The following is a 72,089-nucleotide window of genomic DNA, read 5'->3' on the forward strand; positions in this document are numbered from 1 at the left end:
CTTATTTATTCACTGCATGAATTTTGCCGATAAAATGCACACGATATATGCAGCGAACGAGAAAATTGCATTCGCATATCAGATGCATTCAAAACAGTCAACATGTTATTATTCGCAGCATAGAGGAAACCGGGGTATAGATACAGTAGATGAATAATGAATTAATTATTGCTCTTTCAAAAGCATATCCATTGTGGAATACTATACAGAACTTTGGAGAATCAGTGGTAAAATGTACAAATTTGAAAAAAAAATAACTTCCATATTTTTCACCATTTGTTGCGGAAAGGTCAAAGTGCAGCAGTTAAAAACTCTGTTTCACAACCTGATATCAAGTAGTATTGATACGCGTTGTCTTTTGAAAATCTTAGCTCCAAATATGTTACGAGGTGAAAATAGATTTTTAGGCAGTACTACAAAATATCACATCACACTTGAAGATTATGGAAATTAAAAATTTATCCCGAAGAGTTGGGACAACTATTGGGTTGCATTCTAAAAAGGCTAGGTTGTTGAAAATATATCACAATAACTTATAGAACACTTAAAATAGTTTTGATGGTTGTTCCAAAATAAGAATAATGACCACAAAATTATTATTTACACTTATTAAAATCTCTAATAATATGAAAAATAACTTCTAACTAATCTGTGTTAGGTAAATTTTAAGATAAAGTTCTAAAAATATTACCTAGAAAATTATTATTATTTATAATATTATTCATTATAAATAATATAGACAAGATCAGTACAAATAGAATGACGTAATCAGTTTTTCGATATCTCTCATATTTCCGACAAAAAGTGAGTTTGAAAAAAGGGGCCACTTTCACATGTTTTCACTGATATCTCGGCCAAATGATGAGCTACGGATTTGAAATTTAGTATATCGAATTTTCTCGAAAATGCCTATAAAATGGCATCAAAATAATTTAAATACCAGGGTGGGGCCAATTCTGTATGGAAACACACCCATACCCTTTGAGTAAAAATAAGTCGAACCATTTCTATTTATTTTTCAAATACGTACTTCAAGAATTTACTCAAGAATTCAATATATTCAAGAAATTTCCAACGTCTTATTTTATTTAAAAATAATGAGTCATATTCAAAAGAATTTATTTGTTTATTGTGAAATTAAGTTTGTTTGGTTTTTCAAAATTAATGTATTTGTATTTAAAGAGAACGTTAAAACTAAATTTATTATTTGCAATTAGATGCAGTATGATAAATATTTTTCTTTAAAAAATCGATTTGATTCAATTTTTCAAAATAGTCATTTATCAGCAATCGAAAATATTATATTATATTATATTGTCGATTAATTATCAAAATCGATTTATATTTCAATTTCAAATAATAAACTTTTTCTTTAATTTATTTAATATTGTTTAATTCGACTCTAGGGAATATTTACGAATATAAAAATTCGTAAAAATTCGTAAAACCTATTTAATCGAATGTAAAAGTAGAATGAGGCATTGTATTGCAATTGGCTGTTAACTTTAATTATCATACAAAAAATGTAGTAAAAACCAAAAATGAAGAAAATAGTTGCTGTTCTAATTTTTATATATTTAGTTTATTTATTAGAGCTGATACATATTTAAATATGTCGTGTTCATTATTAGTATTGATTGAAGTATTTAAGCCAATCTTTAATGCACAAATTAAATTAATTGGATATTATATATATATATATATATATATATATATATATATTCAATAGATAAGTCCTGGATTTTTTCAATATATTGATTGTTTCTTTTCCGAACAGTAAATCCAATAATAAAAAACAATTTGTTTTTTGAAGATGTTTAATACGACGTTTCGGAACTAGGTACGTTCCATCATCAGGTTTATTCTGTCAAAAGAAACAATCAATATATATATATATATATATATATATATATATATATATATATAACGGATATTTTTGACTTCTAATTATTTGTTTAGGTTCCTTATTTTTATATCCGTAAGAATGATAAAATATCCTGATATAAAATCAATATTAGTCAACAGTATTAGTAATCAGTATCATTATTATAAAAAAAATAACGATATGCCATTATTATATTACAAAGAATATAATGATTTAAATCACAAATTCTATCTCGTAGTTCTCATCGAAGTAAAACTCGTAGTCCTTATAAATTTCATAAATAATATGCAAATCATAATTATGAGAAAAATCTTCCCAGTTCCATGAAATAGAATTATTATAGTAACTATTGCATTTCAAAAGAATATCTATCCAGACAGATTATTAAACAAAATCCAAAATACTTTATACATTTGAAACAGAATGAATGTAAGGGTAACAATTATGATATTAGTGAAATATTTGAAGTTTCTTCTTTTTTTAAATTTTTATTCGCCTCAGCTTTACAGCATTTTTAGCCACCTACATTATTTACATTATTTTTCAGCATATTCTATACAATTCTTACATATAAATTTCTTATACATATATCATATATACTATCTCTTCTTATATCCTAATTTTCCATTCAATTTTTCTTTCAACTGATTTTCATTCTTCTTGTTTCTCAATATGTTCTTCTCATCTTTTAAACCAAACTTCTTTTTTTCCGTCTTTTTTCTAATACAACTTTTTTCTTGTATTCTACAAATTAACAATTCTCAATCTAATTCAATATTTTACTTTTTAATTTTGGTATTTCTGGTGATTCGAACCAAATTCCTCCAGCGTATGAGTCGAGAACGCTACTGAATAAGCTATTCCTGTCACCATATTTAAAGTTGAAATGCAGAATTTAGTTGAAAATCCTAAATTATATAGGAGGATATTTAAAAATTTCCAAAAAATAACCAACTCATTTCCATATCATTTATTCAAGCATAATTCAACCATCAAACTTCTAAAAAAATACGTCACCCGCCCTAAATCACCTTATTATTATTCTTCTCAAAAATTGACATTTATTTACACATCAAGTCCTTTTATACCATAATAGCGTACAATTATTTCAACAATTCTCCTCAGTGAGTTATAATTATTGCCGTGATGTGTCTGTTTCAAAAGAGTTAAGGCTATTTCAGATGTATTTGGCGGCTAATGGACTCTTCGCAAAATTGATGGCGGGCAATTTAGACGCGATGGCATCCTTAATTGGGGGTACGCGTTCCGCAGTTTATCAACCGTTGTATGGCACGTGAATTCGCAAAAAACGTTTTCGAAATCAACGATAACAATGGAAAAGGTCGCAGTGGAAATTAATTTGTTGTTAATAATAAGTACATGTCGACTGACTTTGATAAATTGATTAATAGTTTCTAATTTCTTCGATAATTCTATATAATAGTTCATCTCACTTTAGATCGAATTACTTGATTTGATTAGATCTATACAGTGCATTATGTTATCACTATCATCTCATACCATAAAATTCTATCATGAAAATAAATGTTATATTTATAATAATACATAATAATAATATCAGTTAATACGAGAGATAATAATTTCATTTAAATAAATAAATATAAAATAAATAAAAATATAGTTAAAAATGTATCAATGAAACTTAATGTATCAAAGCGTAAAAATGTTCAAAAAAATTCCTGGAAAAACTCTTTTTTAACTTCCCGTAGTTATTGTAATCGTCCAAAAATCGAAATTGAAAATTTTTACATTTCTTCACGTTTTGAAGGTTTCTGAACATTTTGGCATACCTCAGAAAAAATTGATGTATGTGTGTGTGTGCGTGTGTAAAACACACATGTTTTCGGGCGCACGGATCAACCGATTTGAATGATTAAAAAAATATTCGATTTCTATTAATAGGGAGATGTGCTGATTAGTATTTGGCAAAGGCAGGTTCAGCAGTTACGGAGATAAGAAGCAAAGAGTGCAGAAAATAGAAATCGAGTTTTTAAGAGATCGGAGCGTCCGATTTGAATGATCCAAAAAGCATTCAAGTCGTAATGACGGGGAGAAGGGATGATTAGCTTTTGGCAAAATATTTTTTTTGTATATCGAAAATAATTCAGATTTTAATTGTAATTCTGACTTAAGTTCTAATATACTAAACAAATATTTTCAACTTTGCAATTCAGTTTATATAATTGTTATAAATATTAGACAATCTTACAGTATTTATATATAATAATCTATTTAAAAACATTTAATATTCATCAAACATTTCGTTACGGTACGGGAAGTTCCAGCAATTTGCCTTAAGGCACGCCACTAGTTTATGTCAATTTTAGACTAATTCTGAATCTGTTATAATGAGAATGAGAAAATAATATAAATATATTTTTACAAAAATATATATGAAAGACTATTTATTAAATATTTTTATATTAATTTTGTAAAACACTATTTGCATAAATTAAATAGAATTTTATCATAATTGAGATTTCATTATGTTAATAATAATTACGGGTATTAGAATTAAAATTATTTTTTTATTTATTCTTAGTTAATTGTTTGATCTCAGCACGAATTTTGAACTAGTAGAACTCTCAACCACAGTTACTAATCAAATAGTTATAAACTAGGTGTTAGTGACATTTAGCTTTAAGACATATTGCATGAAACTTTCGATTTTTTCCTCCTACACCAAACTTCAATAAAATAGTCATGTAATATGATAATTTTATCACGGTATAAAATATTGGTGAATCACAGAAAGAAATTCACTAATGGCGAAGAAACAGTTTAGTTCATCCCATCTTTACTAAATACTACTTAATCAACATAATTTACAACTGATATATATATATATATATATATATATATATATATATGGATTCGTCGTGGCGAACATGGTCGCACGTTCGAATCCCAGCTATGGCAATCTGACATCGGGCAGCGCGATGTCCATTTTCAATTGAAAATATAGATAAAAAATATGTTTCCAATTGAAAATAAGCCCATCTCGGGCACTGCGGTGTGAAATGGCAATGGGAAACCTCTCACACTATTCTTCCCTGAATCGAGTTGGTGTTTAACTCATCTCACGGACCTGCCCTTGGGCAGCACTACCCATTATATATATATATATATATATATATATATATATATATATATATATATCGGGTCGTTTTCTGGCTAAAATACGATCTTCTCCCTCGGGAAGTTAACAAAGTAATTTTAAAGTTTTTTTTAGCAGTAACTTCACTTATAAAAAATTGAGCATATTTGTATATTATCTTTGAAGTCTTTAAAAATTGATGCAGCAAAATTGATATTTGATTTTGTTCACTTTGTATAAACGTGACTCATCATCAACATTGCCGACAGAACTGGTAACAGTACCAAAAATTATGATGCAATAAAATATTATGTACACTACACTGCAGTAGGTATATTACAACAATTAATTGTTTAAAGTACAATTAATATATAAGTACTTAAAAATTATGGCACTTAGTAATTTATATATATATATATATATATATATATATATATATAAATTGTCATTTGTGAGCATGCAAAAAATGCGTAAAAGGCATCCAAGTAATATGTAAAAAAATGTTCTAAAAGTATGATTACTCCGTCAATTTTATGTTTGTTCATTTTTTCGTTATATGTTTTTTTACACTAATTTTTTATATAATATTTGCATTTTGACACTAAGCCTTATGTTGTGCTGTTTGACTCAACCAGAGAATAAATTAATAGATTTTTTTAAAGAAAATACTCTTTGCCTCATTTTGACCATTTCCGGTATAGATATGCATAATTATCATCCAGAATCAATGTTGACTTATATTTTCAAACTTTTGTGGTAGTACATTTATATTTATACTTTAACTACTTATCTATAATAAAGTAAATAAACGCAGAACTTTATATTGATAGTAATGAAATCATAGAAAGTAATACAATGCATTGCGTAAAGGAACCATATATATATATATATATATATATATATATATATATATATATATATATATATATATATATATAGATATATAATAGTTTCCAGTTAGTATTACAACAATAAATAATAACAATAAAGACTACAATCGATCACTCACCATTTTAATTCCAAATGTCATTGATAAAATCACACACGACACCTTCGATCAAGACAAAAAGATAACACTTATTGTTACCGAAATCAAGACACTGACCGACGGGAAACGACCCGATCCGAACACCTCGAGCGTCACTCGATTACTGAATTTGCAATATTTTTAAATATCAATCGACCCTATCTAGGTGTTGCCAGATTTAATAACACATCCAACAGGGTGACGTCATAGAAGGCACAATTAGGGGATCAAATGTAAAGGATGTTCTTAAAGAAATCAACTGTTGGATGTTGAAACGATAATTGTTACTAGAAATAAATCAATGTAAGAACTAAATTTACTTGTTAGATCCTAATTATATTAATTTAATAACGTTAATCGCTACTATATTATAGGTTAAATTTTACCATGGGTCATGATAACTTTATCAAATAATTTACGTAAAAATGTATCAATGAAACCTAATGTATCAAAGTTTATTTTTGCAAAACTTTATGGAAAAACTATTTCACGATTTTTTACAACACACACGACTCTTAGCCTCAGACACGTATGACTGACATGGCAATTAATGTGTTAAAAAATTATATTATGATCATTAGAATACTGATATAATATATCTATCGAATAAGAAATCAACTATTGAGTTAAATGCAATATTTAATTACTTAATACAAAGTCTTCTGTTTAAGTCATTTGTAAATTATCAAATTTGCTAAATGTTCTAAACTGAACAGTAGTAAATGGAAAGGAAAATGCAATTTGAATCATTTCTGCAATCATATGTGTTCCAAATATCGTTATGATATTTAAGATACTTCACAATTCTAATACTATATATAATTATATTTTGATAAGTTATAAATATTTTACATTACTGAATAAATAATGGAATTTACTACATAAATGATATGTGTTATGAAGGCGTAGTCGATTATTCCAAACTTTAACGAATTTTTATAATTAAACCACATTTTGTAAGCCTATAGCATTTTAGTTTAGATATGTTTGTTTTGACTTTTAATTCTATGAATCTATAGTTTCTTGAAAATAGCAATAAAAAAACTGTATCAATTACATGCCAAAGACGATCTTTAACCGAAAAATACTATTGGCTTATATACAAAAAACATGCACTAATATACACACTTTGTCCAATGTTGATGTCACACTATTCAGAATGACTTGAACAAAAAAAAGAAATTTCTAACGAAAAAATATGCTACTTATTGTATAAATCAATATTAATTATTTACATTATTTTATGTGACTTGTCTTTTGGCAAAGTGCCACACGATTATTTATTCAAAGGTATCAAACATCATAGTGATGATAATTCTACAAAGATTTTTTTTTCTAAAATTTAAAACTATCTAGTGATGCATGGCTTTGAACCTTGAGGCAAATTGCTGGAACTTCTCGAACCCAAAATTAAAAAATTTAAAAAAGATTCAATTTTCTTTTAGAAATCTAAAAACATATTTTTGAGATTTTTAAATTTAAAAAAAAAAATGTTTTTTTTTTTAAAAGGATGTTTTTTAATCGTTCAAAACGGCTGACTCGTGTTCTCGAAATCGTCTACGTAAATTTGTATCCACACACACACACACACATACATACATCTATTTGCTATAATCGTAAAGTATGCCAAAATGTTCAGAAACCTTTGAAACGTATAGATATTTAAAAAAAATTATTTTCAATTTATTTGTGATTACTATATCTTACCCTTAAAGAAGTTAAATATTAATACATTTATTTTTTATATATATATATATATATATATATATAATATTAATGCTACAACTAATATTAGTGAAAGAGACCTGAGACTATATGCAATATAACCTATTACTTTAATATAATTATGCTCCAATACATACATATGAATATACACAAACATGGATTTGCTTTCAGAGTATATATTTAACAAATTCATTTAGAATAATTTTTATATTTTAATGAGTTCATTTAACAACATATTATAAGTTTAATTATAGAAGGACATTATGTATGTCCTTAAAAATTTGTCGATTCAATTATCAAATTTAGGTCTTTCAGTGTAAATTTGTTTCAGTTAGAGCTGGACTTGAAATTATTATAAATATATGAATTGTGTTTTATAAAAAATGTAAATTGTATACACCTAAGTCTGTTTTTACACGGTCTTTTTGTACACGGTTTTGATATAACACGGTTTGATAATTGAATATTTTGAATTTTTTTACAGGAATTTATTCCATTTAGCACGATTTGAAATTTCATGTACCTCAATTTTTTTTGTCAAATTAAATTTTTGCGAAGTATGTTCATATCACAAAAAAGTATTTATGAAAGAAAAAAGTCTGAAACCATCGATAGTTTGCGAACACTAGCTTAAAGATTTAAGTGAATTCCCCTTTAGCGCGTACAAACAATTTTTACTGGTCAAAGCAAATGTGAATAGCACTAATTTAATTCTTGTTCTTAAAAATTCTTGTTTTTCATCAATTTTAATAGGTTTTAGAGATTAGGAACAAATAACCCATTTTTGTATAAGATCAATGTCTTTTTTTACACGTTTTTTTTTTACACGGCTTCTTCTGGAACCAATCTTCGTGTAAAAACAGACTTAGGTGTATTTTTAATTTTTTACACGATTTTATTCCATTTAGCACGATTTGAAATTTTATGTACTTAAATTTCTTTTGTCAAATTTAATTTTTGCGAAGTATGTTCATATCACAAAAAAGTATTATGAAAGAAAAAAGTCTGAAACCATCGACAGTATCAATAGTTTGCGAACACTCGCTTAAAGATTTAAGTGAATTCCCCTTTAGCGCGTACAAACAATTTTTACTGGTCAAAGCAAATGTGAATAGCACTAATTTAATTCTTGTTCTTAAAAATTCTTGTTTTTCACCAATTTTAATAGGTTTTAGAGATTAGGAACAAATCACCCATTTAGATCAATGTCTTTTTTTACACGTTTTTTTTTTTTTACACGGATTCTTCTGGAACCAATCTCCGTGTAAAAACAGACTTAGGTGTATTTAAATTAGACACGATACAACGCAAGGTTTATTACTTTGCTGTTTGGATGCTGCGGGTTTATGATGAGACTCAGGCGTTATTATTTCCGCATCATGAAAGTGATGATTCTCGCACAATATAATTAATTATTATTTATAAGCTGGTTTTGTACACAAATGATCCATATGTAATCTTAATAACTAGTAATAAAAGCTAGCTAATATGATAGCTGACTCCGATTTGTTAAATAGAAAGAGACGCTATTATTCAGTTTTACCAGTGGTAAATCTTGTCAGATATTGGTACACATAAATTAAAATTTGAATCTAAACTGAAGATGGTGATAAAATTAAAAGTCAATTTTATTCACATAATTTTATATTAGTCAAACGATCTTGTTCATCTCAACAGGTTTTATTCCAACTTAAGAAAACAAACATTCAAAATTAAAGTGTGGTATGCAAAATAAAAATTAATTATCCTAATTCATCACACTTAAAAAAATACAAACTTAATATAAAATTATTACGCCAATATGCCTACATATTATTTGCAATTATTATACCATTTTTTTGAATTAATGTAATAATTTATTGGACATATTATGCAAAATAATTGTGAACTACTGAGGCATTCATTCTATACTTTTGATTTTAAAATTTGATATCAAATTTATTTATAATAATAATAATAATATTTCAAAAAAGTGTATCTACATGTGAAGTTGAATTATATTCAATTTTGAATAATCTCTAATATCATGTTCATAAAAACATTAAACATAGACGTTTTGTTTAATTCTCATTCAAATTACTGAAATTAAAAATAGAAAAACCTATGAGCATGCAAAACATAAAATACAAATTAATTAAAAATATATTTACCTTATTTTTTTGGCCGAAGCAAACTGCTAATTCTGAAAGTCCTGTAATTCTCCTGATACCCCAAACCTAATAAATAAAAATTAGCAAGCGTTATTAGAAGCAAATAAGTTTTGCAATTATTTCATAGCAAATTAATTACACAAATATATCATTAATTACTAATTAATTAATTAATAATTGAGAATGAATATATTTTGACTTATATTCTAGATTTGTAATTTTAATCTGAGATATATCACATTTTGTAAACAAAGTAATTTAAGAAAAAAGTGTATATAGAAGACAAATTTATTTGTTAAAATTCAACTTTGATTCATCTCTATTGTTATCTATATAAAAACGCAATAAATAGATATCTCATTTGATTTTTATTCAAGTAGCTAAAGTTTGGAAAAAACTAGAATATATGATAAAAAATTTAAATTAATTATTTAAAATACAAATAAATTTCACTTCACAATTATATTGCTGAAAATTAATAAAATGATGTTCTGAAAAATATTTTTTATAATAAAATCTGAAAAAGTTTTGAACACAATCCTTTCCTTATTAATAACATATTGAATTTAATTTCATTATTACTACATTAATATAACATTTATTATAAAATATAATATTTACAATATTATAATAACTACATATATAATTATATTCTTTTCAATAATCTATGATGTAACACTTAATCTATATTTACAATGTGATTGATTCATCAAATATGTGAAATATATTTAAGAATATATATTTATATACATTTAATAAAATTATACTTAAAATTATTCAATATATTTGAGATGTATTGAGTATTATATAAGTAAACCTAATTACGTACAAATTGAATTTGAAAATATTTTTTTAACAAAAAATTATTCGTTAAAATTAAAAATATAATCTAACTTTGTCATGTGGAACTACATAATATAACTTATAACTTTTCAACAAAAAATATAAAAATAAATATTACTTAAGTTTATATACAACATCAATACTATCTATCAAACAATTCTATCTTATATAATAAATATTTTTTCTTAAGTTAAAATTAATTTGGTGAATGATTATAAATAATAAATAAAAATTGAACAAAAAATTTCCATATACTTTTAACTTAAGCCAAAAGTCACTGGTCTTAAATAATTAAGAGGATAACTTATCATAAATAATTCTAGGACATTCATCCTTTACACTCATGACCCGAAAATAGATAACCCGTAGGTTAAATTTGGGGCTGTCTAATCTAATCAATTCATCGAAAATCACTCTAGATTAACATTCAGACTTATTTTAGTAAGTAAACAGTAACAAATAAAATTTATTTACAGATCTTCAATCCTTTCCATTAACATTCTATATCTGATTTAATTTCAAAGTCCAGCTTGGTGCGCACTTGGCGCATTGTGGATGTTTTCTACCAAACTTGGCAAACCTTGATAGTTGTAGTCGACTAATTCTCGAGTTAAAATATCGAGGCGAGGAAATCTAAAATTGAATTAGAATTTAATATTAATTAATATTTCCAGTTGTGGTGAAGTTTAAAGTTTGAAACTTTAATTACCGGTAACTTATATCCGTGTCGTCGTAAGGTAGTTTCTTGTGGACCAGCCAGGGAAATGGACGAGGATCTAAAATTTATTAATCATAATAATTAAAGAATCTAATTTCAAATTGCTTATTTGATATGAATAGCTTATGTGCAAAATCTTGAATATTATAGTAATAATTAATTCTATAACCAATACAGCTATAAGTATATTCATCAATAGGTATAAAATGCCCTTGACAAGGGATCTTGTAAAATATAATAATTATTTACAAAACTAATCAAAAATATATTTTTACAAATTATATATTAAACATACGTTCTAGTATACATGTAAGAAAATACATCAATTTATCTACTTTTAACAAATTAAGAAAAACTTTTCAATATTTTTTATATAAAATTCCGCTACCGCTGAAGTTACTACAATTTATTTTAGATATTAAATTAAAAAACTTGCATGATTTAAAAGCATTAGTTGTACGTCAGTAAGCTTGAACATAAATTTATAGACTATATAAAAGTTACTTCTAAACAACTAGTTGTTAATAAAACTATTTTTGTTTTGTCCCCAAAGATATTTGTATAACATATTTCTCTGATTCAAAACAGCATTCGTAAATAGAAATTTGACATCAAACCTAACAAATGAAAATTTGATAATTATTTTTTTAGCTGAAGTGAAGGAATTAGAAGCATTAAAATTTGGTAATATATTATAAATTTAAATAAAATTATAATTTTTTTGAAAGCGTCGATATTTGCTTCTTTAAACGACTAAAATTAATTATAAGCTCAAAAACTCTTAATTGCTTAAAGATCTTAAAAAATTGACACTTGATTATACCCATGACTATAGCCCTCCAAATAACCCGAAAAAAATTCTTGATTACCCAAATCAAATAAAAATTAGAAAGCGGGTTAAGAAGCAAATAAGTTTCGCAATTATCTCATAATAAATGAAGTACACAAATAACTAATAATTAATTAATTAATTTACAACTGTAAATGAATATAATTTGATCTATATTCTCGATTTGTAATTTTGATATGAGATAATCACGTATTGAGGAAAAATTTACACATCAAGGCAAATTTAAGGTGTATTGAAGACAATTTTTTTTGTCAGAATTCAATTTTCATGTTATCTTTATAAAAACGTATTAATAAGATAACTAATAAAATAATAATATATGAAATAATTAATCTAGAATATTATCGCTATATTAAAAATGTCGAAAAATATTTTCATTACAAATTTTTGTGATATTCTCAACTTTTAAAAATAAGTGAAAATCGAAATATGTAGATAGTTATATTACATATTTTAAAAAATTGTATAATAAATATATAAAAGACTCTTTGAAAATTTCAAGTTTATCGGTTCTGTAATAGTTAAGAAATCATGGGCATCGTATAAAAAAACAGTTACGAGAAAAATGCGTTTAAAGATTTTTTGAAAAATTTTGGACTCCCCCCTCATGGTGATACTCAAAATTACTCGTGTATTTTTAAAAAAAATCCTGAAATATTTCAATTCTTTTTGAAAACGTTTGTTTTGTTGTAATTCAGGTGAAAATAAATACACGTAAAATATAATAACACGACCCCTCCCTCCCCCACGTGATGTTTCGTAATTTTTGGTCAAACTCTCCCGTAAAATTTCTCTAAACAGGATCATCACTGAAAATAATTTAAATTTAGAAAAATCATCTTATATACATAATCCTGATTAGTTATTTTTTTAAAATATCAAAAATGGAGAAAATCGTTTCTTTATAAATTTTAGACCAAAATACCCCCTAACGCTTTGCAAATGAGTGTAAAAATATGAAAATTTTAATGAAATTTTTGTTAGTAAATAAAGTAAATAAATATGTTTTGAAGTCAGTACTTACATAAATTTGCACAATCGTGTTTTTGAATATAAGAGTCTGCTCTTAGCGCATTGCCCTCTTGATCTTCAACAGTGATAGCAATTCCATGGTTCCTCGCCGTGGTTTTCCAGGAAGAAACCGCTCCTTTTAAATTTAATTCTATCCAACCGGTAAAAGACGAATGCACCATTTTTGAATCAGATAGCTTCCTTTTTACTGAAAATATTAGGAGAAAATATTATTAATAAAAACTGTTGAAAATTCTGGAAACTTTAAGCTCTAACGCCCTTGGAATGTTGCGTCGCATTTTGATCAACACTTATTATTTACTGCTCGTAAGATAGTTAATTCTGTTTAACATGTATTGAATCTATAACTTTTTGAAGAAACTAAGTGTAATGGACATTTAGACTTAAGGCAAATTTAAAAACCTTCCAGATGCATAAATAATCGAACTAATAAATGAGAATTGAATATTAGCAATTGTGACAATGGTATTTTGTAATTTGGTAGACTCATCAGTTCAAATTTTTATAACAATTGTAGGTCTATAATATTTTAGAATATTCATCAGGACAAATTTATAGAATTTCTCAACAATTAGTTACAAAGAAACAGCCCAGTCGATCTTTACCAGAAACCCATCAGCCCAATTGTGACCTTTGATCTGGTTTGATAAATTTTCAAAATTTATTCAAAAATTTTAGACAAAGTTTATTGCACGTATCTGCTAATTATGTAAAAAAAGCAAAAAACTAATCAGCAAAATCAAATCCTTTTAGAAGTCCATCAAATATGAATTTGAATTTTTTTAAATAGATGCATCATTCCAAACTTTTTAAGATTTTTATAATTATTGTAGGCGTATAATTTTTTAGGATGTTCGTCGAGACCACTAAAGTTTTCGACAACTAACTACAAAGATACTGCTCTGCCGATTTGTATCATAAACAAATGAGCCCGACTCCCAATTCAGACCTTTTGAAAGTGTTTAAATTTTCATAACTTGCTCAAGAATTTTGGACAAATTTTAGAAAATTTCTGCTAATTTGGAAAAAACCAAATCCGAATTACTAATTAGCCAAATCCACATCAAATTCCATCAAATATGGCTCAGAACTTTTTTTTAAATAGACGCAGTTGTTTTTGAGAAAAAGTTGACGATGAAAGGTCAAATTTTAGTTTAATTACTCAAAAACATACATTTTCGAATTTTTATGTGGAACTTTTTAGTTTTCCAAATCGGATTTGCTGGCAAAAATATGAACTTTTTCGAAAAATTTATTAGTTCTATCTATTAAACAATGCGTTTCATAATTTATGCAATAACTTATTACGTGCATCTATTACGAACCTAAAATCTGTTTACAAGTAATATTACAAAACCGCGCGTAATCAGAAGTTTCAAATATCTTCAGACTTCGTTTTATATTTCAATGTCGTATAAAATGAACCTTCACATAAATACAAACGCATTTTATCAATGCGCAGAATGTACCTATGGGAGAAACTTACTTAAATCTCATATTCCATGTCTCGATCTACGATCTTCGGGATTCATTTTACAAGAATCGTTTAAATTAAAAAGCGATGATTCGAGAAATTTGATCAATTTAATGAAAACAGCTTACATCGAAGACTATGATATAAAAAAAACAAAAATGTGAAAATCAATCTTACCTCTTTGTTTCTTCAGCGACCTGGTGTACCATGACACTGATATCCTGATTTGATCGTCGTTTCTGGAACGATGTTTTGAATTTGCAGAATCCGGAGAGATTATATATATCCTGAAATTGCATTTGGTTATTACATAACAGGAACTAAATATAATTTGAGTCACTATAATTCGCAAATTCCTTTTGGCAAATTTTCAAATAATGTGCAATTCATTTAACAAATGGGTAATGATACCCAAAAATACAGTGTACAATACTTTAATTACCTACACAAATTGATATTACGTACAAAACTTCAAAAGGATTTATACTTTGTTGCAAAATATATATGAAAACGTTGGCAGTACTCCAAATTATTACTGCAGAGCTAAATGCGGGCCAAGAACACATGGAAGAGATTTCTATTACAAGGATATGTAAGATTATTACGACTGAGGGTGGAAATTGCGCCAGAAATGTTAACAAGATGCTGGTTTCTTACCTAAGTGTTGCTGTTTCTAAGGTTAAATTGGGCTTCTCTGGTCTTATGCTGGATGAGACGTTAAATAGTAAATTTAGAGCATCGCTATCGTTCCAAGATTCAGCATCTGTGTTTTTTGGTAATTCGCCTAAAATAATAATAATATTATGATATAATGTATTTATTATTAAGTTTTTTATTTGCAGACAAAAATAAGTACTGAACTTGCGTCAAAATTGAATTTAGACATCAACTAAGAAATTCATTATTGAGAGTCGCGATTTATTACTCCACAATGTTAATGCATTTTTGAATGAAATCATAAAAATTAACGATTATCAGGTACAAGATTGTTATAATATAAGGTTAATAATTGATAATAAACTTAAAACCATGGGTCGCAATCTGACTATTCTCACAATAAGAACAGAAATTAGGAAAATATAAAATATAGAAATCATACCAATTTTTGAGATATCTGATTGTCATATTATTTAGATTCTAGATTACCCGACAGACGTTGTCTTTTACCCACGTGTCTATTAAAGTTTCAATTTTTTTAATATTATATCCTTTACTTTTCAATATTTTATTTAAAGTCGTTCCATTTATTAGCATAAGCTATATACGTATTGAAAAATGCAGTTTTTTGGTAAGTATAAGAAATTCAGAAAGAATAAATATATTATCTACGGTAAAAGAACAATATCACCTTTGTTATTTCCAACCAATATAATTGCATAAATAATTTATATAATTTGTATTAGTCTATAATTTTTATAAACGCGTACCCAATATTAGTTGCTTTTTGGCAAATACAGTTTTTAAATTACATTTTTCTTACTAATAATTCAATAAACATTACTACTTTAGTTAAAATCTAAGATAAATGATTTTGTAAAATCTAGTTCATATGGCGCTGTTCAATCTGAGTTCTTGAAACAAATGAATTTTTGTCACGTGAAACAAAATTCTAAATAATTTTTTCAATAAGTAGAAATATTCTTTTGTATTTAAATAATTTAGTAAAGTAAAGCAAAATACAGCATGCATAAGTTTAAAAAAAATAATGTGTAAAATAAGAAATGACAGTTCTCGTGTATCAAAATGTTTTCAATGTCAAAAAATTATATGTTGTTTTTTGCAATTTTTTCCATTATTTCTTCAATATTACTATATTTTTATAATCACATACATTCTAAAAAAAAACCTTAACAAACTTCAGAAAAACTTATCAAAATCCGAATAATCGTTTAGGAGGAGCATATTTGCATACATCATTACAGAAGAATTTTATATATGAGATATAAGTTCTCAAAGTATCGGTTGGAAAAACAAGTACTAAAAAAAGTAAAATACACCAAACCAAATTTTAATTTATATATGAAAATAATTGACGATATAACTGATACAATTTTAAAGCGTGTTAAAGTTCAAAAAAATAAATTATTTCTTTAACGTTTTTCAGAAACCAAAATTTATACATTATTCATCAAACTTATTTAGTCATGAATGCTTGAAGTTTGATTATATCAATAGATTTTGGAATATATATCAAAATTTTGAAAAAATATACGCATATATTTTGTAGACAGATATCTAATTTGTACTTAAAATTTAAAATGACAAAACAATCATTTAGATAAATTATAAATGTATGTTGGATATATAATCACGCATTTATTTAAATTTTTCAATATCTGTTTGAAATGTCCGATGAACATTTTTAAAAAGCCTTAAAGTTTTTGCTCTTTTCTTACATTTAAATTAAGTGATATTATGCCTCATAAATTAATTGACTGACAATGAGTACTATTTCAGACAATAAATCTTGAGACAATTTTATTTTATTTCTTTCGATATAGATATATAACTAAAATGCATAAAATCAAATAAGGAAGAGAAAATGTGTATATCTTAAAAAAATTCTGAAAATTATTACAACTAAAATCAATAATAAATCAATAATAGTAATTATTAAAAATGCATTTTATAATGTTTATTATCCCATGTGTCTATATAAACTGATAATGACAATAAATCATATATCGAAACAAAATGATGAAAATGATAAATCAAGATTCTCTAAAAATCTGATTTTTGTTTTATATTTTTGTATATAAATATATATACTAATAATGACTAGTACTTGAAAAAATGTTATAAAAACATTTCATACTCACATCTCGGATGAAAAGCAATGTTTTTCTCGGTAAAAGTTGAGCTTAACATATCAATGTCTGCATTGTTCCTCGACAGTGACATATCGGATGGTTGATCCTGCATTTGTTGCGCATGAGATAAAAATACTCTGAAAATACAGGAATTCATATTTGTAATACACCATTCATAAAAATCAATGACTATAGGAAACTATTATGGTCTATTATATTTATCTAGTTTACCTGTGAGCTTCGGAAATATGTCTTTGTTGAATGGGTTTTCTGTTTAAATTTGCCGGTCTTTCTCGCTCCAGTTGGGTCTGATCGGCCACCTTGGTCCCGGATTGAGTTCCGGAGTGAACGAAATAAGTTAGCATCGATTTCTTTATTTGTTGTAAAGCCAACTGCTTTGCCCTGGGTAAAAGATTTTTTTAATATGAATAAATACATAATTTTTTTATTTCAATTAAATGCACAAAACACAATGTTATAACTGCGCAAAAAATCAACACAATATTTTCAAATGCAATCATGTAAGTAATGTTAATTAGGTTAAGTACAAGATCAAAATCCTATATTGATAATAAATTCACAAAAACTAAATTAACACACTTTTAACAATATAAAAATGCATTATAGCAACTTTATTAATTGCAAACTCGTGTAATACATTTTGTTCACATTTTTTATATCGTTCAGGATTATGCAGCTTATTATATTTATTTTAAAAAAAAAATTCAACAAGCATAAAAGTTGTAAGTGAACTTACTACTAACTAGTATGCAGCCGAAAAATTATAATGCAAAAAATGTTTACAGTTTCTTTATTATTTTAATGAAAAATGGTTCATGGAAAATGTAAAATACTGATAGAATTTTTATGGAAATAAACAAGAGGTGAAGTGCTTCAAAATTTAAATGTCAATAAAGTTATTTCAATAACTTCTAGAATATTCGAAGTTCAATTAACTTATTTTGCAAAACTAGTTATGATATAATATTTATGATAAAAATAGTAAAAAAGATGCTAAAAATAATACATACTTGGAACTGGTATGCAGTTAAAATTCAATTTTAAGAAAAGTTTTATTGCAAAAAGTTCATTAGTTGATTTATTGATATGAGTTATATATCATATAGAAAATTTAGTAAAAATGAAATAAGAGTGATTATGTTTTCAACGAAATGTATTGAAAGGTTTTAGAATTGTTAATCTTAGATTTTATTGGAATATTAACTGTACTATTTGTAAATTCAAACAATTTCTAATGAAAAAGTAGTGTATATTGATTGCAAAATAAACATAGTGTCATCCTAATAAAAAATCCTTAAAACATGCAACTATCACGAAATTAAAATTCAATCATGATAAAAAATATATTAAAAAAAATGGCAGAATTTGTATACTTAATTAGAAATTAAGTAAAAATGAAATGAAAATGATAGCGTTTCTATATAAATAGAATTAAATTTTAATTACTTTTTATTGGAAATCTATTGAGTAACCATTTATGGCTAAAAAAATCTGCCAAAAAAATTTCTAATTAATGTATAATTATTCAACCTAAATATTTTATTAAAAAAACATAATTTGTGTTTAACACAACGAAAAATCAAATATAACAATTGGAGTCATTAAAATGCACACATGCCATTAACGATTTGTAAGTGATTATTTTAGTATTTAAATTAAATTTGATATATAAATTATATAAAATATTAAGCATTTCACGCAGAATAAACTCAAAATTAATATTAATTCAAATGTAATATATAAACAATATAATTTATTATACATGTCACACAAAATAACAAATCATGCAAAATTATTATTTTGCAGTTGGCATATAACGCATATCAAAAAGTTTTATTTTTCTGAATGATTAATTTTAATTTATTAATCAGGACTTTAATGTCTTATTTACAAAATTAATATGTCCAAAAAAGAAATGATAAAAAAAATATAAAACGAAATAAAGTTAAAATGAAATAAAATAATAACAGTAATACAAAAATAATAATATAAATGAACTGTGACGTGATGATGTATGCCGTATCAAAAAGATGGAACAAATTTTGTAAGCAAACAAAATTTTAATTCAATCAATCATTTTCAAATTATTTTTTACTAAAACAAATAATATTAATTTACGATATACAAAATTACTATAATTCCATAACCACAAATCTATTTACAAATAAATTAATCTTACAACGTAGTAATCTCAGATATCAGAGAGGGCACGCGCAGAATAGTAACTACGCATAAGTATAAAAGGATCAATTAATTAAAACATTAAGAAAACAAAAGTTTGGCATTCAAGATTACATTATAATAACATCGAACTACATATCAATCGAATGATTGTAGAAAAATATTTGTTTACGATTGATATAAATATTTTAAAACATTTGCAGCATTCCATAGACTTATAAACTAAAATGTTTAATTAAGTCGCAGACTGCTCGCCGTCGCTTGGAATATTCAGTAAACATAATTAGACGATTTATTGTAATTATCGATAATATTATATAACTAACACGACTAGTATAAATAATATTGTTAGCATGCATTCTGATGCATTAGTTTTGTTTTGTACAAAGTTATATGTAAAAGAAAAATGCATTGCACAAAAATCAAACACAAATTTGCAAATTTTACGTCTGCGCTTTTTTACCTTTCTGCCAACTCCTCCTCAGTCCTAATAGATGATAAAAATTAAAAAAATATATTTTTATAAGAATAATAGTATTATATTCAACTAAAATATATTTTATACAAGTGAAAATTAATGAGAAGCCATAGAAAATAAAAATTTTTCATGCATTATTTTATTGTAATCTTTTCCTACTTTTTAGTACACTATTATTGTTTAATCGAATTTTCCTAAAAGTGAAAATAGTAAAATTGACTTATATTTATAAGAATTTAGATTTTTGAGATTATTCTGCATATACTTAATATGTTCGGAGAAAAAACAATACACTTCCTTCTTAATTTATTTATCATACTTTCTAAAAGTCTCATTATTCTTTGTTGCCAATAGCAATAAAGAACAAAATCATTTCAAAATTTTAGTATTATATAGTTTTTATTTAGTATAAATGGCAGCACGAGTTATATAACATCTATATTAAAAATGAAATCAAAATATAATCATTGAAAACAGACTTTTTTATCCGAATAAATTAGTGCTAATTTTATTGATAGTCTATACAGAATCGTAAAATCTGCCTGTAATAATTTTGGCGCTTAAATAGTTATATATATATATATATATATATATATATATATATATATACACATTTTTTAACAGTCTTGAATTTGATGTTAATATAATATATATTATTTGAGTTTGAATGTCGGGCATTACAGCGATAAAAATGGTATGAGATATTATAGAAATTTATATGAAATCCATACGTTTCGGCAATCAACATATGTAAGAAATTTCATAAAAAAACAATAATAATAGAAATAAAAAACCTCACAATTTTGTATCCTAATATAACAGATGAACTAAAAAATCAAATTAAAAATGAAAAAATAAAGAAAAATTTTCAATTATAAATTTCGACTGTTGATGTGTGTCATCAATCTGCAAATAAAACCACGCTTATTTAAAAAATAGCATTTAACTAATAAATTAAATCAAAACTAAAAAAGATGCCATAATTTCTTTAATTTTGATTGTCAACCCACAACCATTTTTTGCCTATGATTATTATTTATTTGCGTATTAATTTAACCTGTGTGTCATTTTGAAAAAAAAATACTTGCTCTAAAATTTGAAAACATTTTGGTTTATTTATAACTAATTATAAGTGATATTCTGAATAGTTTTATCAACACAAAATAAATTTTTTAGAATTGTTAATACCAAGATATCAGTAAGTATAATTAAATACTGCAGCTGTTTCAATAATATTTTGATTACCAATACTTTATAAAAAATATTTTGCCTCCAATAAAGTTGTCATTAGAAGAGTAATTATAATTAAATTCATTTATATATATATATATATATATATATGTTAATATTTATATATGTATAACGCAAATAAACAAATCTTCATACAGATTATAAATTAAACCGGATTTATATTTAGTTCACACGCATATGATGTAATATTTATAGCCTAATAAAATCTGGCTGGCGTCTGTGAAAGCACCTTGATGATTTTGCACATTTAAATTAAGTATCCAATAATTTAATTAATATTTTTTACGATCGATCCTAAAATTTAAATATTTTTATTTTGAATCTATCAATAAAAAAGTTATATCACAATACGTCACAATCACAATACGTCTATTAAAACGTCATTAAACGAGTTTAAATTATTTCCATGTCTAGTCGGATTTCAGTTTAAACCGGATTTAATTTGTCTAAAAAATAGGCGCCTGAGTATCTATTTGCAAATTTGGATTATTTAAATTTTGAATGTAGTGAAGTCTTGATAATTTGATGAAATTGACTGTGAACGAATCATAAATGTGTTCATGATGTAAAAGTAATAATACCTATTGAAAGCTCACGTATATTCTTTTGTATGAGCTTTCAGTAACTGTAGAAGTCAAAGGTTTTGCAGACTCGCTGTTTTGAAAAATAAACTTTGTGTTAAAAAATATAACATTATGCAAAATGTTAAGACTATGATTTTTTATTTTGCTTATTTAGTAATATTATAAAATTTCCAACTTAACACGACACTCAATAAGTCCGTAGGATATATTGTAACTAATTATTAATTTAATGGTAGGATATATAATTATTAATTTAATAGTGATAGGATATATTGTGACTGGTCATTGCAAAATATTATAAAATATCAAGCAAATCAATTTTTAATTATTGATTAAATTTTATTAAATTAAGCAAACTCAATAAGCTCTTATGGACTTATTGAGTAATGTGTTTTGAATATATTTAGAATATATTCATGAACAGCTTAAATCATTAACTATCTATCGAGAAATCGATTTCTCATCAATAAATTGATTGAGCAAAATGTGTTAAAATTGAATTTGCGTATTTCGATCAAATCAATCATTCAATCATTCAAAGGCATATTTGCACAAAGATAAGAAATTTTATATAATTATTTTATTAATTTCTCTGGACTGCTAATCAAAAATATTTTTTTAGTATGTAAGATTTTCTAAGAAGTATTTAATTAATTCATGACGTCAATCATTATAATATAGCAAAAATATGCTGAAAAATAAAACAAATAAAATATTTTTGTCAATTGACTCATTTTTGTGTCTAGATATTATCATTTGCATAAATTCGTAAAAAGAACACAAATTGATTGACTCATTAATAAATATTTAATATAAAGCACTATAATATTGCATAAAGTATGGTGAAAAATAAAATAAATGAATATTTTTTTTTAACTAAGTCATTTTTATGTCTACCTATTATCACTTGCATATATTTATAAAATGAACGTAAACTGATTGACTGATTATTAAATTCTTGATTAAATCACTCTATTAAGTATAGTGAAAAATAAAACATATAAAGTATTTTTTTTTAAACTGAATCATTTTCATGTCTACCTATTATCATTTGCATATATTCATAAAATCAACATAAATATTCGAAAAATCTGATTTGCAGCATATTTATGATGTGATTAATAAGTGTGTTATATGGAAGAATATTATATAGTAAAAATTAACATAATTATTCATATTACAATCAAATTCGCGACACTTTTTCTGCACTATGCAAATTCATGGAAGATTATATTCTGCATCTGCATCGACCTAATTTCCATTTTACCGCCGTGATCGATCGATTATTATCCTTTTATTTTTTTAGTTTTTCTGAAACCTATAAATAACCAAATGAACTGAACAATATTAAAATTAACGCAAGAGACAGATGCCATAAAGGAAGTTTTATTTGACGAGATCAGGAATCGCGATTGATTTAATTATAATAATAAAATGATCATTGTCTGGCTGCAACGCTTCCGGTTGCCAAGGCAACCGTCTGCAAGCATTGTTCATCTGCAGCACGTGGCGTCTGATCATTCTTATTGCCGAATTCGGATGGACCACGACAATGGTTCTCAAACATTAAGGTGCGACATTTTATAGAAAAATCTATCTGAATTTATTCCCAATATTAACCTTATAAAACTAATTGTCGTACATTCAACCTATATTATAAGTATTTTTGCATACAATATTAACTGATTTAGTAATCAATTTAAAAAAAAAAAGTTTTTTATGAAAATATTAATTTGGATCAAATATTTTAATTAGAATTTTTTACCATATTCAGTATCATTACATTTTCTAATTTATTTAAAATAATTGATAATTAGATATTAATCATAAATACATGTTTTTAATTTAATTGAATCTTTGCCCTGGCAAATATGTAAGTCATAGAAAATAGTAAATATTAAAGTAAATTAAGACAAAAAAAACAATTCCATTGAATTAATAGTTATTCCAACTCTTGTAATTAAGATTTCTGACAAAATACCAGATAATGGATATATAAAGTGGTATCTCTGTAAAAAATGCACCCATAAAATTTATATTTTTCACATGTTGAGTAATGTAGCTCATATTGTATAAATGAAGTGCCATAATTAAAATGATTTAATTGGTATATTTATTTTTTGGGGAGTATTGAAATAATTGATTTTCAGCATGATTTGATTATTTATTTGTTCCCTCACATGTTGAGAACGCCTAAGTCTAATTAAGCGGCATTGTAGTATCGTAGGAAATGCTTGGGACGCATATATTCTCAGATTAACAGACGGCTAGACTATTATATGGAATGATATAATCATATAATAATAATAATCATATTGCTTTATTTGCTGGATCAGACACGATCATAATAATACTTTCTTTATGAGAAATGAAAATTAACTATTTATGAATTTATACGACAACAAATCATATCAATCAGCAATATGAGAAAATTATACTTTTCCATATTACCAAAACATATAATTGTTAAAAGAAAATTGCCAATAGGCATTTGAAACATCTTTATTTTGAAGATAACAAATATAGCTTTTAACGCTGATTATATCATTTAACCCTTTCCACTCGCAAATTGCAGTGTTAATACTTATTTTGCCGCCGGAGCCACGGCATCCGAGTGGAAAGGGTTAAAGGATAAAATTATATCATTCGTATCGTATCGTATCATTATTGCATTTTTGCAGTTAATGGTAACTTTTTATACTTCATATTATAATTTTATCCCAGATTAAAATGTAGAACTTTTGTGCTTTTTTGAATAATTGTATTGAATGATTTAATTAATATGAAATGAAAATCGAAATCATTTATTGTCATCATAACAAAAGTATCGAATAAATAGAGCTTAATTATTCTGTGTAAAAACAATTAAACATTCAAATTTCAATTCAATTCCTGAAAATAACAGTTTACTGAAATGTAGAAAGTTTCAATAGGTATACTCGTATAAAATTTGATATCCAATATGTGTATATATTACAAGCTCCAAATTTTGCAACAATTTATATATTAAAAGACGATAACTAATTGTTATTGAAACAATAGAAAATATTTGTTTTTGTTCGTATTTATTTATTTTTCATCAATTCAGTATGCAGACGCGTGATTTTAGATATTCATTTGGGATTGATAATATTCATGCTATTTGTGTAAATGATATATTTGAATATATAAAAATAGCTCTATAATAACAACTCTATATTTTGAATACTTTTTATAACTATGGAACCATAATAAATAATTTATTAATTAGACAAGACTTGCGTCACATTTACGTAAATTATTAAAATGTTTAAATAAATTCTAAGCATTATAAAAATTTAAGTCCAAAAATCAATTAGTAACAGATGTAACTCTTATGAATTCTTAATAATAGCATAAGAGAATCTGTTCACCAAAATTTTATGAAGCATCACATTTACGTAAATTGAAATGTTTAAAAAAAATTAAGCATTATGGAAATGAAACATCGTTGAAAAAATAGTTAGGAGCAGAAATATCTCTTATGAATTATTCTTATTATAGATAAAATATGTTAACAAAAACATTGTAAAACATCAATATTTGTAATATTTTCAGAACATTTTTTATCAAATCTAAATATAACTGTGATTACCTATTGGAATTTAAATTCATTGCAAGGTTAAAATTTTTCATTATGATCAATGCAATTACTTTACACTTTATAATACAAATCATTTACTTTTCAATTTTCATATAAATTAATTTTTTCAACTTTCTGTATAGTAATGGTTCAAGAATCAAAAATGAAAATTTTTGCATATCTTTACGTTTCACAGTTTTCTGAACATTTTGGCATACTTTAGAAAAAATGGATGTGTGTATGTGTGTATATAGTTTATAAGTATGGATACATAATGAAGAATTGCTTAAGTTTTTGCAAAGTCAAGTCCAGCAGTTTTAGAGATACAGAAAAAATGTTTTAAAAAATGACGTTTGGTGGTAGAAAATCAGATATTTTGATATTACAATCCACCGATATGCACAGGTATCAAAACTTTAGGAAAATGAGAAAATTTTCTAAATTTTCAGAAAAAAACCTAATAGTTTAGTTCTCAAAAAATTTGAAGAGTCGATAAAACATTAGTATTTTAAAAAAGCTATTTTTAATAATAAAGGATTTCAAATGTGTTCAAAATTTTCGAAAATGATAAAAAAAAATCTCAAAAAAAATCTTTAGTTGTTCTTTCATAACAATACGGGAAGTTCCTGCAATTTGCCTTAAGGCACCATGCCATGCACTACATGTTTTAATTTCAAAACAACATTTACTACTGGCCGTTAGGACATTTAGTAAATATAAGGATATTATTACTACTGTCGTTATATAGAAGTAACCAAATATATTTTAGTAAAGTAACAGTGGTTTACACAAAAAAATTTAATTCACACAAAATTATGACCCTTGCCTGCTACTAATAAAATTCATCTTATAAGATGAATTCTTATAAGATGAATTTTAGTAGTAGCAAACAAGAGTCATAATGTTGTGTAAACTAAAAGTTTGAATTTAATTTGAACAATGCACAATCCAAGCATACAGCATACATATGTGACGTATCAAGCCATTTAGGTGAAAATCGACCGAGCCGTTTTCTTGTAATTAACTGTTGAAAGAAAAATTTAAGCCGATTTTTATGGATTTTTTTAGTGATATATATATCATGGTCTTATAGAACTTACTGTAATATTACGGCCTTACGACAAGTAGTTTAATTTTAAAAATTCATCAAAGTTTGAGAAAATGAGTAGTTTCTTTGACGTTAACTAAAATTAAAAATAGACTATTTATTTGGTATAACAATTTAGTACTTGGTCTTAATAAACATACCAAACCATTGTTGGTAACAACCAAATAATTGTTGATTTTTGAAAAGTTGCCTTTTGAAAATACTCCGAGTTAACGTGTTCGTTCGTTTTCAATTATGTTTGATAAATCCACTCATAAATTAATTTATTTTTTATTGATTAAGTCGATTATTCACATATATCGGGAAATGAGGTAACTTGCCTCAAGGCTAAATACCAATACTAACTAGTTTTGCCTTTCATTAATTAGAAAATTTAATTGAAGTAAGAGGAAGGTATTTATTAATCTATTTTTCACCTTATGTAAAAATACGCATTTTTGTGCAAAATTTTTAATTCAAAGTAATACACTACAACGCGTTAACCGATACAGCTAGTAGTAACTATAAACTCAAATATTGACCTATTTTAATTTTTTTAAATTTATACTTATATTCAGATTATTATAGAGCATTTTTTAATCCAGGCGTCATCAAAAACAAAAACAACAAGACTTATGTCCATTAGACATAATTCTCGTGAACTATTAAAAAAACAAACTAGAATCTGTTTACAAAAGCATCATAAACTCGAGCGTCACTATTTGAAATTCCTTTATATCTGTTACGTTTTACGTTCGCTTCACGGAAGATGATCTAATAAGAGTTGCTTCTTGAAAGGCAAATTCTTCTCTCGTTACAGAGAGTAATCTTGATAAGGTACGCAGACACGTCATCTGATAGTTCTGTTCGCACGTTGGCCGCGAACCCAACGCCGATGCTCTAGACATCGCACCAGACTTTGTTTATAAATACGGTATCATCGGCGTTGCCCTTAAGGAACGCGGCTTCGAGAGGCGAAATAAGAAACACGATCGACGGGTAAGGGGGACGAGAGACTGAGAGGATTTTTAAATACGGGATAACTTCTTCGGACGGACGGTACTGAATAATAAAAGACATTAGAAAAAATATTTAGTGCGAATTAGATAAAAAGTATTTATCGTTCGTCGATTTTGTCTAAATGTATATACATATTTATTATAGAGTTTCTAAATTAAAAATATAAATTTTTATTTTAATTTTTTTTTTTAATTATCCTGTTTTAATTATCTTTATACATAAAAATGGATACATGCCAGTGTGAGTGTGTAATTGTTATGCATAACAAAAATGTGGAAATTTAGTAAACTCTTAGATGTATCCCCGGCCAGGATTTTGCATACTTTCATTGAAACCAAGTGGTAGGGGTTAGCCTCCCCAAAGATTTTTCTTGGGGAGTGTGTCGTAATCGAAATAGCTTAGGCGTCAGATGATAATAAAACAATATGTCATGACATTTTTATATTATTACTAGCAAACCCGACGAACTCCGTTTCGCCACCAGATGGTTTCGTGAGAAAGATGAAGACATTTTTTGTTTGTTTTATATTTGAAAAGGAAAAATTTGATTTTATTACACAACAGTAATGAATTTATTTCGATTACAAAAATTAAGTATTTTTTAGTTAAACTTCCCTAAGTAAATAAAAGTGAATCCGCAAATTATCCGTTTCATTGAGGTGCTCTTTGGTAAACCATATTTTTTGTTTTTTGGTCTGACGTTAACACAAACAAAGCGGATGGTTTTCCAACTCGTGAACAGGCAACGTAAAACTGCCCATGTGAAAAACAATGATTTTCTAAATAATCTATTTGAAATTTATCCCGTTTTTAATCAATTTTTATCTATTTGGAAATAGTTTATCATAATCTTGAATATTATTTTGCCTTTTCATTAATTAGGAAATTTAGTCGCATTAAGGAAGATATTTATTAATTTATTTTTCACTTTATATAAAAATATGCATTTTTGTGCAATTTTTTTAATTAAAAGTGATACACGGAAATGCTTGAACGGGTACAGCTAGTAGTAATTATAAATTCATACTTATATTCACATTATTATAGAGCATTTTTTAATCAATGCAGTAACAAGACATTTCTTATTGTATATAAAAAAAATTAACAAAAAATTATCTCACGTAGTATGAAAATTACGAGCTTGCAAATGCAACCTTTAAATGGTTAAATTTTATTATTATTGAATAAATAATCGTAAATAATATTATCTGAAACCCAGTTAAAAATGATAACACAATTGCTCCGTGATTCTATGAATTTAGTGTATTTATTTCATTAAACCATGAATTTAACATTTAAAAAAATTGACAACTTTGAGAGACCTTTAAAAATGCAATAAATGTGTTGACATGCTTCATCAAAAGTTAGTGCATTTAATCAGAATTGTAAAATGGTAGAATACATGATATTTTCATAAAAAAATATAGTAAAAAAATTAAACCTAATAATAACACGATTTTTTGGTGGTGCGAAAAACATTTGAACTGATTGTGAATAAATATTGAATTGCACTAGAACAATAATGTTATTTTTAGATTTTTATTGTTTTACTCGATTTTTTATTATAAAACTATCTAGTGCTATCATTTAACAATCCTGATTAAATGCGCCAACTTTTTTGATAAAACTAGCAAACACACTTGGGTGCATTTTTTAATGAAACGCCTCTCAAAGTTGACAATATTCAAAATTTCGAATTTATAGTTCAACAATTAAAATTAATTCTTGAAAACTTGGAGTAAATATGTTTCATTTTATTCACTTCAGTCATTTTTCACTACGATCCTAGAAATGACATTACGGATTCAAAGCTAAAATGAATAAAAAAATACAATTTGGGCACAATGTGCAAAATATTGTCACATTTTCCTTAAAACTTTAGAATGCCTGTAATAGCTCATAATTTTCAAACTACTTTTGATACTTGTGATGATTTTTTTATTGAGCTTGACGTTGAGTTCTGTGATACCTTATATTTTTACATTTAAAAAAATAAAATTTTAGTACTATTAATGCTCCAGAAATTAACAAAAAAAAATTACATAAAATAATAATTTTAGTATATTTAATGTAATTTCAAGAACATAGAAAACATTATAATAATTTTATTAGAAATAGTACAAATGAAACAATACACTGCTTAAGTGAATGTAAAATCTTAATCGTTTTTTTTTTTAAATCAATTGAGTCTGAATTCATAAATCAAAAAATTATCACCAGGACATTTTGTTGCAGTGATTCAGAATATCATATTGATATATTGCAATTTCTAAAATATTTGTAATAAGAATATCCTAGAAATCCATTTCATAACTCTATTTAAAAATAGAATAAAACTGACTGTTTCCGTATATAATTTTATACCGCATAATTAAGTTCAGTAAACCTTCTGCAGAAATATATTTTCAAAACATGTATATTCAGATGCGTCTGTTCAAATATTAGCTATGTCTGGTTTATTATATAATATGCATTATCAAATAATAAATAATATTTATTAATTTTCTGGGTCAAATGTGCAGACACTTTATAAATATTGAATTACCATATTTATTGAACTAATAGCGATAACTAAAAAGATCCATTATTATACAATTATAAAAATATGTTTGTTCTTTTCTAGATGATAACATATTGAAAGGGTCAATAGCTAAAAGCATACAAAGCTCAAAGTATATCATTTAACAGATTTCTACGCATTTATTTTATTTATTTATATACAATTCCCGTTATCTCAAAGTTAATTTAAAAAACCCGCTTTATATTTGGGTATTTAAATAAATTTATTGATTTTTTTTTTGTTGATTACATCAGATTTTAAATATGCCTAACGGATGAGTTGAACTTGACCGTACATTAAATAAATTAGTTTGTTTTGATGACAGTTGTTTTAATACTATAAAAAATTATATGTTACAGTTTATCATTTTTCTAAAGATCAATGTGTAATAACTTGATGTACCCAGTGTTTTTCCAATATTTATTTACTGAATTAGAGTTTAAAATGTCAAATAAATATTTGTGAATGTAAAAAACTTGTTAATTTTATCACTTGTTAAAACTAAAAAACTGTTAATTTAAAAAATTAATAGTTTCCTGTCATTTTTTTTAGACTCAGTAATTATATTTTTAAATCTTAACTGTAAATAATTGCCGCAATCAACTGAACAAATATGTCAACATATTAGTCAATCTGATAGAATGTAAGATCATTAATTTATATGAAAAATAAATAAAACATATATTTTTGACATGATTATACTGATTAGTAAACAAAACTATACTAAGCGTAAGGGTCAATTAAATCAATTAAAGGTCAATTAATCAAAACTTTAATGTGACTGGATTAATATTTCTAATACAGCAAACATAAGATATTGACTTTGATAAATGTATATACCTATATTTTTATTGTTTTATAATGCCTTAAAAATTAAATAAAAATTTATAAGATGTAAGGGTCTAATTGACTCGTAACTGACCCCTTAAAAATAGTCAAAATGTGACTAAAGTAGTATTCCAGATACACTAAATTTAAAATAGTCGTCTTAGTAACTATAATTTTTTTTCTAGTTCTAATTGTAGAACAATAGTAATTGTATCTAATTATAATTACTTAAATTTCATTGCAAGTATGTAATATTTTAATTGAAGAGATTATATATTAATATAGGATTTTTATATTCACTCTGATCTCTTAAGAATAGTCAAAATAAAAATGTGGCTAAAATAGTATTTGTAGTCAAATAGTATTTTTAGTTCAAATTTGAAATAGTGAATTTATTACCTATAAAAAATAGTGTTCTCTTGTGAAAATTGTAGAACAATAGTAAATATAACTGATTATACAATTATAAAAATTGCCTTAAACCTAAAATATTTTATTTGTAGAAATTATTTTGCAAGAGATAAAACTTGATAATTAATACATTCACGTGTAAATTATGTGATCTGTATAATTTTCATAAAAATATGAATGATCATGATTAATTTAATGTTAAAATTCCGATTTTAGTGATATTATCACCTACTATAAAAAAATTAAAATTAGTAGAATATATAAATGCATGATATCATTTTATAGAGAAAATATGTAGCTCAGTTCTACTATAGATACTACTAAAAGTAGTATTTGGAAGTTGTTCAATGAAAACATAGTCCCCTCATATAAAAATTACAAAATTTTGAAGCACTTATTGAGTTTCAAATCAAAGGACAACAAATGAGAAATGTACAATAGAATTTTTATATGTCTGTTAACATAAAATTTAGAATCTCGATCTCGACAATTTTACGAACCGGGCGAGTTTTAAGAATCTCTTAGTGGGATGTGTTTATTTTTTAATTAGGTTTTAAAACCGAATTCTCTCAGCACATTCACTTTAACCGCTAAGATAATAAAACCTTATCCTGATATAAAATCTTATAAACACTTCCAATTATAAAACGAGGTGTTGTTGGCTTACACAATGAATACAGTTATACCGTCTAGACTTTGAAAATATAGTAGTACTTGGTTATTTACATGTTATGAGCAAGAATGTGTATATGCACGCAATTGCGCTTATCCCGTGCGTGTTTTGAATTATAATAACACTGCGTGTGCATATGCATTTTAGACGGAGGGCCCAACGGCGACGACATTTTTTTAGCAATTTTTTTACTTAAATATTCGCCAAAGAACTGCAGGCATCTTTTCGTTAATAACAAAGTCTTATCTTATTCCGATTTCACTTAGGTTTCCGAGATATATATTTAAATTTTAAAAGACAATATTTTTAGTGATATTATAATAATTAAACAAGATTTGTTTGTACAAGAAAATATCATGCACGGTTATTGATTGTACTCTTTAGGTCGAAGGGCTCAATTAAAATGTAACTGAAAAACTGATAAAAATAAGAAAATAAAATAGTGAAATTTGTTGCAGCAAACATTAGTTATATGCAAGTGATCAAGATTTGACCAGGGTTTTATATTGAATCCGGGATTCTTCAGGATAGAGGGTATAAATGTAGGGATACCTGTAACTTATAATAACTGAGATACTAGCAAAAGTAATGAGAGAAGAAGGTTGTAGAGTGAATATATCGTAAACTAAATAGTGGTTTTATTCACATATCGTATGGTGATGGAATATTCATAATTTACAGTACCCTTAATATCTAATTAATTGTAGTGATTTCCCACCAGAAAGTTTAGATTCTCATTTTTCTCTTGAATTTTGGTGAATTCTTTTAAATAGCAGTCGGGAGGTTGATGAGCAATATGATTTTTTGCGAATATTGTTACAATTCTAGAAGCTGAAGAGTACAATTGATATTTCATTGACTTGGAAAATTTATTAAATGGCAGCAGAATGAATGACTTGGTGTAATAGGTGGATGAGTGATATGATTTTTTGCAAATTGTTACAATTCTTGAAGCTGAAGTGTACAATTGATATTTTATTGAAGTTTATATTCACATTTTTTGTGAATCTTGATAAATTTTATTAAATGGCAGGCAGGATGGTTGACCTGGAATAATAGGTGGATGAGCGATATGATTTTTTGCAGAAATTGTTACAGTTCTTGAAGCTGAAGTGTACAATTGATATTTTATTAAGTTTATATTCACATTTTTTGTGTATCTTGGTAAATTTTATAAAATGGCTGCAGAATGAATGACCTGGTGTAATCGGTGGAGAGCGATATGATTTTTTGCGAAAATTGTTTCAATTCTTGTAGCTGAAGGATACAATTGATATTTATTGAAATGATTGAAAATCTCAACTAATAAAAAGGAAAATGGATATTGTTGTAGCAAACAATTGTACATTGAACAAAGTTTACTGTGAACCTGGAAATTAATAAAAAAAAATGTAAAGTTCGTTCAAAGTCTGGTCGAAAATTAAAAAATTCAGCATTTTTTGTTTTTTACAAATATTACCTAATTATAGTACCAATAATAATTTCAACATTTTTTTATTAGTACTAATTAAATAACCTAGAAGTGTTATGTTTTATCAAAAGCTCAAAAAATTTATGAGAAGGCCAAAGGGTTTACTCCAGTATAACTCCAAAAAAAAAAACTTGAGATACTAATGGAAACATGGAAATAGGTTTATTTATGTATATATATATATATATATAATATATATATATATATATATAAATTGATTGTATATATGTATCCATGGATTTATAAATTATTGCAGGTAAATGATTTTTGCTTCTCAATTTTATATAAAACCTTTTTCTGGTTACTTTTCTTTACTCTTTGCACTGGTGCATAATCCATTCCTTTATAATTTTTTAAATAATCTGTAATAACCATCATTAATAATGTTAGTCAATAGTTTTAAAAAACATTGTCTTTAACAGATAACATGATGCTGAAACGTATCTAGTTCCGAAACGTCGTTATTAAACATCTTCAAAAAAAACAAATTGTTTTTTATTTTTGGATAAGAAACATCAATATATGAAAAAATCCAGTATATCTAAATTCACAGATAATAGAAGATCATAAGAGAATACTCAGTTAACAGTCGTCGAATATAACTCTAAACTCATCAATATTCAGTAAACTACAACAGCAATTATAATATATTTGGAATCAAAAATGCTTACAGATGTACTTTTTATGCTGAAACTTGATTGTTATTGGTTAGAAATTCGTGGATTTTATTTAATTTATTTGATTAACGTTTTATAAGCAGTAAATTTTTGAATATTGTGTTGCCATTATCCGGCAAAAAAAATTGTTGAAAAAAAAAATAGGCCTTATGTTTGAGAGTTTACTACTGCGAATTATTGGCTAAATATATAAAATATGTAATTTAAATATTGGTTCATAATTATATCCCTAAATTATACATAGGCTGTCGGTCTATTAGCAAACGCGAAGTGACTCTTTCCTTAAGAGCCAGTTGAAAGAACATCCTAGTTTACGTACACGTCGGGTTTTTGTACACCTGAGAGTTCTTATCGTATGCACTCAACTCTTGTTGTAATGACCGGTTGTCAAACAAATCTCAGAGCGTGAAATTCATTAAAAAAATAATTGGAATAGCACATTAAAGATATCCGACTTGTCTAGATGTTAATGATCTTTGGATGGCTTCGGTATGGATGGAGATCTAGCACGGATATTCCAGTAGTATGATAAAAATATTTTTATAGATAGAACTCAAAAGAGGAAAAAATATGGTAATATTATATATATATATATATATATATATATACATGTAGTGGGGCGGGGCACAAAGGTCCATTTGACTTTGAGCAATTACATCGTAAAAATAAGAAAAACAGTATATCACAACAAAAGCACATATCAATCAAACTACTGTCAGACTATGTTCAGTAAAGCTCCCAACAATTTCATCATTGTAGAAATGTGTTTTTTGCTATTTTTGAAAATTTGTCACCTTGCGGGGTACAATCGGACAGCCAAGAGGTAAAGGGGTTCAATGTTTTATTTTAAATTTTAAAAGGATTTCTCGAAATAATATCTGAATTATTCCTCCCTTGCAAAATATAAGTTTAATGGGTACATTTTTCATAGAGATTACATAAAAATTGTATATAACCTTGATCTGGTTAAAAAATTCATCAGCAGAGTTGGAAAAACTATTTATATAACTAATATCTTGTGAGATTTATTTTTTTAACTTAATTTACTTTTTCATTAACTATTAATTATTGTTTACACCTTAATCTGGGTAGAGATTCAGTTGGTGCATTTTACCCCACCCATATGCAATCCAATTTTGAATCTAACTTTAAAATAACAATGCATATTGCAAAACATTTAAATAATGGAGATTTAAAAATTATATTAAGATCACGTAGACTACAGACTACAGAGCTTACAACCAAAAAACTAACGACAAAAGAAAAATATTATAGATTTTCAAGTAATATTGATAAATAATATTTATTTTTCTTAAACTGAATAAAAAATATTTAATGTTGTTAAGGAATGTAGCAAATTGCAAGCAAATTTTTTGATTTATAATAAAGAAATTATTCTTTATTTATTATAAACTGTTATGAATTTCTATACATACTCTACATCATAATGTAGACTAAATGATCCAATAATATTATGAAACTAACATATTTAATCAATTTAAAACAAAGATTTCAAGTGTGTTATTGCATAATTTAAATTTAATTGAAAAATGTGAAGCGACAACATATATAAAATCAAAATGTATAAAATTGAAAATAAATCTATTTATTTAGAAAATAAATATAAGATAAAAATATAAATCTCAAACGTTCAATTAAATGCCTACAGAAAAGGTTAAAAAATTAGCGCCATTAAAAAATACTGCGGTGATTCAAGTAAATTTACAGAAAAATATATATATAAATAAAGCATCTTATTAAAAATTCTTCATTAAAAATAAGAATATTTTTTTAAAATATTTTTTCTGTACTAGTAATAATACTATTATCATTATTAATATGATTATTATGTTAAATTAATACTTAATTAAAAAATATTATTTTTATATAAAAATCAGAGCATCATTTTGAGAAAATTTCTTCAAAAGCAAAAAAACGAATTGAATTGAAATTGAAGCAAATAGTTATAAAATTAAAGCAATCTGAATATTTTTTTGTCTATAATAGTATCGATATCGCATTACATAAGATTGTTTATAGACTATCAATCTTGACTAAATTTTTATTTGTTTTTTAAAGTTTATTTTTACCACGTCAATTACTATATAATAACCCCATAAATCATTTTCCAAATTATTCAATTCATACAATATCATACTACGGGAGCTTTTATTTCAAAAAGTTTGAAAGCTGTAAAGTTATAGAATGTGCATTCACCTCGTAGCTTTTATTAACTTCGCTCGTAAATCTAAGATATTACTTCAAGATATAATAAAAACTATTAGAATGTGTCACCAGACAGAAAAATGTCTATGTAACAAGCATTCCTGGTTTGCATTTAATGACAAAGTCTGTAAAAATGTGGGTTCATGGTTAGTCGGCTTGGTTTATAATTTAAGAGAATGGAACTTTATGATTTACTGATTCAAAACGAATCAGATCTATGCATGATATACTTTCAAATTCTGTCTAGTAACATATTGTATTATAATGAGTTCATGTAACGTGTGGTCTTTTGTACACATAAAATATACACAGTTTTATATGTATATATTCAAGCTCGGATTAACATTAATTTATTAATCCTTATAAATTTTATTAAATGATGAGAAACCACCCTGGTATGAGTGATAATGATGTGTTTCAAACTTGATAAAAATTCATTTGTTTAATAATAAATTTTGCTAAAATCAGAAATTTACAGGTACTATCAAAGAACGCTTTCATGCACTTTCGAATAATTAAGATTTAATCAAGATTTTGTTTTTGTATTTGTTAATAACTTCTTTCAAAAATCCATTGCAATTATAATTTTATTATTTTATAAAAAAACAGTTTTTGTCAAAAACATATAAATAATATGCTAACTACCCTTAACCATTGCCTAATGTATTTGAAATATTACTTTAAAAATCGGTATACCGAAATTTTTTTAGAAATGAGTTTGAAGAATTAGGTAATATAAATATAATCATAAAATGAAACAAATTAAATCAATTGCATCATAAGAACGTCGTTACATTGTTTATTTGAAAATTAATCTAGGAAGTCAGTGTTAGCATTTAATATATTTTCACTTCATATTTGGATTAAAATCATATTTGGATTAAATTCATAATTGTTTGATTTAAGTTAAAAAAATATAATAATTGGTAAATTGAATTGAATAAAAATATGATAAAATCCAGAGAAATTGTCATTGTACGAGATTTTATTGAATCCTATATACATGAATATAAAAAAATATCCATTGACCAACTGAGAATTTAAATAATTTCATAAGACTACAACTTTGAATTAAATTCTACTTAATTTAATTTTTTTACAATCTCCAATCCCATAAATGCCCACAATATTTAAAAAATAAGTAAGTCTCAATTGGTCTATTACGATTAGTAAATATCGCTAAGTATTTATATAAAGTGCTTATAAACTTAATTGCAAATTAGCCGATCCATTTAAATTTCAACAAGTGGTACCAAAAATAGATTTTGGATTATGTATGAACTGCTATAGCTCTATCTATCGCAGGATGTACAAGAATATCCATAACCTTGCGCCGAAATAATAACATATATATAATTATAGAAACGCGGTAATATACATTTTGTAGTCAAAACAAACATAGTTTATAAGGAAAAGTTTACTTACAGATTTCGATCGTACTGAACTTTGCCATCCCCATTGACTGTCAAATTAAAAACTTCTCGAAGTGGTTGTGGCGACATAGTAATTGATGCATCTTGTTGTGTCCCTTCAGTTTCAGCACGTCCATTTGTAGTAAAATCCAGTCTTCCATTCGATCCAGATTTACCATTGTTCTGCATTTTAGTGGACAGAGCAAGTAAATCTTCTCTTGTGAGATTAAACTTTTCCAAAATGCTTGGATTTAAATTGCCATTATTGGCTTGACCATCGGCTTCCCCAGAATCCAAGTCGTTTCTACTTGGCATATCACTTTGCATGGTCATGGGATCGTAGTCGTCATATTCTACCACTTTCGATTTAAGTAGTTTACTCTTACTATTTTGACTAGACTTTTTGTTATTGTACTTTTTCAGCATGGCTCTTGGATTCAATTTCCAATTGTACTAGATGTTTTAACACTTCCAGCAAATCTTCATGATGAACCTCGTTTTCTGACAGATCTACATATTCACTGTCATCATAATCTGTTAGAATTTCGTGAGATCTTGCAGATCCTTTTGTACTTCATAATTCTTCTTTTGTGCCTTAAGGAGGATAGTTTTTGTTCAATATCCTTTTGTGATAGTTTGCGGACTTGTGTGCGTAACTTACATGGTTAAGTATACATAAATATGTACAATTGTAAAAATAAATGTGTATATTTAAATATATTTATATATGCATATGTATATGTGTTTGTATTATTTATATTCTTAGTCAATGAGTATTTTTCTGAATGAATTTCGGTATTTCGCAATTTGGTATCAAACACGATCTTTAATCAATTGGGAGCTGATAAATGATTCATGAGATTCTCTATGTTTTGTTAATTTGCTAATTTGATATTGCATAGTAGAACTAATGTAAAATCGATATAGTTTTTTTTGACAAATATATCTTATTTATATTTCTACGTCTTGCCTATATTTAAAAAATGTATCTGCAAATGGGTCTAGCAAAGAACAAAGGACATAGGATATTAGTTATCTCTTTGGTCATTACCTGTTTATTATATAATTGATGGTAAACATCAAATATACTACGGATATAGTTATTGAAATAAATTTGTAATATGCTTAGTCAAAAATAAATCATTAAGTATTTACATAATCATTATCAATCGTATTGATATAATCATAATTTTGAACCGCCATCTGGAAAATAATTATTACAAATTGCTGGATCTTCTCGTAACGTAATTTAATATTTTTAAAAACTCAAAAAAAATATTAGATTTTTTGGGGAATTTTGAAAGTTCTGAATTTAAAAAAAATCATCTACTGGTGCATGGCATCGTGCTTTAAGACAAATTGCTGGAACTTCCCTTACCGTAATTTAAAATTTTTAAAAGCTCAAAAAATATTACATTTTTGAGAATTTTGATACTTTGAAATTAAAAAAAATATCAACTAGTGGTGCATGGCATCATGCATTAAGGCGATTTTCTAGATTTTCCCGTACCGTAATTTAAAACTTTTGAAAGCTCAGAAATGAAATACTAGTTTTTTTGAGAATTATGAAATTTAAAAAAAAATGCTTTTTTGAAAATACTGATATTTTTTAACAGTTATTTACTTTAAGATAAGAAATTGTTTGAAAACTTGAATTTTTTTTATTTTTTTTTTTTTGTAAATTTTGCTATTTCTTGAAAGCTATGCTAGAAATTTATATCGATTGATTCCAATTACAAAATATCTAATTTTCGATCGCCAAATGGCATTTTTTTTAAACATATCTGCTGAACCTGCCTTTGCAAAAACTCAATCAATTTTTTTTTACGTCAATACAAATGGAAAGTTTTATAAATCATTCAAATCGGATGCTCCATTCTCTCAAAAACCTAATTTCTATTTTTTGTACTCTTTGCTTCGTATCTGCAAAATGGCTGGACCAACTTTTGCCAAAAACTAATCAGCACGTCTCCTTATCAACAGGAATCGAATGCTTTTTGAATCATTCAAATCGGTTGAGAGGTGCCCCAAAAACCTCAGCAAAAATTGTATCTATACATACACACATCTATTTTTTCTAAGGTACGGGAAAATGTTCAGAAACCTCTGAAACGTAAACATATGCCAAAGATTTCGTTTTTGATTTTTGAACGATTACTATAACTTACCCTACGAAAAGTTGTATTATAGAATTTAACGTATGAATTTATATCAATTAAGTGTTTTGACTACCAATTTTATTATTAATTAATTAATATACTTGTAGGTATTCACATGTAGATTACATATTTATAAACGATATTTTAAATAATTTATGATTAACAAAGCAACATTGAAAAATTTACTAATATATACGTCCACACATATATGTTAATCGATTTTTTTACTACCTATTAGAGTCGATGATTAAAACAATTTATTTAAATCGTTTTATGCTGCAAATTTGATATTTATAAAAATAACATTTATACAAATTTAAAAGTGTAAGAAAAATGCTTGCAGTCGATTTTCGAGTAAAATAATCTTGTTTAAATGATTATGTAAAATATCTGTTAATAAGAAGAGCAAGTTTTTCTTTGATTTAATTTAATTTGATTTAATAACAAAAAAATATTTTAAATTATTAAAATATAATTCTGTCTTCAAGCACGAGCAAAGCCCAATAAAAATATCGATTAATTTTCGATGTAATTTCGATTTCGATTTAAAAAAAAAAATCATTCACCACTACACATCTATTTTTAACTGTAGTATTGCAAGAAAAAAACACGCAAAATCTTGATCACAATTAATTCATCAGAACGTCTTTTAAAAAGGTCTCATCAGCATAAGGTGGGGCAATCCACGGAATCAACAACTCATCAATGGGTTCTCTCGAATAAGTTTAAAATAATCGATACCGATTAATATATTAGCAATGTTTTACATATTTTTCGTTGTTTTTTTATTTTTGAATGACGAAATAAAGCGGAAGTGATTTATAATTGAGCGACATGGATCTGAGTCAAAACATAATTATACAAAGTTGGCCGGATTAAATTTCAATAGCTGTTGGTATCGTCTAGATTAAAATCTTTTTAAGTGAATTAAATACATTGGGAATTATTGCCAAAAGTTTTGCAATTTGAAGATAAAGATATCGTTGAAATATCGCGATTAACAGTGAATTAAAATTGAAACTAGGTGTTAACAGCATTTTGGCTGAAGACAACTTGCAAAAATTTCCCAATACACGCTAATAATCGAGAATTTGGAACTTGGTAACTTTTAAAAATGTGACGATAAATTTTTTATTTATTTTTATGATTTAATCACTTTCCATGAATTAATTAATAGATAATAAGTAAATTTTCATTTATTTCTATGATTTAATCACTTTCCATTGTCTGATAATAGTTAAGACAAATACAAAGTTTCATCAAAGCTGCGTCCTGCCAAAATTTACCAAAAATCCATCATCACGATTGATAATTGATATACTTCAAATGGTTTTGAAATTTTCAAAATCGGGTCAGGATTTTTGGTGAAAAAACATGTTTTTGCAAATACATATCTATTCTTTTCAATTTTTGTATCAAACGATTCAAAATGACTTGATGGTAAATTGGATTTTCGGGTAAAAAAAAGAACCTCTACTTTGGTAAAATAAAAACTAACTTCATATTCACTGCAATAATATTTAGAATTTTTGTTCTCTATTTCATATAGATTATTATACTAACCATATAAATTGATTAAACAAATACTATAATTATTATCATATATTGATCAATTGTCACCCAAAACATACAATGGATTACTTGCATAATATTGAAGCAAACAGATGGATTATGAAGAATTTACTATCAGATCAACATCTAATAATAATAATAATAATAATTATAGTTTAATTGCATACATCGTTAATTAGGCAATTATTTATCTGAATCTTTTGAGTCGTTTGTCTCTTTTGTAAATTTTGTTTACTATGCCAAGTTTTTTTTCATTTTGTTGTTTATTTATGGTATAAGTTAAACATAAGCTATTTTATAGTTTGGAGTAAAAATTTGGAAATTATTTAATTATGAGAAATTCTATTGTATGGGTTATTCAAATTAAGTGCTGCCCATAAATGACAAATTTAGTGAAATTAGACGTTTTTAATAAAGTTTCTAGATTTAGATTATCATTTATGTTCGAGCAAAAAACAAAATAATTTATTGATGCAAATACAATATGTACGTAGCCATAACAATTTTGGGAAGGTTATAGTGGATAACATTGATCTTTATAATTAATTTAGTTTCTCCATTCCTATTTTTTTTATCATTATCGTATTATATAATGAACTTTACAAATTTAAGGCTATCCAATTAAATTTTTATACAGGACTAAGATTTTATCTATAAGCTGCATTTTTCGTTCTAAAATAAAAAAATATGTAGCATATATCTACCAGAGCCATTATATTATGATAAGAAAGAAAACTTTGCAAAAAACATTGTATGTATATAAATAATTTATGTATCTTACGACTTAAAAGATTTTTTAATATATAAATTTTTGCAAATATTTGAAAATTATATACTGTGCAAACTTCTGAAGTAACTTTCATTCCTTAAGGGATAATAGACTGGAACTTAGTAACAAACTTCACTGTTTGTTCTTGCAATGTAATTTTTTTTGTGTAATTTTTTTTAGCGGAAATTTAATTTTTATTGAGATTTCGAATTAGTTTGAAGCATAATAAAAGGCATTTTTTATGATAACTATCTTCTATATTGAAGAACTATTATATATAAACGTGAATTATTCTAAGCAATATATATTTCCTGTATAATGTGTAGACATTTTTTTCGTTATTTAAAAATTTCTATTACAAGATGCCAGAAACAATTTAATTAATATTTTTTAATTATTTCAATTCTATATTTATCAAAGATAATAAGAATAACAATTATAGGTTATATCATATAATAAAAATTACATAAATTTCTGAAAAAATGAGTTCCCAGACGTCTGATGTATATTTAAACGTCTTGGATAGAAGTTAGATATTTTAGTTTGATTATCTGGATATTTAATAAGATAAAATATCCAGATATATTCTGGATAATAAATATCGAGAATACATCTGGATATTTAATAAATTTAGCAAAATTATAAAAACGTGAATATTTTTTATGTTAACTAAAAAATAATTATAGTTAAAAACATAATTTACACATCGATATGATTAATTTGACTATGACCAAATAATATGATAATTTTTTATGATTTTACATTTTTGTCTATTTCACTATGTTACACAAAACCTATGATTTCCCTAATATTAATTTATGCACTAAAATAAATTTATTAATTTGAAAGTGCATTAGTGTTTATAGAAGCATGTATAATTCTTTTGAACGTGATGACGTGTTTATACGTCTGCATAATTTTATGTGAACCAGTACCTTCTTTTGAACCAGACATTCGTATCAGTGCCTTGTGGGAAAGGTATTCGTCAACATACCTAATTATTATCAAAACTCGGATATTTGCAAGACAAAGCAAAGGTGAAGAATTTTAAACAATGGTAAATCATATAATCGTCCGCACCTTCCTGCACTGCAGACGAGGATTACTTCTGTTTTCTTTTTAAAACGTGCAGCCAAAAATGTAAAGCAACAAAGCGCGCATCTCGAATTACCTGCATGTGCTTAAATGCAGACGAATCGCGTACCTACGTATTGTTTTCTGGTGAGAATTCGATTTATTGGCGAAAAAAAAATTGATTCATGATAAACATTTAGTTTCATAATTAGACATAACGTTTTGTTTACAATACTAGACAAGACTTACGGCGAGGTAATAATACTTGAAGGAAATCTTTTATAGAGATCATCTTATCATCTTATGATCATCTTAAAATCACAACTTTGTATTCAGTACGGTAGGGAAGTCTGGGTACGGTTGTGCCACTTTTTTTGATCATCAATATTTTTTTTTATTTACCAGTGAGCTAGGAGGAAAGTGAATTAAATAGTAATTTAAACATTTGTCTACTAGGAAATTTTAAAATACTGTCCTTAAATACAATGGATTAGTCATAAAATCCAATCATACAAGACGAGGGACAGTGTCCCAACCGTTCACCCCAGGATGGTTGTGACAGACATAAACATAGGTTAACAAATAATAGCTATAAACTTGAAAACGGTTTATAACAATTTTTATTGTGAGAAACATGTAACACAACACAACATGATCATTTACACAAAGCTTATGAATATAATGTAGCAATTAATATCATAATATATTTTTTTAACTAAGTTAATATGAAATCTGTGATTTTTTGTGTTGAATTATACGTTACCCTTCTCTTGCGTGTTTTGTCTTAATTCAGTTTGATTTTTCTTATTATGTTTAATCTTTACCCAAAAAGAACGAGAAATACATGTCACAACCGTACCCGCAAAATTTGTCACAACCGTACCCAACGCAAACTTTTGAAAACAAATCAACATGACTGAGCTAAATTATCTACGAAAAAACTAATTGCTGGTAATTAACTACTAATATTCAACTAACAAAAAATACCAAATCAAGTGATCTATCTGTATACAAGTGTACAACTCCTCTACATTCAGTTCACACACAATTCACTCAAACTGTTATATACAAATTAATTTCAATACAAAATATATAAAGAAATCGTACATAAAAACTTATTTTTGAATATCTTTAAAAGCAATTCGGTTTACACACAATACTCAACATAATGGAAACTTGTTAGAACAAATATACTTTATTTTTTCCCCTTGAATCCTATCTCAAAATCAGTATAGGGTAGTTGTTATGATCACTGACACTACCGTACTCTGGCACAACCGTACCCAGTCTCCCGACTCCTAAATTCTAAAAAAAAATCGAATATTTTCAAGAAAATTATTGGCAGGTACTTACCGATTTATGCATCATTTTTTTCGTATTTATTATTGCACAGCTTTTTTCCGAATATATTATTAAGGTATGTGCAATCAGTCAGGCCCAAAGCATCTTATTGAAAAGTCCTGAAATATACAGATTTATTTAAAATCAAGAAAAAGCTTTCCAATATGAATAAAGCATCCATGAGCAAAAATTTATTATAGTGCATTTGAAAATATTTTTTGATAAGAGGTTTACTTCCAAAATAAGCAAAGATTTTTTTACTGCTTTTAAAAATATTTTTTCGTAAGCAACTTTATAGAAAAGTAATAAAATACAATCTTTTAGTCTATTTCCTACAGAAGTGTTAAAAATATGTGCGTAATCTATATAGTTTTCTACTAATTGTCTTGATACTGTGTTTGTTCTTTTATATGTTAACTCTTATGTGTGACGTTTAAGCTACGTTTAAGTTTAGTCTTTTTGAAGTTAACTCTTATGTGTGACGTTTAAGTTACGTTTAGACTTAGGCTTCTTGACGTTAACTTTTATGTGTGACGTGTAAGTTACGTTTAAGTTTAGTCTTGTTGATGTTAACTCTTATGTGTGACGAGAAAAGCTCAGAATTAAAATTTCAATTTCAATTATTATTTGTGTTGAAGCTGTATGAATTAAAATTATTAGAAAGAGTTTTTACTTATATATCCAAGTTTTATCATTTAGTTTTTGACGTGTCAATCTCAATTTTCAAAATCGCGAACCTGAGATCTAACGCCTGCGAAGATTTAAATTTTGCGTCTGGATACTTTAAACCGGATAACAGAAAACTCTTCAGACTGTTAGTATCTTATGACCGTCTGGGAATATTATATCTGCGGTACTTCTCATTTGTATTATACATACAAACATACAACATACATACATACATATATATATATATATATATATGTGTGTGTGTGTGTGTGTTGATAAAACTATAAACTTTTTAAACAGGCATCTTTCATTTTCATATAAAGAAAAGCTCAATTTTGTTTCTCAATTTGTATTACGTTTTTTGAATGTGATGTCCCAATTTATTATTTTTTGTTCAAATTCATTTTATAAATATAATTCATATTTATTTATGATTTTTTCATTAACATGTTTTGTCTCTAAGTAACAATTTTATTTGTAACGTTTTCTTTTAGTGTTTAGTGCTTAATTACTTGTGTTGCTATATGCCACTAAAGAAGAGTCAAATTGGGACTCAAAACGTATGGATCATTAAATTCACTTTACGAAACAATATTTAGTTTTTTTCATATTTCGCACATTTAAAGTTAACTTTGATAGATATATGAACTCGGTCCTAATGATTAGACGTTGCACAAAAAAAAAACATTATAATCAGTTGGATTAAGATCCAATATATTTTAGATCATGAAAGCAAAGACTTGCAAAACCGTAAAAATGTTTCCCTTAATTTTATGTTTCTTTAATTAGATAATTTTTCAAATTCATGATAAGAGCACAATAAACAATTGTATAATGTATCGATAAATTTAATTATAACAGTAACACAAAGGTATTGTCTCTAACCTTATATATTATACTGTCGAACAAGTACAAAATTACAAGTTATTATACAAGCGCAAAGTTACAAGTAGTTATACAAGAACAAAATTTTAATTATCTGTATATACGTACAGAATATTAAACAACATATTACAGTATTATATTGAATGTATAATATTGAATAGTTATTAATTTCGATAGAACTCTGCTATTCTCATAAAATATGTATATCGTGGAAATAAAAAGCTTATGAAATAGGAAACTTGATTGTGAATTCGAATAGTTCTTCAAATAGAACTTTATTGTCATTGATTTTTATTCATTTGGCTCGTTACTCCCATTCTGAAAGAAGTAAATTTTCCGAACCCAAACTTATATAATATAACTATATAAAAAAGTATAAATTATTATTATTATATATATATAAGAAAATGCAATGCAACAATTATTATTGATAATTGAATAAAAAAATTAACTTTATTTAAATAATTTAATTAAACAGGATCAAATTAAACAGGTATTATGAAAGCATTAGTTGAAATTTTTATAATCAAGAACAAACTAATAATACATCGTGCCTTAAGGCAAATTGCTGGATCGAAGCGCGTAAGCGCCGACTCGCAAAACAACGATTACATATCACAAATCTTGATACAGAACCCATAGAATTGTAAACAAATTTTATATTTATCATTAAAATATCTAATAATTTGATGTGCATATGTCGAATGTTTATTGTTGACTGACATAGGCAATTTTTTATTGGATCTCCAAAACTACTGGACCTGCTTTTTCAAGAAATTAATCAATTCTTCATTCCGTCAACGCAAGTAAAATGATTTATGAATCATTCAAATCGGACGCTATGTACTCTCAAAAACTGAAATGCTATTCATTCAATGCCATTTTGCACTTTGTGCACAGTATCTATAAAACGGCTGGACCTGCCTCTGCAAAAATTTTATCAGCACTCAATTGCTGAATTAGAAATTGCTGAATCCCATCAATAAGAATTGAAAGTTTTTTTAATCTAACCAAATCAGTTAATCTGTGCTCTCAAATTGCCCACGAAAATTTGTATCCGCACATACAAACATATATACATACTACACACAGACACACACTCGTACATACACTTTTTCTAAAGTATGCAAAAATGTTCAGAAAGCTTTGAAGCATAAAGATATGCAAAAAAAATATGTTTGGACCTTCAGTAATTGATAAAATTTACCTTCGGCAGTAAAGCTTATATTATAATGGATACAATAATCATTGAAAACGGTTGCTTAGAATGTAAAAAAAAATCTACGTCTCACTCCGACATTCTAGGTTATCGCATGCCAAATTGCTTATTACAATCTTTTGTATGAAGAGTAATGTATTACTAGAACTAGTGTTGAATCCTGAATGAAAAGTTTGAATAGCATTCCATTCCATTTTTTCTACAAACAAACAAAAACCGGTAAAGTTATGCAATCACGTAGACCATGAACTTTTTCCTTTCATTGTCAACATGATATAACTACATCTGCGCATCTTCTCTGGATGTCATCAACCTTTGTTAACCGCAGAAAACAAAATCCTTCAGCTTTTCACAGTTTCGTATGTTAGAATCCGATATTTCATACAGATCAAATGTTAAAACCGGAGGGTCAATGAATCTCTAGAAGAGATTCATTTGAGACCCGCAATATATCAAACTAGAATTCGATCTTTTGAAAATGTGACAGAGGCGCATAGTTTGCGAGCATTTTTCTTATTCACGCTCCGGAAAATTCTATTGAAAGAAAATATGATATTTTTTCTTTGACAAAAGCACAGGTTCCGGAGTTTTGGAATCGAAACCGAGGAATCAAAGTTTATATTTAGATCGCATCAGACGAATTGGAAAAGAACTTGTGGAAAACTTTTATAGAGTATATTTCAATAATAGAAATGGATATTTGCATACTAGTTTACAGTTTTGAATCAATATCGATTTCCGCAATTGAGCCATTAGCAAAAGCAAATTCATTACTGGTACTGAAAACTTTTATAGAGTACGTATATTTCAAATAAACTGTTTTTGCTTACTAAAATACAGTTCTGAAATTATATTATCAAGACCGGTTTTTGGCAAGTTATATAAGCAAATACATTATTGTTATTGAAAATTTTATAGAGTAAATTTCAATAATAGCAATGGAATTTTGCATACGGATTTCATAATTTTGAATATAATCGCTTTTATGGTAATTACATCAGATTTATTTCAATTTTTTATTTTATAATTCAATTGATATAATTTGTTTATTTAAATGGTCATTAATACAATAAATAACATATAGCGTTCAGAAATATGTGTATTTTTAGAAAGCGTTGTTAGTGGTTTTTGAAATCCTAAGAAAATGTTTTTCATTTAAATGAGCAGCTGGGCTACTTAGAAAATTATAGCTAGAAAAGTTGCTGGAACTATATTTTTCCTTTGTAGGCGAATGGATAAAATTATATACAAATATGATCTGAATTAGTATATCAATTAATAATTTTAATTAGCCTTTGAAAATTCAATTTATCTGACATTTTCACATAATTTTTGAAAAAATGATTGAAGTATATGAAGTATTAATAAAGAAATCAGTGAAGTTTTTGCGTTCTGTATTAACAAATAAAAATAAGTGTGCATTTTATAAAAAAAAAATTAGGTATATAAAGTTCATACCATTTGAATTTTTTAATAGCAATCAAAACTTAATGAGTTTTATGATTTGTTTCGCTGAATTCTTAACACGTTCATCGCCACGATAATTAGAGAAAAAATCTTTGGGCTTAGTATCTAGCATTTTATAAAAAAATATTAGGCAGATAAAGTTTATATTACTAAATATTTTTAAAACTGCAATCAAATCTTTATGAATCTCATGAGTTGTTTTGTTGATTTTTGACACGTTAATCGCCACGATAATATCAGAATATAACTTTTTGCATCATGGTATTTTTATTAGATAATTTAGTTAAACATGTACTAAAAAAATTAACGTAACAGAAAAAAAACTTATTTGCCAAAATTCCTGAGAAAACACTATTTTTTATGTCACATATATATGACTGTCATGGCCTTATATTTAAACCTTTTTTCTCAACAAGTGGCCTTTTTTACATCGCATATGTCAGACATATATGGCTCTTATGGTGTCAGGCATATGACACATATAACTGACATGGCAGTTGACGTGTTAAATGACATCCTTCGCTATAATTTAGAGATGGTAACTCGAATGGTTGTCCTGTCTTCATATAACGAGAATTTTATTTCAATTTATGTGATAATGAGTTTTTTATTGATGAAAAATAATGCTATATATATATTTCCAAGTTAAAACCAATGTAACTACTGCTTGATATCAGGCTTGAGATGGGAAAGTCAAAATAACCAAAAAATTATGTACTTGTGTTTCGGTTTTCTAGACTTTGCACAGTATTGACGTATTTCCTTATACATGTATTTGGATGCTGGTAAGATAGAGTCTCAAATGATTTTTAAAATTAAATGATTATTAAAGAATTTAATAATCGCTCAATAAAATGTGAAGAAAGGCATGGACGTGTTTGACGTCACTGGTAATACAAAATTGCACATGAAGAATTTGAGATCAATCACGTTCTTCGTACAATCATGCAATGGTATATACTTTTCCGGTATTTTTATATAAATATATGTATATATATATATATATATATATACACATATATATATATATCCACATACAATTGGGGATACGATGACATATGAAATATAAGAATTCCTTAACTGTTATTTAATATACTACGTAAACACGGTTGATCATAAACAATATCGAATTTCTAATTCATCGCAAAAAATTACTGATTTCATAAATTTCTAATGTGTAATTTGAGATTTTTCCGACTTCCTTAACCGATATGAAGGTCAGAGAAAATCAACTTTGAATTATTATTTTTATTGTATCCAATCGAATATAAATATTTTGTAACGGGATACCTTCGATTTATTTATTGTTCTTTTTTTGCTGTAAATGGCAATTATATTTTAAATGAAATCATTGAATTATATAATGCTTAAACAATAATTAATACTGTATAACATTGTAATACATAATATTCAATGCAAAATATTAATTAACTTTTTTTTTATTTTTGATGTTGTGATATATTCTATACTTATTAAAATAATATATAATACATATACTTACTGTATACTGTATATACAGTACGATACTGTATCAATCGTTAAAATCACATTATCACGACAAGAATTTTAATATTAATATTGGAATTAAATCTTTTTTTTTTGATAAATAAATACATTAAAGAAACCTTTCGTAAATTAGTTAATTAATTTCTCTTATCCGAATTACCACTTGTGGAAATTTTTGAAATATGATTTAAATCATCTATCTTTGTTAGTAAATGATTTTTTTACATGTGAGTCAAATATCGACAAAAGGCGTTCACTTTTCTCAAGTTCTTATTAAGTTTAAAATAATCATTTTGATTATAAAACATATCTGAAAAGGGCAACAAGTAAAACTTCAGGAATGAAAATAAAGGATCAAAAAATGTAAAATCATCTGCTCATTGATAGAAATTTTTAATTTAACAGAGATTTGTAAAATAAACTTCCAGATGAACACAATTGTGAAAAGTGTAATAATTTAAAAATATATAAAATCAATACTTTCTTAAAACAAGCAAGTACTAAATATGTTATTTTATGCATAATTGTAATACTCTTGTATATTGTAATAATTTATAAATATAATATGTATAATGTATAATGTATAATTTTATTTATAATAATTGAATTTCAAAAAGTGCATCAATTTCAAAACAAATTAAGACAAAACCTAAAATCAAGCATGTTCTAAATTTACTATTTTCATGCATTTTTGTATCACTCTCATTTCACATTTTAGTTATAAAAATTAAATTGTAAAAAAATGCATTAACATAAAAATATATAAAACCAATGGTTACTAAAAAGAAGCCAGTTTCTAATTTACGATTTTCTTGCTTATAAGCTTGCTTATAATAAATTTGTAATACTCTCCGATTTTACATTTTTAGTCATAACTAGTAATTCTACATTCGGTCAATACAAGTGACATTTTTTTGAATTATTCAAATCAGACCCTTTGTTTACCCAAAAACTAATATGCCATTTTTTGCACTTTTTGCCCCGAATTTCCGAAACGGCTGGACCTTCTGTTGCCAAATTTTGCCAATTAGCACCTTATTCCGTCAATAGTAATTGAATGGTTTTTGAAACATTCAAATCGGTTGAATTTGTGCTCTCGAAATCGTCGGCAAAAATTTGTATCCACACATGCATACATACATACTACGCATTCATAAATGAATAAAGGCATTTTCTCTGCTATACTACACATACAAACACACATACACACACATATAATAATATTTTCTAAAATGCCAAAATGGAGGCCGTGAAACGAAGAGATATGTAGTAGTTTTCATTTTCAATTTTTTGACGATTATTGTAACTTACTCTAAGGGAAGTTAGAAATCAAAATCTTTAAAGTCGATGATTCCTAAATTTAAGGATTTTCTAAATTTACTATTATTATACCCATTTGTAATACTCTTTATATTTTTCAGTTAATAATTAAATTTCAAAAATGAAATATATTTCAAACCGTTTTATATCCAAGTGAAATGAAATATTGCGCGTTGGCGCGAACATTTTAATTAATCCATTATCATCCTATTTTATAAACTATAAATTTACTCTCTCGCAACAGTTTTCACCTTTTTCATAACAATATTCCATTTCGCTTCGGAAATTAATGATTCATGTACCATCGCTATGCAGGAAGATTTATGTGCTATCGAATAAAATTTTTCCCCCGATTTTCTATTTGCTTTCCTCGTGTTTCAAGCGCTCACTTCTCAGAACTGCCTGATTATCGAAAATCATGAGAGCGAAGTCGAGACGAATAAGCAAAAACTTTTTCTGTTCCTATTCCTACTTTTTTGTCTCCGAGTTCCTTTATTACTTATGTCAACAGCCTGCAAAGCTCCATGTTTTGCACCCCGAAAGTTCTTTCGTAATACGAGGCGCTTTTGATTGTGTTTATATTTTTGGCTTAAGAAAATCGAGTTTCTCAAAGATCTGAACTTTTGCCTTTGTATACATGTTTTAAAGGGACAAGAGCTTTTAATAAATATGGTAATAATACCTGGGATATGAAACTTTGTGGAATTTATATTTAGAAATTTCTTTAAATCAAACTGTGCTCAAAGAAGTTGAGGTATTATTTATTAATTTGTATACGTATAGCTTTTTGTTTTCTTTGAGACAAAGACGGTTTATTATAATTTATTGTGGAACTACATAATTCATAATTGGAAACTTATGACAGCTGCCACAAAGAATTTCCGCCTGAAGTATGCGCGGCAATTTACTCAGCGACGTAATTGTCTTGCTGTACTTCAGGCAGTTATTTTATTCGTTATTCACAAATATAAATATAAAGGCCAATTCGCCGACAAAATAAAAAATTTATGGTGATGCGATGTTATGGGGCGATCTTCGCATAAATTGCTAGTAAAAGCTGTCAAAAAGCTATGTATTTGCTGCGCGATCAGGCGTTTCATACATAAGACCTAAGTTCACGTATGTGTTATCAATGAAACATCAGAAAGATGTTAAAAATTATTATACGACATTTCTGCGTTTTGTAGGTTAGGTCTTATGTGCTATTCGCCTGATCACACAGCAAAAATATAGCATTTTACAGTTCGTTACTAAGAATTCATACAAAGAAAGGACTGTAACATGATAGACCATAACCTTCCTATTTTCCAGACAATTGGCTCTATAATAGACTGGTTTATAAAAAATTATGGTGTTCATGATTTATAAAAAGTGATGATTAAATAGAATACGACATGCTTTTTATACAAGAGATTTGAACCCAAAGTGCGTTAACCAGTTAGCTGTGGCTGACGAATATACTCGTCATGAATAGGTAGCAGAATTTTGGGTATTAACGTAATAATTTGCTATTTCTAATAAAATATAATAATATTTTTATGACAAACAGCGACAATTTGCTACTTAAATTGAAATTCTTGCAAAAAAAAATTCTGAAATGTCAAGTTTGCTCAGAATTTTTATTGCTATATGACTCTTAATATGAAATAAGTAGCATTTTGCCTTAAGGCAAGTTGCATGAACTTCCTGAAAACTAGAAATTATATAAGAATTAAAATTTAACTATTAAAATAAATTAGCTATGTTTTGCTATCTATTTTGGAAATAGTTAAAACTATTCTTACTTTCTCCATTAACAGTATCAACTACAGCAATTATTATTAAACATGATCTTGATGAAGATTTTAGCAAACAATTTGTTTGCTAAAATCTTCATCAAGATCATGTTTCTTGACAGATGTCCTGAAGATGGAACGTACCTAGTTCCGAAACGTCGACAATAAACAAATAATTAAATAAAGAAATTGTTTTTTTAAAAACTTTTCTTGTTTTTATTTTGTATTATATTTTGATACTTTTGTGAAACTCTACAAAATATATATATATATATATATATATATATATATATTTATCTGCACAAATAAAATCAAACAAATTATTAATTTTAATGTGTATTTATCATTGCTCGGATAAAGCTAATTAATGAATGTTTGTTCGACATCAACACAGGAAAATATGTAAACATAAATATATATTATATAATATAAAGCCCGCTATATTTAGAAAAGCGTACGTAAATTAAATAAGGACATCTGAAGACATTTAAATATAAACAATGTTAATTTTAGAAAGTCACTTGAAAAGCAATATTCTCAAAAATACAGAATATCTTTAATCTGCAGCTTTAAGGCTTTATTATAGCGTATGTCTTTGATGTTTTGGATTTAGAGATTATGGCCACATATAAAATATCTGCAAAACAAATCGAATGCGCTTTTCATTCCATTTAGTATGATATAGTATATTTGTGGCATACAAATAAAATCATAATTATATAATCTTATAAATATAATTTATAAAAATATCATCAAATATTATGGGTTTTTAATATTTTAATATCTTATCAAAAATTTTGTGAGCTTAGTATAAATTTTGTCTTCGACATGATTCAGAGTTTGTAAAAAAAGTGAAAAGTCATTTAAACATTATGCATACAAAAATAAAACTATAAAAATAAGCTTTTTTATTTATTTTACAAAATCTGAAATAGATTGCTTGGTTTTTCATTAAACTAGATTTTATACAAAATCTGCAAAAACCCTGTACCGGAATGACAGCAAAACATTAAGGAAACTATCTCCGAACAAATTACAAAGTTAATCCGCGATCCGTGGCGTCGCTCTGTATTATTTAATTGGAAACGTATTTCTACGATTGAGATGGTATTAGCCCCTGAGGAAAACAAGTTAACTGGATGAGCTTTTTTGACAGCAAACTTGGATTAAATCTCAGATCTTTGTTAATCTCGCAACGTTCTTGCGATATTAATGTTCAACTGACAATTTTCCAAGAAGGGGTAAAGGAAATTTAATCACGAGTTTTAATTTATGACAAATCAAATTTTTATTTCATTTCATTCATTTATGCAGTTAACTATTTATTAATTTTTTTATATAAAACGGGACTTAAAGGTTCTCAGATGAAAAGTTTCATCACCATTATTTCAAAAAGTATCTAATTATATTATTTTTTAATGGTACTATTAATGAAAAAGTATCGAAATCGTATACTATTAATTGAAAAAATATCTTTTTCGGTGGTATATATTTTTTTCGTTTTGAGTTCTTGCATTAGGTTTACAATACCTGAATATAATTTTTAGGTATACGTTATTTATTTGTTTTGTAAGATGTATTGCTATTTTTAAGTTAGGTTCAACAGTTTTTCCATATAAACCAATAATGGCTTATAAGTCGGTGGGATAAAAAGGGCCAACTAAACCTTTATATGTATACGTTATTTATTTGTTTTGTAAGATGTATTGCTATTTTTAAGTTAGGTTCAACGGTTTTTCCATATAAACCAATAATGGCTTATAAGTCGGTGGGATAAAAAGGGCCAACTAAACCTTTACATTAGCAAAGATGTAAGCAATAGAAAATTCGGAATGAAAAAGTCGATTAAGTTAAAAAAGGCAAATTTACAAGAGATAAATGAAATTAATCGTTATTCGACATCTGCTGATAAATATTTATTTCGAAATATCTGATCAAGTTTACATACCTTGTAAAATCTTTGTAAAAAATATTTCCATAAAATTCGTATTTCACAATGCTTAAATATTGTAACTATTATTTCGTAAAATACCTTTAAATCTAAAAAACGACGTTTGATCTGTTTGCCTCTTGGCTGTACCTTCTTACTTAGCCCATGGGGCAGAAAGGGACAGAGTTAACTGGAAATTACCAAAATACTAAACATAGTTCGATTGTTTGATTATGCATTGCCATGTAGTTCATTTAGTTTAGACACAATAATTACTGAATATCAATTTGCATCATTGTGCCCAGCCCCAACCAATTGAGGAAGTCGTGCAAGACTTTTCATGACATTGTACTAAAATATAAAAAATATAATATGGTTTGAAATAGCAAACAATAAAAGACGTAATCTTACAAATAAATCTACAAATTGAAAAATAAATACGTTAATGTCTCTATTATACACGTATCTCAATATGATCTCTTTATAACTGCTCCTATGCTAATATATATCCATTACTCTTTTGTTCCTCTATAGATCCATACTATCATTCATACCAACATTTATACAATACCGCGCCGCCATCTAGGCAAACAAATATTTGTACTTTTCTACATTATGCATTGTGTTCGTTTCTGCCATGATTGTACTCTTTCATGAACCTTTCGTATGTGCTATTGTCGCTATGTACCTACATGTTGTTGCAAATGTGGAGTGAATGACGTTTGATTGCAAATTCTACAAGAAGTATCAAATAAGTAACATTTGAATATTATACTTTATAACTATTATTCAATAATAAGTAATATATATTTTATATGAAAATAGTAGGGGGAAGTCCCGTAACGCCGGACAGGGATCGTTCAAGTATTACGTAAGCAGATTTAGTACAATTATTTACCCCCCCCTCCCCCTTTGTCGGCAAAAGTAAGCAAAGCTGTCACCAAAATATCACATAAATAAGCAAATCAATAATCCCCCCGCCCCCCTATAGTGCTTACGTAATACTTGAACAGCCCCACAGCACCTAATACCGGACACTCTATTTGACACATATTATTTAGGCGAGTATAAATCTTTTTATATCAAAATACTAGTGAAAAAGGCATAGGGGGCACACAGGTGCAGAATCACCCGCCAAGACTCACCTGTATCGCACACGGCCACGGCGGGAACAACCCTTTGCTGTTTTAGGCGTAAAATCACGGCGTCACCTAAATATCAATGGATGTAATTGTACTGTATTTATGTATTTTTATTTGAGTGGCATTGAATGATAAAAATAGTACTTGATTGTTATCCGTAAAATAATAGAATATTATTAGATATTTTAAACAATTTTAGTAGGTACCACCAAATGAACGAACGTGCTTGTCCCTTAGTACCGGACACTAAGTCGTCCCTTAGCGCCGGACAGTAAACATATTGAAATTTCTTGTGAGAGTAGACGTAATTTATTTTAATTATTTAATTTTGTTTTGTATGAGTGCTAACGGTCACTACATACCCCCATTTTTCGTATTTCCTAGTCAAAGAATAAAAATCTTATGATGAATGCTCCAGCTGAGAGCATCGGTGTGGCCGATACCAAAAGCGTGGATGAACAGTGATTTTTCTTGCAATATCTAAGAATATTTGTCAAACACACATGCGCAGACACTACAGAGTATGGAGATGGCTACCTATGAGTTCAATACTGGTTATTTTGAAATGTCCGGTACTAGGTGCCATTTTGTAAAATCATATTTCTTGTTACCAAAGTTTGATTGATAGTATTAATTATTTTTTAGCAAAGATTTCGGTTTTGTTAATCTAGTTTGATTTCTAACTTTGTTTTCTAACATAAGTCAAAATACAATAAACATTTCGTAAAATATTTTTTGATTTATTTATAAATAACCTTAGGTGTCCGTCACTCTGGGACTTCCCCTTATTGGCAAATTTTCTACAGTGTTAAAACATTATGTCAAAGTGACTTTGAATTAGCTATGATGCAACAGAAAATTGCATTTACTAAAAAATGATTATAATAATATAAGCTTTTTTATTAAATATTTCCTTTACTATGTTTTGACCGTGGCATCGATACCTCATTTCAGTCCATCGGTCCGTCGCATTGACTCGCTGGCAGCGTTCTCGATTCGGTCTAGACACGAGATGCCCGCGGTCCCCGTCGCTGGGACCGCGGGAACGCCGAGCGGGTCCGCTCTCTAGGGCCCGGACGGCAAAACGCGGCTCCGCACGCGAACTATGCGACGACTGCGCACGACGTTCACGCGTTCGCGGACGCCAACGGGAGCCGACATGAAGACACAGAGCAGCTTAGAAGTACCCAAACAGGTACCTGCTCCAGAGGACGCTGATTGAAAGCTCTGACTGCTGCTTCTGCATGACAGATTTGATAGCCCTGCATGGTGTTGTTTTAGTTGTTTATCTCTGAATGCATTGTTGATTTAAATTTTTGTATATTTTAGTGTCATCGTTTGCAAAAATATTATTTACATTTAATGCAGTAAACGGAGAGGAAAAAAGGGTATAACCTCTGAATTTTTTTACTCTGCTCCGAATTGAATGAAATTTTGGAATTAGGTTTATCTTACCCTCAAGTTCAAAAGTGAAAACAATTTGGGTTGCGCCGTCACCCCCCGGGGGATGACTCCGCTTCTCAATTGTGTAATTACATTTTTTCAAAATAACGTCGGAAATCAATAGAAGAACTAATTGTAAGAAAAAAATGTCTTTTACAGTTTTTCAAAAAAAACTAATACTTTTCAAGTTACTGGTCACTAAAGAATCATATATTTTAGGCGTTTTTTTTCGTTTTTTTGCAAATATCTCCTAAAATATACATTTTAACGAAAATCATATAATGAACAAAATAATGTCAATAAAAATCTTTCAATAAAAAATATAAATAAAAATAATCAATAAAATCAATAAAAAAAAAGTTTTAAAAAAATCGTGAGTTTTCTGAAAATATTTTGTACTAAATTAGTGAATCTACTAGAATCCATCAAGATACCTATAATGAAGTGAATTCTAGATGGAATGTGAATTGCTTTAATTCTGATGCAAATGGCGCTCATTAAACCATATGATTTAAAAGAAAAAAACTTCGTGAAAGCTTCTTATTTGCATGATATCTCACTCATTTTATACGCGAAAAACTTGTAACAGCACTTATTTTAAAGCTTATGTTGAGCACTATAGAACCCAATTTCACCGAAATGCATAAAATGTAAAACCTCGCCACTAGATGGCTTTAAATACAACAATTAAATCTTTAACGAAATAAAAAACAACTTTGCTCTTTCAAATCTTGCTTAATATTTTTCCTAGAACACTTTGTGTAATACCGATTTATTAAGATTTTTATTGACATTATTTTGTTCATTACATGATTTTCGTTAAAATGTATATTTTAGGAGATATTTGCAAAAAAACGAAAAAAACGCCTAAAATATATGAATCTTTAGTGGCCAGTAACTTGAAAAGTATTAGTCTTTTTGAAAAACTATAAAAGACATTTTTTCCTTACAATTAGTTCTTCTATTGATTTTCGACGTTATTTTGAAAAAATGTAATTACACAATTGAGAAGGGGAGTCATCCCCCCCGGGGGTGATGGCGCAACCCGAATTGTTTTCATTTTTGAACTTGAGGGTACGATGAACCTAATTCTAAAATTTCATTCAATTCGGAGCACAGTAAAAAAATTCAGACCTAAAACGCTCCGTTTACTGCACTATTTTTTTTCCAAATGAGTTTTTTTGCGTTACACACACGCGTATAATATAAACTCTTGAAAAATTTAGCATGGATTTCAATGTTGCCTTAATTTTGTTATTTTTTGTGTCGTTATGTGTTACATAGTAATATAGCAGCGCACTACAATCTGCTATTGCATCCGTAGTGCACAATGGTAAGCATGATCGCACAATCACAAGATGTTAAGTGTCCCTACATATTTGATTCAGTTATTTGAATATGTATAATATATCAGGTCCGATCGGCTTCATTCGATGAAATCCAGTTGGAAGCGCAGCGTGCTCTGCAGGCAGTTTGCGGAGGCGATGATGGAGGTGGTCACACATCTGGAGGCTTCCTTAGAGTACCGCAATGTTCCGGTCAACGATCACGCAGCTTCGATTCTGCTGCTGGTTCCTCAGACGATTCAGCCGGTTCATTTCTGGAAGTCCCAAGACGATTTCAGCGCAGGCGGTCTTCCAACAGCAACAAGACTCCGCCGCCCTGCGTGCACTGCCAATATGCAGAGGAATATGCACGCCAAGTTGAAGCCACAGGTGGTGAAAGGTATTTCATAGATCACCATGAATTAAGGGCATTAAGTTATAGTAGTGATACGGACTCGTCGACGACGGACGAAGAAAATGATAGCGACCATGAAAACGAAAATGGTTCGCCACTACTTTGCCCACCATCGCCTTGCAATATTACATTCACCTTGTCGCCTACAGCACAAGATGACGATTACCCGCCATTTCCCTTGTTGGATCCCGCGACAGACGTGAAACCTTACCCGCCTTCTCCAACGATAGAATTACCGCCCGAGGAAGGCACACCGCCTGTTCGAACGCGACGGAGATCTATATCGCGTCAAGAAGCGTTTGTCGTGGAACCAACAGGCAACTCTTTAGAGAATGTGGCTGCTTCTGACGAGTCGAATACATCATCAAATGTGCCGCCGGAGGAAGTGACGACAGAACTTGATTCCGGATTAGTAGTGCGTGATATATACTTGGCTGTGCCGGATTTAAAACGTGATAGAGCTGCGTCTGTTGATTCGTGTTTTTCGAAAGTGTCTTCGGCGGGAAAGACACAAGAGTTGAGGCCGCCAGATGGTGGACTTTTGTGTTTAGAAGTGCCTCCATCCGGGGCGTTGAGATCACGCTCGGTTGATATAGTGCTTCCTACAGATGAACAGGCGCGTTATAAAGCGCTCGCTTTAGCCGGACCGCAGGGAGATCATCTCGATGGCAGACGGTGAGCTTTAGTTGAAATTGTTTATCTTGCATGCAATTTATCTAAGAATATATATGCATTCGTTTTTCTATATTTAAATTTTAAACATTCTTATTTTGGTACCGTCTTATCATTCGTGAATAAAATCAATCATAATTTTCGGATATTATCTGCTCAAATGAAATGAAATTAAGTCTAAATCTAATATGCAAAAATGTCATGTTTAACCCTCCGTCGGTCGGCGTGGTCCGGCCAGACTTTTTTCGACTTCAATTAAAAAAAAAATACTTCTAGTAATCCTATCGACTTGAAATTTTTTTATTTTTCCTAAAATTTCATTAGCTGTCGATCAATGAAAAATTCAGGACGAAAAAATGTTCAGAAGGATAATTATAAGGGTATTTTTTATACTTAGAACGGTCGGAAAGGTCTGTCTAGACCACCCATACATTTTGTATGAAATATACACTTGTTGATATATGTAAACCAGTATTTTGTCTTTTTTCATGGTATTTTCTATTCAAACTGCGTTGTATATATTCTTTGCTATGTGTTGTAACATGAATGTTAGTATTTTCATGACGAGAGTTCCTTGAAAACCTACCAAACTTATTGGTAATCGCAAACACTGAAAATCGGATGAGTAATGCACACTATTATCAACAATTTTTCTACCCGTACTGCGTTCGAAATTTTTTTTTTTTTGGAAACCTGTAGTGAAATTATATTTTCACTTTGAGTTTTACAGCTCATTTCAAAGGCGACGCACCTCATTTCGTTTTCATTTGAATTTCACATACATTTCAAAGGCGCCGAAAAAGAATGAATATTGTTTTTCATTGATGTAAATCAGAAAAATTGACAAAAAAAGCAACGATTTTTTTATATTTCTTGATTTTTTTATATAATATAATATGTAATATTTTTATTATGAGCAAGTTCAACACATGCAAAAGACGGTAAAAAAAAGAAAAAATCAAAACTTTAAATATTTACTACTAACAATCGTTAATGTATAAGACACCAAAAACTCATTTATCCCATATAAATGCATTTAAAATGAATGGTGGTCCAGCCAGACCTTTTCGACCGTTCGAAGGTGAAAAAATATCCGACCGACGGATGGTTAAGTAATTCATAAACATATGAAATTGAATTCCTTTCTTTGGCGAGATATATATCATGTTAATTTTCAAGTATTCGTACGAGCTATTAATTTGTCGAATAAAATATGCATGCTCTGTTTAATCAAACGGCCCAATTAGCGTTACCATCAAATGACTTAAATTAATTTATCCTTTACCGAGCAGATATTCCACGCCTACGAGAAATACTTCTGCGGCTTATAGCCAATTTGATATATGAACATCTCCGAACCGCAAACGCGATTATGTTTCCTTTCATTCGAAGTTCTTGTGCGACTGTTAGATAACATATGCCATTTTTTGCTTGATTCGAACAAGTCAGATGGATGCGAAATAAACCTTCACCCTCAAGCGTATCGTAATCTTGTATTGTTTTTTCTACAAAAAAGAGATAAAACAAGCGCTCCTACAATGTATGTTTATGCCTAAAGCTTTTTGTTTCTCTTGAGTTTATTTGTGGTCGCTTTTTGTGATTGCTTAATCGCACTCGGAATTTATGGTTGATTTAACAAAAATCGTAAAATAAATAGTAGAAATGATATTCGATATAATCGGCATCAAAATGATAAAGAAAATTAAGATATAAAAATATCGTTGTTCATAACCAAAATCTTGAAAAATAATATGAATTACCATATTGTGATCCCACGCTGTAGTTTAAAAAATTATTTTAATTTTTAAAAGGAATATATTTATAATATAAGGAACACAATAGAATTCTAAACTTGTATTGCACTGATTGTGAGATTTTAATATAATTTAATGAAAAAATATACAGAGAGCAATGTCATTTCTATCTCCAAAGAATGAAAGAAATAAATCAACATAAAAATGCATGAAAGAATCGCACACTCCCGTCATCAAACGAATTGAAAAATCTATTTCCAAACTGGAACACGAAGGATTTATATTCTAAAGGTCTTTGTATGTGATAATTAAAGAAAAAATCTAATAAAAGAGTTTTTGTGACTATATATGTATTCATGTGCTATATTTACCATCAGTCGATGCAAACAAGAGATCAAATGTTTCGACATGAAACATGCAAATAATATTGATCATTTATAGCAGGAAATGGGACACTGGAAGTGTCAGAGTAATTTTGATTGCAAAATTTCCCTCTGCGCGTTTTAGTGCAATATGTCAGTGAATAATTAGCGATTGATATAAAGAGATTGTTTCTATTACATTGCAATGTGTGAGATGGATGTTTTGATTAAAACACTTGATACATTCTACATTTTTGCAGTTTTAATATGAAGATTGAAATAAAATATAATATGCATATAATTAGCCATTTCAATATAGATATCAAAATATTTTATAAAATTACTGCAATAAATTTGATAGCGCGTAATATATCAATATTATTCAGCTGGTATAAAAATATACAAATCAAAAAAAAATTAATCTGGCTAGTATAATAAAATTTTAACTGGAAGCATTCTGGGAATGAAATACTGCAAAAATGATCATTCAAAAAAATATAACTCATAGAAAATTCCCAACAAAAATTTTGAATTTTTGATCTTGACATAAAATGATATATCTAAGCAACCTGTTTAATTTACATGAATTCATCAAATTTTATTTTTTAAATATTTTTATGATATCTATTTTTCAATTATTAGAATTTCAACCTTATTTACGAAATTGAAATTAATAATCCAACATGTTAACATTTAGAAGGAAAATGATACACCCATTTCAAACAAATTCAAAAAAATTACTAAAATCAAAAATTTCTCTAAATGAATTTCGAAGAAGACTCAATGTACTAGAACATGTTTCCTTCAGTATTTTGAAGGAAGGAGGTATACAGGTTCCAGACTTTCACTTAGCTAAAACAGCAGAAGAAGCTAAGAAATTTGCTGAGGAATTGAAGTCTAGAGATATTGTATTAAAAGCCCAAGTTTTGGCTGGTGGAAGAGGTGTCGGTAGATTTAAAAGTGGATTGCAAGGAGGAGTCCAGATGGTTTCGACACCTGAACAAGCAGAAACGATTGCTAAACAGGTATCAATAGAAAAGTACGATCAGGTCTAATCTAAAGAATAACTAGATAAATAACAATAAATAAATTTGATTAATAAAATTATTAATTAAATGGAAATGGAATTAGTTTAATGAAAAATCGTAAGTCAAATATTTTTTTATTATATAGATGATAGGGCAAATATTAGTCACAAAACAAACAGGATCAGCTGGCAGAATCTGCAATTCTGTTTTGGTGACTAAAAGAATGTTTCCAAGACGTGAATTTTACTTAGCCGTTATGATGGAACGATCTTTTGGAGGTCCTGTTATTAACCAATAGATCCTATTAAAGGATTAACGCATGAACAGGTACTGGTAATAGAACTAATATCCACTTACGGAATAAATTGAATCATAACATAATAAATTGCAAATTAGTAAATTTTCTAAGTGATTCTATGTTTATTTTGTTTAATTTAAATTAATGCTCTAAATGATTGAAGTTAATTATTAACACTACCGGTTTTATTATAATAAAGCCATTTTAAAATTATATATAAACCAAATAAAAACTACAAATTACTAAATTGTTTCAATTCGGTTTATATTATTATTCTCATTGTAAAAACTAATTTTACATTAATCGGTCAATTAAAATATTATAGGCGTGTAAAATTGCCAATGCCATCGGATTAGGAGACGACTTTGCACAAAATACAAGCTGCGTTCTAGAAAAGATGTACGACATTTTTGTCAAAAAAGACGCACTTCTAGTTGAAATTAATCCATTTGCTGAAGACATACATGAAGGTCCACCAGAAAAAGTATTTTTCAGCCTGGATTGTAAATGTCGATTTGACGATAACGCCGATTTTAGGCAAAAAGAATTATTTGACTTACGTGATTGGACTCAAGAAGATCCTAAAGAGAAGGAAGCCGCAAAGTTTGGCCTTAACTATATTGCTTTAGATGGAACAATTGGATGTATGGTAAATGGAGCTGGTCTTGCTATGGCAACAATGGATATCATCAAACTACATGGAGGAGATCCAGCTAACTTTTTAGATATTGGTGGTGGTGCTACTGCTGAAGCTGTTAAACAAGCTTTCAAGATCATCACCACAGATCCAAAAGTATTAGCCATTATGGTTAATATTTTCGGTGGAATCATGAGATGCGATATTGTTGCTAAGGGTATTATAGATGCTGCCAAAGAGCTAAAATTAAAAGTTCCGATAGTTGTTAGATTGAAAGGAACCAATGTCGAGCAAGCTAAAAAACTGATCAAGGAGAGCAAGATGAAAATTTTACCAGCCGATGGTTTTTCAGAATCTGCGGCTATAGCTGTAAAATTATCACATATAGTTCGTTTGGCAAAATCAGCGAAAATAAAAGTAAAATTCCAAATGCCCGGAGAGGGGAAAAAAGGAGGAGACGAATCTGTGCCACCTGGCCATGATAGTAAATGCAAGGGAAAAGAATTAAGACCGTGATATAATATTAAGTCTCTATATTTTTATATTTTTTATTATATTTAATTTAATAATAATACTGATAGTCTTATTTGACATTTTAGAAATCTGTAAACATTGTTAGAAGAAATATGTGTTAAATAAATATAAAGTAATTGGAAAAAATCAACTACATTTTTATATTAATTGATACTATTAAGATATAATAAATTAACTTTTGTATATATCTATTATTCCTATACATTTTCGCTTCGGTCAAAATTCTGAGTTGACAACAAATTAAGTTATCGTTGTTTTTCCCATGTCATGAATATTTATTTGAAATAATCCATAAAGAGAAGTATTTTAAAATTTCTCATTTTCCACAATGTATGTTAATGTGTTGCATGCCTGAACGAAAACATAACAAGGACCATCCATCATCGTTTGTACATAATTAACTGTTACCAACATTTTCCACCCGCTTACGTGTCTTCTAAATAACATGCTGAACCACAACTGATATTTTAAATATTCATATAATATCCTTTGAATAATAAATCATAGTAGAAAACATAGTAGATAGTAAATATTTCTCTAGTTTATAATTACTAAAATGAGATTTTGAGGTCTATCTATTCTTTGTTCTTAGCGGTGATAGATCAATACTCTCGACAATGTTTTTTATCAAAATTCTTGATAGAAATGAACAATTACGCTGTAAGTAATTTGGTTCCTACATTAAATTCCTTCATTACTATAACGAACACAGTATGTTCTATCCTATCATCGTACAAAATTTATCACAATACATATTCACGGAACGAAGTACATCCTTGTTGAACATGCTGGCCGAGTGTCAAGCTTTGAAAATTAATCATGAGGTCCTTTAATTAAACCAGGTCCACGTACAGTAATCCCGGAGCAACATATGGACTACGACCGAACATTCACAGCGCCGCGTCTTCTCCCAGAACCATTTAATTAATCAGATTATTAACCGCTGCTGGGATAATAATATAATATTGATAGGTCTATTAAATTTCTATTTTCTTTGTTGTCTTCTATTATTTATGATGATTGTTCAAGTATTGAAATAAAGAAGCAACGCAACTTACAAAATGATTTAAAATAGTTTGACCAGAATAGTCCTATAACTTGCATTCTAGTTATCAACCTACAGAGATCAACTATGCTATGTAATTCATTTCTTCTCTATAATAAAATTAATTTATTATCTGCTGAATTACAAAAAATGAGTTTTTGTAATATTAAAATATTATTAACAGAATTATTTGAGTTATATGAGATTTTAAATATAAAACTTTGCATAAAGATATTTAGAGTTTAGGTAGGATAGTGGAGCTGGAAGGTCCAATTTAACTTTCAGTAATTATATTGCCGAAACTAAATGAACAACATTACAACACATAACACGTATCAAACAAACAACTATCGAGCAATTTCAAGTAAAAATCCCATTTAATTCCTAATCATGGAAGTACTTTTTTTAAATCTTTAAAATTTTCACAACCCACTAATTTTACAACATTATTAAACAAGAAAATTATTGTCAAAGAAAAGAATATATGGTGCAATATACAATTAAATATAAGCAAATAAAATAAAAGTGTAAAGATTAATTATAAAATGTATGTGATTAATGTACGTGTATATAAAGTCAATAACTAATCATTAACAAAAATCTTTAAAATTTGCAATAGGTAAGAAGCGACTGCAAGGGGAAAAACAAATTTAAGGGTCCAATATTTTAAGTTTTGAAGAGATTTTCAATAATATCTATCTAGTTAATAGTTTAACCAATGCGTAATATAAAGTTCATGGAAACATTTTTCACAAAGATCACACTGTATATAACCTTGATCTGGTACTTCATCAGAAATATTCATCAACATACCTGGAATAACTATTAATTTGATATAGCTCTTGTAAAATTTTTATTTTTGAATTAAATTCATTCTATATTTACTATTTTTTTATAGTTTCCATCTTTGCCAGTGTATAAGTGGTCCTTTTTACCCCAAATAGATTAGTAGTGTTATATCAAAGGCTCTTGAATCTATCTCAGAATTAACAATACATATTATGACAATATGACAAATACAATTAAATAACGTACACTGGAAAAATATTCAGGTATCACATACTAAATAAAAGAGCTCAAAACCGAAAAAATTACCGACATAAAAAATACGATTGTTATGAATATTGATACTTGGCCGTTTGTCACTTGATAGCGACGTCGTAAGAATTAAGGTAATTACTGATTGCGCATCTTTTGCCTTCTACTTTAAAATATGAAAAAATCATGGTGGATTCCGGCACCAAACTAATCTTTTTTTATTACAAACGTAAAAGCAAGCAATATTGAATATTATAAAGTAGATGATCGATTCAAGTTTATGCGGCCATGTTTTATTCATGAACTTTTAAATCCTATCTAAACTTTGTTATGATCTCAGATGATATACAACATACAAATTTAATAGCAAAATGAATAAATAACTTGACAATACATGCGTATGAACGTAATTGTAACATTCTATTTAGAGTTTTAATAAAAATACTATCAAGAATGTTGTTCACAAACAAAAAGATAGATTTCAAAATCTTCCAACAAAATGAAACATTTTGAATTAAATTGACGTCTTAAGAATAGTTATAATATATTATATTATTGTTAATGACACAAAATTTCTTTGTGTTAATTTAACGACATCACCAAATAATCTTATTGTATGCAAACTAATTGTATAGACTTCAGCAATTTTTTCACAATTAGTATTTTGTCAATTTAGTCACAAAATACCCAATCAGATATTATGAATTGATGTAAAATCCAAGTACTCATTCCAATATCTACGTCACAATAAAACCAAAACGCAATAACAATAATTTGTCCCACAATGGTTTTCATTTAATAATTCGTTTTCATTTCATTTTGATAATTTTCAATCCACATGTCATAGTCAGGCAAATAAAACCGCCGAAAGCCCTATGTATTTTTCCACCGACAAATGACTAAACCATCCATCGGTGAGTCTAGACGCAACCGAGGCATTGCCAGCTGACCTGACCTCGCTTTTTCACGCACATTTTTTTTCATATGAGCAATTTTCACGACCATTGATTTGGTACAGTGTTAACCGGGATCAGGGATACGAGGTTACTCGAAATTGCCCATAAAATGCGTAATATTTTTATGTGGTAGAGCTGATATTTTTATCATATTTCAATTCAAATGCTTATATGTTTATAAAAAGAGCATCAGATATATGAAAATATTCTCTTAGTTTTTCAATCCATAAAGATATAAAATTCTCATATAAGATACTGCAAATCTATTCTACATAAGCAGAAACTACAAAATTATAAAGAATTTGTAATAAAATACATTATTGTATTAAATGAAATTATAAATATGTAAATATAAAGTTTGCATGTGTTGGGTTTCAATAGGTCAATCTGTCATAAATTGTTAATTACATATATTCACAAACAAACCATTATACGAGAAATAATTGTGAAAGTCCGCGTAAAATTCGATGGAAATGTGCACCATAAAAAGCCTTTACGATATCAAGATAATATAAAATATTATGAATTGGGTTCATACTATTAATCTGATATATGTTGCGATTGCGGTACGATTAACCTGTATTTACGTTTCAATATCAAAATTATCTCAGCTATAAATCAAATCCGAGGGTTGAATTGAGTCATATAATGTATATGCGAACGTTAAACTCGACCAAACACGCGTGGAAAATGTATGATGCAAAGTATTCCATAAACGAATTATGAACTAGAGCAGAAGCTTTTGATAAAAAAGCATAGGTTTTCCACAGATTATATATATATATATATATATATATATATATATATATATATATATATATATATAGATGGCTCAAGTCTCCAATTTAATATTCTATCTAATACTTTTCAATATTCATTTTAATATCTTTCCATTTATGGTCTTAGCATAAGCTATACACGTATCGGAAAATGCAGTTTTTGGATCAGCATAAGAAATTCACAAATAATAAATATATACTATATTTACTTTACTTTTACTACGGTAAAAGAACAATATCACCTTTTTGGCAATTACAATTTCTAAATTACATTTTTCTAGGGAAAAGTCCCGTAACGTCGGACGGCACCAAGCACCGGACACTCTATTTAACACGTGTTATTTAAGCAAGTATAAATCTTTTTGTTTCAAAATACAAGTAAAAATGTCTGTCCCTTAGCACCGGACACTAAGTCGTCCCTTAGTGTCGGACAGTAAACATATTGATATTTCTTGTGAGAATATACATCAATTATTTAATTTTGTTTTGTATGAGTGCTAACTACATACCCCCATTTTTCGTATTACCTAATCAAAGAATGAAAAGCTTATGGTAAATGCACCAGCTGAGAGCATCGGGATGAATAGTGACTAATTTTCTAATATCTAAGAATATTCGTCAAAGACACATGTGCAGACAATCCAGAGTGTGGGATGGCTACATATGTGATCAATGCAGGTTATTTTGAAATGTCCGGTACTAGGTGCCACTGTTTAAAAATAATTTTTGATACCAATGTTTGATTGATAGTATTATTCTTTTTCAGCAAATATTGCAGTTTTGTTAATTTAGTTGATTTCAAACTTATATTTAAACTTTTATTATAAAATAAATAATAATTTATAAACATTTCGTGCAATATTTTTTGGTTTATTATTAAATAACCTCAGGTGTCCGCCAATAGGAGACTTCCCCCTAATAGTTCAATGAATAATAAACTTTAAACTAAATTATTATTAAATATATATATTAAATAAATATTATTGCTTTTCTTAAAATTTTGGTGAATTAATTTGTAAAATCTAGTTCATATGGCACTGTTTAATCTAAAATCATGATGAAACAATTGAAACAAATTAATTTTGACACATGAAACAAATTCTAAATCATTTTTCAATAAGTAGAAAATTTTTTTATTAAATAATAAGTAAAGCAAAATACAACATGCATAAAAATAATGTATATGCAGTTTTGAAACGTATTGGGTTATTTATTAATCTAAATTATATAATTCTATTTGCAAAACATATATTTTATCTTATATTGTTTTAATTTCTGGTACATCTCAGCTGGTTTGCGGCGATAATATTGTAGACATTACATTTATCTTATTCATATATTATATTTTAATATTGTCTTAGCTCATAAGTGAAATAAATGTGTGAGTTTTTTTTTGTATTTTTTTTCATTTATTTCTACAATATAATTATATTTATATATATATAAAAATAAGTCGGGTTTTCTTCCTGACGAAATAACCCAGTACGCACGAACCGATTTCGACAATTTTGCATTCGTTGGAAAGGTCTCGGGCTCCGCAAGGGTTTATAGCTAAGAAAATTAGTTGTGCATGGCATCGTGCCTTAATGCAAGCTGCTGGAACTTCACGCACCGTAATTAAAAATTCGAGTGATGAATTAGTAGTGACAATTATTAGAATTATGCTTGGTTAAGTCAACGATCAATTCTTGCCGCAAAGAATAATGATGTACACGCACTGAATTTCACCATTCCAATCAAAAATTGCTGGCAATTTGTGACATACCAATGATTCTGACTGGTCTTCCGTTTGACTTCAAACGATTGCAATTTCCAGTTCGCCTTGGATTCGCCATAACAAGTCGCAAGGCCAATCGCTTAGTGTTTGCGGGATGAATTTCAAATAGATTATTTAGAAAATCATTATTCTTCACATGGACAGCTATACGTTGCCTGTTCACGAGTTGGAAAACCATCCGCTTTGTTTGTGTTAACGTCAGACCAAAAAACAAAAAATGTGGTTTACCAAAGAGCACTTCATTGAAACGGATATTCTGCGGATTCACTTTCATTTACTTAGAGAAGTTCAACTAAAAAACACTTAATTTTGTAATCAAAATAAATTCATTACTGTTGTATAATTAAATCAATTTTTTTCTTTTCAAATATAGAACAAACAAAAAATTTCTTCATATTTCTTACGAAACCATCTGGTGGCGAAACGAAGTTCGTCGGGTTGCTAGTATTCTATAATCCACAACAATCCTAAAAAAATATCTTAACAAATTTCAAAAAGATTTATTAAAATCCGACTGCAGCAGTATTCTTTCATAAATCATACATGAATCTGATATTTTTATTTGTCTATTTGCATAAGTAGATTTATAATTATTATTATTTAGACAAGACTTTTTGTATTGTTGAATTATTTATTTATATATGTCCATAATACTTTTCCAATTTATTCATTATTCTTCTACCATTTATTATTTCATTATTCGAGTTCAGGGAAAATTATGCGAACCACATCTCTCCAAAAAAAGTCGCCTGGGTGAACCACTAATGTTTTGTTTGTTATTCTAACGATTAATGTTTTATGATCCAGAAGAGTGTGCGCGTGCATAAGTTTTCTGAAATTTTTGCATTTTTATCAAAAACAACAACAATGTAAAAGTAGACCACTTTATATTATAATATGGTAAAATTTATGGCCGTCTTAGCATTACGTTCAGCTTTAAATTTGACATAAGTGATTATTACCATATTCTCGTCTAGGAGAAAAATATTTGTTATGCATATACCTATATACTGTATAATCCTTCTAATATTTAATTGCTAAGATAGTAGGATAGTTCAGGTGTGCTCTGATCATTAAGCCGTGAA

At 27.4% G+C, this 72,089-nt stretch overlaps 1 protein-coding gene and 1 pseudogene across 1 annotated transcript; one reads left to right on the top strand and one right to left on the bottom strand.

Moving 5' to 3' along the window:
* Positions 1–10,898: 10,898 nt before the first annotated feature.
* On the bottom strand, positions 10,899–38,539 carry LOC113370948. Its single transcript, XM_026611616.1, has 9 exons — positions 38,127–38,539; positions 20,298–20,321; positions 17,864–18,034; positions 17,642–17,769; positions 15,480–15,606; positions 15,000–15,109; positions 13,341–13,535; positions 11,458–11,524; positions 10,899–11,381 (listed from the first exon to the last, which is right to left on the bottom strand). The coding sequence occupies exons 1-9, from the start codon at positions 38,537–38,539 to the stop codon at positions 11,267–11,269; spliced, it is 1,350 nt and encodes a 449-aa protein (XP_026467401.1). The 3' UTR covers positions 10,899–11,266.
* Positions 38,540–59,871: 21,332 nt separating this feature from the next.
* LOC113370949 overlaps positions 59,872–72,089 on the top strand; it is a 15,250-nt pseudogene continuing 3,032 nt past the window's right edge.

Source organism: Ctenocephalides felis, unplaced genomic scaffold, assembly GCF_003426905.1.
Source record: "Ctenocephalides felis isolate EL2017-DRISC unplaced genomic scaffold, ASM342690v1 CF-g0.4_SCAFFOLD_01492, whole genome shotgun sequence".
Taxonomy (NCBI): Eukaryota; Metazoa; Arthropoda; class Insecta; order Siphonaptera; family Pulicidae; genus Ctenocephalides; species Ctenocephalides felis.

Coding starts and splice junctions, on each gene's coding strand:
- LOC113370948 (XM_026611616.1), bottom strand. CDS start 38,539: ATGCTGAAAAAGTACAATAACAAAAAGTCTAGTCAAAATAGTAAGAGT. Junction 18,035..20,297: donor GAGGAGGAGTTGGCAGAAAG/GTAAAAAAGCGC, acceptor TCTTTTACCCAG/GGCAAAGCAGTTGGCTTTAC. Junction 15,110..15,479: donor TTAGAAACAGCAACACTTAG/GTAAGAAACCAG, acceptor ATGCAATTTCAG/GATATATATAATCTCTCCGG.